Source organism: Xenopus tropicalis, chromosome 5, assembly GCF_000004195.4.
Source record: "Xenopus tropicalis strain Nigerian chromosome 5, UCB_Xtro_10.0, whole genome shotgun sequence".
NCBI classification, from domain to species: domain Eukaryota; kingdom Metazoa; phylum Chordata; class Amphibia; order Anura; family Pipidae; genus Xenopus; species Xenopus tropicalis.
The window spans coordinates 153,546,542-153,618,630 of record NC_030681.2 but is presented as its reverse complement, the minus strand read 5'-3'; the positions used below and the strand labels follow the sequence as shown (position 1 = coordinate 153,618,630).

Sequence of the window (72,089 nt, the reverse complement as noted above, 5' to 3'; positions counted from 1 at the left end):
AGTAGGGCAAGATGGAGACAGTAGGGCAAGATGGAGTCAGTAGGGCAAGATGGAGTCAGTAGGGCAAGATGGAGACAGTAGGGCAAGATGGAGACAGTAGGGCAAGATGGAGTCAGTAGGGCAATATGGAGACAGTAGGGCAAGATGGAGTCAGTAGGGCAAGATATAAACTTCAAGAGAAGATCAAAACAGCAATGTTTGTAGCAGTGTTTCCAACCTATTGTCCTATAGATCTTCTTATTGGACCATGCCAACATGTTCTCGTTATTCTTATGCTTTTTCTGCCTGAGAGTGCAGGGGCCTAAGACAAAAGTTTAGGGAGCCTTGAGCAGAGCCCATTTAATTGTTTTTACTACACAGAGAGGCAAATAGACTTCTCGTAGTGTCGGGTTCAGGCCGAGAAGCCAAGGGTAAGTCACTGTATAGAGATCTACTGTATATACACAGGTATATGGGCCTGTCTGTATCTCTATAGAGGGGAAGGTAATGCCCTTCTTGTTGTATAGGAAATAGTGAAACCTCTTTCCAGCTACAAGGACTAACCCCGCCCCCCTGCTCCTGGCACCGCCCACAGAAATCTTTTCGACTCTCTAATTTCCTAGAATTTATGCACTTAAATAGTATTTGATTCTTGTTGATAGTTTTTGCCGTGTCCCACAGTGCACCCCCATATGGGGCAATTATTCAGTATTTGTACTAATCTAACAGATTCTCCTCCGGGGAAGCCCCGCCCATCTCGTCAACTGGAATCTGTTGATTAATTCTCCAGCCGCTGACAGAAATCGCCTTGAGAGTCTGAGGAAAAACCTTCCATGGCTTTCTGTTTGATTAATAAGGGGGGGGGGAATCTCGCCGGCCAATTAGCCAGTGACGCATTCCTGCTATCCCGGCAATCAGGGCTCTGTGTGCATTAGCCTGTCAGCCATCTTGTCATGTATAGATTATCCCCTCTGCCTCTTACTAAATGAAAATCCATATGTGACAGGGGAACTGTCAACTGCTCCGGAACTTTCCAACCCTAAAGGGACACTGACACTGAGCAGTAATGGGTTAATTAGAACAACCAGTGTTTCCCTATAGCTGGTCCATTGTACAGCATTACATTCATTGGTAGGGAGGAAAGGGGATCTCACCATCAGCATAGGAAGGGGCTCCTTACTGTAAGGGCAGTCAGGTTATGGATTTCCCTACGCAGAGAGGGGGAATGAGTGATACATTGGGGGTGGGGAGGAAAGGGGATCTCACCATCAGCATAGGAAGGGGTTCCTTACTGTAAGGGCAGTCAGGTTATGGGGTTCCCTACCCAGAGAGGGGGAATGAGTGATTCATTGGGGCTGGGGAGGAAAGGAGATCTCACCATCAGCATAGGAAGGGGTTCCTTACTGTAAGGGCAGTCAGGTTATGGGGTTCCCTGAATAGTGGGGGGCTGGGGGTGCCCTCTCTCTGGATGGACATATACAGAGTTCTGAAGGTTGTGAGCTTAGTGTATTTGGGTCGCTTGGCGCCATTTAGTTGCTGGGCCGAATTGAGAGGAAAGTACAAGGGGCTTTGATGAATCCCTCGCTAATGAACGTGATTAGTCGAAGTCGGAACAACTGTTTGATTTCCCTTTGTAGTCGGATCCCTTTGTGTGGGCCCCGGGGGAGGGATCAATAAGCGCCTGGAGGCGCCGCAGCAGCTCTTCCCTTTTGTGAAATTGAAAACCTTTATAACAAAATCTGATGCCGCCGGAATATAAATCAGCAGCTCGTTATCTGGGTCAGGCTGAACGAGCTCATTAATTAAGGCTTCGCTCTGAGTACAAACAACAGGAGAGAATTAGGAGATGGGGAGAAGGCAAAGGGGCCACACCCACCCCATACTGTGCCACGCCCATCCCATACTGTGCCACACCCACCCCATACTGTGCCACGTCCATCCCATACTGTGCCACACCCACCCCATACTGTGCCACGCCCATCCCATACTGTGCCACGTCCATCCCATACTGTGCCACACCCACCCCATACTGTGCCACGCCCATCCCATACTGTGCCACGTCCATCCCATACTGTGCCACACCCACCCCATACTGTGCCACGTCCATCCCATACTGTGCCACGCCCATCCCATACTGTGCCACGTCCATCCCATACTGTGCCACACCCACCCCATACTGTGCCACGTCCATCCCATACTGTGCCACACCCACCCCATACTGTGCCACGCCCATCCCATACTGTGCCACGCTCCTCCAATACTGTGTCATGCCCCTCCCATACCGTGCTACGCCCATCCCATACAGAATACAGGCACCTTTATATTGGGGGCGTCTGGATCAAACCAGCCAATCCCAGCTGGGTAAATGGCAATGAGGACCAATTGCAAATTGTCTCAGAATAGTACTCTCAGGTTGCCACCTCTGGAGGCTTTCTTAGCCAGGCAGGGGGCGGGTAGGAGGTTGGGTTGTGATGCTGCAGGGTGGAGAGAAGGCGGAGCCATGGCATCACGGGGGTGGGGCTATGACACGGCCATCGGCCAGGAGGTTTTGACCCGGGCAACCCTTCTGAAAACTGGGCTCTCCAGGTCAAAACCGAATAGGTGGCAACCCTACCGTTGTATTATTTATCCATATGTTAGGGTTTCCTCATAGCAGGAGCTGCCATACGTGTTACATACATGTATTTATACAGTGTACATAGAGGAACCATCATTCAAATAATTGAAAGAGATTTGCTCAAAGCGAGAATGTTGCAATATTTCAGGGGGCTACTTCCCATGGGTGGGCTGTTGGTGCCCCCTACCGTACCCCCCCTGGCACATCACTGAGCACCAAGTCTCCCCCACAGGCAGCACAGCATACAGCCACCTATAGCGAGCTCTTGCACAGCATTCTGGGAGTGCAAACACTTGCGTTCAGGGACTCGGGTGGCAAAGCATTGTGGGTAGAAAACATGGTGCAGCTGTTTCTTGCACCACTCTTTGGGCCAATGGATTCACCCAGTACTGAAGTAGCTGCAGGGCCCACCGGGGCTTCCCCCAACAGGGGACCCCCCCACCCTGTCCCCCGAGCACACGTACCTTCAGTGTATTGGGGGAGGGAGACAGGCGGATCGTAGAGCACCCTGCGGCCATTGGGTCGGGCCCACTGGGGCCCACTGGGTTTTTTCCCGGCGGCCCAGTCCAACCCTGCATGAAACACGGGTCACAAGAAGCCACGGTGCCCCCCTAGAATAATGGTAGGTGCCCAATGGAGTAATAGCAATATAATAGCAGGAATACGGCCTCTCCTGTGCCCAAGGATACAGTTTGGAAGGGAGGGGGAGGCCCCCCCAAAAGAACCCTCTGCTGTTGGTCCGATATATTCACTGTTAAAGCACAGATACTCTATGCGCACCCCTCCATTCCTGACCCCCCCACTGTCTCTATCATAATTAGCCTAATTAATAGCACAGGGTTTCAGGCTGACTCAAATAGGACATAAGTTTATATAGCAAAGTCCTGTTCAGCTCCGTAGAATACAATGGGTTTTACACGGGAAGATGAACAGGGGTCCACATACATGTTCAGGGCTATAGAATGGAAACCTCCCATATAAACTGGGGGGGCATGATGGGTATTTGGGCTACTGGCAATATATATGGAGGGAGAAAATTCCCCCCCCGCAGAGAATGATAAGATTGATAAGCAGGAGATTTGCCTGTAACTATTCTAATCCTCAGTCACCAATGAAATGACTAGAAGAGACTGCTGTCCCTATATATTTATTATTCCTTAATTAGCAGACTCTTCTATTAATTACACAGAACATACAGAGACATAAGGATAAGATTAGAGAGAATGGGCCGGGGCCCCCCCCGCAGGAACGGGAATGGCAGGAACACTCGCCGGGTAACGACTGAAATCAGATAATTGGTGTTTGTATTGGAAACATTCTGTGCTGCATATCAATCAGTCCTGCCCTGCTTTATGGCTGAGATTCTAGCTATCTGTATAACAGAGCATTCTGTCACAGTGGCACAGATCCTATCTGATCCCCCCCCCATTGTAAGCAGCAGTCCTGCCCTGCTTTATGGCTGAGATTCTAGCTATCTGTATAACAGAGCATTCTGTCACAGTGGCACAGATCCTATCTGATCCCCCCATTGTAAGCAGCAGTCCTGCCCTGCTTTATGGCTGAGATTCTAGCTATCTGTATAACAGAGCATTCTGTCACAGTGGCACAGATCCTATCTGATCCCCCCATTGTAAGCAGCAGTCCTGCCCTGCTTTATGGCTGAGATTCTAGCTATCTGTATAACAGAGCATTCTGTCACAGTGGCACAGATCCTATCTGATCCCCCCCATTGTAAGCAGCAGTCCTGCCCTGCTTTATGGCTGAGATTCTAGCTATCTGTATAACAGAGCATTCTGTCACAGTGGCACAGATCCTATCTGATCCCCCCATTGTAAGCAGCAGTCCTGCCCTGCTTTATGGCTGAGATTCTAGCTATCTGTATAACAGAGCATTCTGTCACAGTGGCACAGATCCTATCTGATCCCCCCCCTTTGTAAGCAGCAGTCCTGCCCTGCTTTATGGCTGAGATTCTAGCTATCTGTATAACAGAGCATTCTGTCACAGTGGCACAGATCCTATCTGATCCCCCCATTGTAAGCAGCAGTCCTGCCCTGCTTTATGGCTGAGATTCTAGCTATCTGTATAACAGAGCATTCTGTCACAGTGGCACAGATCCTATCTGATCCCCCCATTGTAAGCAGCAGTCCTGCCCTGCTTTATGGCTGAGATTCTAGCTATCTGTATAACAGAGCATTCTGTCACAGTGGCACAGATCCTATCTGATCCCCCCATTGTAAGCAGCAGTCCTGCCCTGCTTTATGGCTGAGATTCTAGCTATCTGTATAACAGAGCATTCTGTCACAGTGGCACAGATCCTATCTGATCCCCCCATTGTAAGCAGCAGTCCTGCCCTGCTTTATGGCTGAGATTCTAGCTATCTGTATAACAGAGTATTCTGTCACAGTGTCACAGATCCTATCTGATCCCCCCATTGTAAGCAGCAGTCCTGCCCTGCTTTATGGCTGAGATTCTAGCTATCTGTATAACAGAGCATTCTGTCACAGTGGCACAGATCCTGCTATAAAAAGAGCAAGAATCACAGTCTATCAATCTTCAGTCCATTAATAAATGTAATTATTCCAGTCATTTTGACCTGGGTGGGGGTAATTGTGCACCACATGCCTACGATTATTTTTAGTTTTTCTGTGCAGGAGAAAGGATTTGGTGATTGAGATTATTAAACACAATATAAAGATGGATAACAAGCTGTTGGTGCCAGACTCGGGGAGAATAAATCTCTGCACATTTGAGTCTTTGTGTCTCTGGGTAACAGGATTGTGTCTCATCTCCGTTCAACACCCGCAGAGATAAATGGAGCTAAATGGTAATGCTCGGCCCATCTGTCTCTTCCCCACGCGTTCCACTCGATTTATGGCCACACAAAGTCTATATTTTAGGCAATAAACAGAACATATTGATTTAAACTGGTGTGAGGGGAGGGCGCGTGGTTTATGGGAAGCTGATTTATGTTTATGAAGTGTCAGTAAGTGTTTGGCCCAATACTGAGCTGAAACAAGGGATGCAAAACGCGCCCTGTATCACGTTGAACCCAAATTGCCCTCTTACTGCAGAACTGATTTAGCTGGGAGAATATCCGGGAGGATATCACTCCAACTTGCAGCGCAGCAGTAAAGTGTGCCTGAGTCTGGGCTTTCAGAAGGAACCAGCGCTACACATTAGAACTGCTTTCAGCTAACCTATTGTTTCTCCTACTCCCATGTAACTGGAGGAGTCCCAAGCTGGACTTGGATTTCTTACTATTGAGTGCTATTCTGATACCTACTGGGAGCTGCTATCTTGCTCCCTTCCCATTATTCTGCTGATCGGCTGCTGGGGGTGAGGGGGGGGGGATATCACTCCAACTTGCAGCGCAGCAGTAAAGTGTGCCTGAGTCTGAGCTTTCAGCCAGCGCTACACATTAGAACTGCTTTCAGCTAACCTATTGTTTCTCCTACTCCCATGTAACTGGAGGAGTCCCAAGCCGGACTTGGAGTTCTTACTATTGAGTGCTATTCTGATACCTACTGGGAGCTGCTATCTTGCTCCCTTCCCATTGTTCTGCTGATCGGCTGCTGGGGGTGAGGGGGGGGGTATCACTCCAACTTGCAGCGCAGCAGTAAAGTGTGCCTGAGTCTGAGCTTTCAGCCAGCGCTACACATTAGAACTGCTTTCAGCTAACCTATTGTTTCTCCTACTCCCATGTAACTGGAGGAGTCCCAAGCCGGACTTGGATTTCTTACTATTGAGTGCTATTCTGATACCTACTGGGAGCTGCTATCTTGCTCCCTTCCCATTGTTCTGCTGATCGGCTGCTGGGGGTGAGGGGGGGGGTATCACTCCAACTTGCAGCGCAGCAGTAAAGTGTGCCTGAGTCTGAGCTTTCAGCCAGCGCTACACATTAGAACTGCTTTCAGCTAACCTATTGTTTCTCCTACTCCCATGTAACTGGAGGAGTCCCAAGCCGGACTTGGATTTCTTACTATTGAGTGCTATTCTGATACCTACTGGGAGCTGCTATCTTGCTCCCTTCCCATTGTTCTGCTGATCGGCTGCTGGGGGTGAGGGGGGGGGGATATCACTCCAACTTGCAGCGCAGCAGTAAAGTGTGCCTGAGTCTGAGCTTTCAGCCAGCGCTACACATTAGAACTGCTTTCAGCTAACCTATTGTTTCTCCTACTCCCATGTAACTGGAGGAGTCCCAAGCCGGACTTGGATTTCTTACTATTGAGTGCTATTCTGATACCTACTGGGAGCTGCTATCTTGCTCCCTTCCCATTGTTCTGCTGATCGGCTGCTGGGGGTGAGGGGGGGGGTATCACTCCAACTTGCAGCGCAGCAGTAAAGTGTGACAGAAGTTTATCAGAGCACAGGTCACTGGGAAATAAAGAATATTGCTGGCCCCATGGGAAATTTCTAAATTAAATATAAAAAAAATCTGTTAGTGTTTTTGAAAAATGGATTTCAATGCAATATTTGTAATAACATATCCCGATTATACAGTATATATATATATTTATCATTTTGGGTCTCTGCGTATTCTGATGTTGTGGAATCAGCTGTTTATTATAATCAATAATAATTGGATAAATATATGAAGATTTCAGAATTTCAGAAAGAGAAACCTTTGTAGGGAAATTGTACCCATAGAAATGACATCTCCCAGCTTTATCATCAGTAACATTGTGCCTGCAGCCTCGTATCCTTACTGGGTCATTAATTCTACTGTCCTGATATACTAAAAATGAAGGGTATTAACCCATATTTGTTAGGTATAGGGAAGAATGAGCAGGTCGTGATTTAAATGGGCACCGCCACCAATTACTATAATTATGATGGTCCGGTCTACGAGGAGAAGCTCCTAGAAGAAGCCCAAAAAGTAGTTTATATACAATTTACAGAAAGTGTTCTCCATGCTACAACATGTAGTGATGATGGAAGGACCTTGGACACCATGACCTATGTAAAATCATTTGACCTGTGTGGCTCTGCATAGTTATATGGTCATGGAGTTCCTCAGTGACCTCTGATCTATTATATAAAGAATCATTTGTCCTTCTGTCACTATGGATTTAGCAATATGGATTCTGCAACACTTTACTGATTGGCAGAGAAATGTTTTAGGCACTGCACTGATAGAAAGAATGGAATCCTCTATGGAAGGGTGAGATGTTCTGAGTGGGGGAGCTGACAAGATAGAGGCCATGTGGTGGGGTGAGCAGGAGAAGGAGAGATTACTTCCTGGGAATGGGACAAGGAGAAATAAGAAAGGGCAGATCAATCAGTAGGGAGAAGAAGGGGATAAGAGTGTGAGGCTGAATATACCGGGGGGGGGACACAAGGAGAAGAGCAGATGAACCTACAGAAAGTGGAACAGGAGAAGTAAAGGAATAAAAAATCCATGGGGAGAGAAACAGGAGTAAAAGCAGAGAACTGATTGATAAATAAGAAGAAGAACACTAGGAAATGGAGAGCAGAATATTTCCATGGGGGAGAAGAACAGGAGAACAAGTCAACAGGCAGAGGAGCAGGAGTGTGAGGAATAGGTTTCTGTGAGGAAAATGTGAGTCTTTAAGGCAGGGGCTGTTAAAGTACGGAACAGGGTGTCAAGGGTGAAGATCCAGGGACAGGTAGGAGTGCAGGGTGGAGAGGATGCAGACTGGAGACAATCTGGAGGATGGAATGGTTGAAGACTAGGGCAAGACCGAGCGGGCAATTACTATGAGCAGGCAACGACTAGGACCAGGACAGGAGCAGGCAATGACTAGGACCAGGACAGGAGCAGGCAACGACTAGGACCAGGACAGGAGCAGGCAATGACTAGGACCAGGACAGGAGCAGGCAATGACTAGGACCAGGACAGGAGCAGGCAATGACTAGGACCAGGACAGGAGCAGGCAATGACTAGGACCAGGACAGGAGCAGGCAATGACTAGGACCAGGACAGGAGCAGGCAATGACTAGGACCAGGACAGGAGCAGGCAATGACTAGGACCAGGACAGGAGCAGGCAATGACTAGGACCAGGACAGGAGCAGGCAATGACTAGGACCAGGACAGGAGCCAGAACAGGAGCAGGCAGGACCAAGAGCAGAACAGGAGCAGGCAGGACCAAGAGCAGAACAGGAGCAGGCAGGACCAAGAGCAGAACAGGAGCAGGCAGGACCAAGAGCAGAACAGGAGCAGGCAGGACCAAGAGCAGAACAGGGGTAATGCAAGGACAGAACAAGAGCAGGAATCAGGAACAGGAGCCAGAACAGGGAGCAGGAGCTAGGGGCAAGCCACAGGGCTCAAGGAAAGGCCAATGCTCAGGCACAGAATGTGAGAAGGTCTGTGCTTATATAGGGCAGAGTCAGCCCTGATTGGCTGAACCCACCTAACCAATGAGGCTGCTGGGGTGCTGTAACAAAGCCGAGTATACAGGGGCACATGGGAATAAATGAGCTCTTACCAGCTGCTCTCATGGCTCAATGGTTAGAGAGATCAGCCAGCAATCAGGAGGTCCTGGGATCAAACCCCAGCATAGTCTTACTAGGATAGGGCAAAATGAGGTGAGGAACAGAAGAAGTAGCAGCTATAAAGGGGAAAAGAGGGGTAGAATATATCCATGGGAGGAAGGACAGGAGAACTGGGAGAGGAAAGATGGTTTTATATGTAGAGGAGCAGCAATAGAGAAGAAATAAAATAAGACTGGTGGCAAAGGATGGCACAGTAGGTGGTTAAAAGAGAAAAAGTAGAAATCTGTGTCTGTTGTGCCGTCCCCTAAAAGGGTCAGGAGTCATATAGCAAATTAGGAAAAAGGAAGATTAAATACATCCCATAGTAACATCTGCCTGTACAGATAAGAAACTTTGACTCTCCAGATCTCCCAGCATTTCTATGGCAATTCAGTTGATTTGTGGACATTAGTGCCTGCAGCTCTTTGGCTATTCCTGGGTTTCTAGTATTATTATAGTAGTGTGAGTACACTCTGTAGTAGTAACAATGTAGTAATTCTACACAATGTCTTCCATTACCGTAATGGGACAGTGAAGGTTAAAATGCAAGGAGTGCATCTCATTCTTCTATAACATGGACAGTCTAGCCAGTTCTGCCATGGGGTCCCCTGTGCCTCGCCCTAAATTTCATTATGTAAACACCGCGTTTCTCAACAGAACATGGTGCTGCTTGTTTCGAACTGCTGTGTTCACCACCGCCTTTGTCTCGCCAGCAGGATGGGGATTGGCCAGGTCTGTGCCCAATGCACTGGAGTGTAAATGTCCCTCTCCGGGCAGCAGTAACTACTCAGGTTCTCCATAGAACAATATTGGTGGGGGGCAAAAGTGACTTAGTATTAAGAATAGCAATAGTTTCTTCCAGTTCAGCGCATCCATTCTCAGAATGAGCCTGGCAGTTATGCATTCTGCCGCTTCCATATGGCTCATTGCTTCCTAACAAGCTCCTTAGGATCCGTCTCCCTAGAACTGGGTATTGATTGTTCCATGGAATCAGGCCAGAGGTAACCTTTCCCCCTGGTTTAGCACATAAATGTCCCTTATTTTCTCTTTTAATTATGTGTAACTGTTTCTAATGGTGTGATTGGCGCCTCATTGGTGGCTTCAACAATACCCCGACCTGTAGAGCTGACCCTCAACATGACGCGGCTCATAATTTCCTCATCAATGAACCTCATTATCGAACAACTAATTAACTGCGTTTAGTAGACAATGGAAACCCTGGAAGTGTGTGCGTGTTGCCTTCATCTATGGACCCTGATGTTGAAAACAGAGCAGGATTCCTATACAAATACAAACGTAAGAAGGTGTTTAATTAGAAATAATTCAACATTTCATGGTTTATTGAGACTCACCTACTTTTGCTGGTTTTCCATGCAGAATAAAACTCTGCCCTACATTAGCCAGTTATAGGAACAGAAAGTAGATTAATTACAGCCCTGAGGGGCATCAATATATAGCATATATATATTTTGTATGTATTTGTTTCTAACAAAAGGCATAGTCAGCAAGGTTGGGTCTATAGATTTATAAGTGCCTGATGCCCCCTGTGGCTACAAAACCATTATAGTGAATCAGAGTCCTGGTTCCCACTTTCCCTCCCAACACCCCCAATGTACCGGGAATCTTTATAATGGAAAATTACCCTTCTCTGGTTCTCCTCACTCCTTCATCTACAACTCACCAATGATCTACTCTACTCTAATGGAGCTGTGCAAGGACAATGCTTGGCTAATGTTATCTGCTGGCCATCAGCTCAAGATCTACTCTGTGGGTATGTTACGAGTGGAAGAATGGGAAGGTGAGTCCTTCAGGCAGGGGCTGTTACAGGATGGAGTGGGCGTAGACCAGGCAGGACCAGACAGGACAGGACGTAGGGGGCATAGACCAGACAGGACAGGGAATAGACCAGAAGGGACCAGATAGGACAGGATGGAGCAGACATAGACCAGACAGGACAGAACGGAGCGGGCGCAGACCAGGCAGGACCACACAGGACAGGACGGAGCGGGCATAGACCAGGCGGGACCACACAGGACAGGATGTAGGGGGCATAGACCAGATAGGACAGGACGGAGCAGACGTAGACTAGACAGGACAGAACGTAGCGGGCGCAGACCAGGCAGGACCAGACAGGACAGGATGGAGCAGGCGTAGACCAGACGGAACCAGACAGGATAGGACGGAGCAGGCGTAGACCAGGCAGGACCACACAGGACAGGACAGAGCGGGCGTAGACCACACAGGACAGGATGGAGCGGGCGTAGACCAGACAGGACAGGACGGAGCGGGCGTAGCCCACACAGGACAGGACGGAGCGGGCGTAGACCAGACAGGACAGAGCGGGTGTAGACCAGACAGGACGGAGCGGGCATAGACCACACAGGACAGGACGGAGCGGGCGTAGACCCCACAGGACAGGACGGAGCGGGCGTAGACCCCACAGGACAGGATGGAGCCGGCGTAGACCACACAGGACAGGACGGAGCCGGCGTAGACCACACAGGACAGGACGGAGCGGGCGTAGACCAGACAGGACGGAGCGGGCATAGACCACACAGGACAGGACGGAGCGGGCATAGACCACACAGGACAGGACGGAGCGGGCGTAGACCACACAGGACAGGACGGAGCGGGCGTAGACCAGGCAGGACGGAGCGGGCGTAGACCAGACAGGACAGGACGGAGCGGGCGTAGACCACACAGGACAGGACGGAGTGGGCGTAGACCAGACAGGACGGAGTGGGTGTAGACCAGACAGGACGGAGTGGGTGTAGACCAGACAGGACGGAGCGGGCGTAGACCAGACAGGACGGAGCGGGCGTAGACCACACAGGACAGGACGGAGCGGGCGTAGACCACACAGGACAGGACGGAGCGGGCGTAGACCAGACAGGACGGAGTGGGTGTAGACCAGACAGGACGGAGTGGGTGTAGACCAGACAGGACGGAGTGGGTGTAGACCAGACAGGACAGGACGGAGCGGGCGTAGACCAGACAGGACGGAGTGGGTGTAGACCACACAGGACAGGACGGAGCGGGCGTAGACCACACAGGACAGGACGGAGCGGGCGTAGACCAGACAGGACGGAGTGGGTGTAGACCAGACAGGACGGAGCGGGCGTAGACCAGACAGGACGGAGCGGGCGTAGACCAGACAGGACGGAGCGGGCGTAGACCAGACAGGACGGAGCGGGCGTAGACCAGACGGGACCAGACAGGACAAGACTAAGCAGACGTAGACCAGACAGGACAAGCAAGGAATAAAGGCAGGAGCAAGGGAGCAAGATAAGGAGCCAGAACAGGGAACACAAACTAGGGACACGCCACAGTGCTTAATGTTAACTAATGTTCAGGCAACGAGTGTGAGGGCTGGGCTTATATAGGGCAGAGTCAGCCCTGATTGGCTGACCCCACCTAACCAATAAAGCTGCAACAACCAGGAGGTCCTGGGATCAAACCCCAGCAGATCCTTACAGGGTATAGTTGGGTATTGTGATGCCCAGTCAGGCACCCAGGGAACCAAGGCCTCACTAATCACTGCAAGAAGGGAGTGAGACCATTGTACACTACTTTGTTACAGAATATACAGGTTCAAATCCCTGGAAAAATCGCTCTCCGACTTTCTCTCTGAAGCAGAAGGAATAGGAGTGTAGAGAAAATATAGATATATAAGTTATAGAAGCTGCAGGCAGGAAGCAGTTATATATACATATATATAAGCAAAAGGTTATTACTTCTCTCATGTGGTCTAATGTGAAGGATAGCATGGTCCCCCACAAGGAAAAATGGGTCAGTCCAAACTGTATTAAAAGATATGAGCTTGTATTTTATAAAATCCCCCGGCAAGTGAATCGGATCCTTGAGGAAGAGGCAGTGGAGGCCGAGGGTAGTGACATTGTTATTAATGGCTGCTGCAAGGAACGTGGGGATAGAATTAGTAACTGGGGCTGCGAGGAAGTGGGACTTGTCTCAGTGGGTGCTAATAGCACTATAAATAGGGCAGCCAATAGGAATAGGAGCAAGGAGGGAGGGCAATAGGTCTCCCAGAGTAGTGATAGAATGGGAATATGAGCCCCGGGGAGGGGCAAATCATTGCACAGGGTGGCGACACAATTACAAACGGTCTCAGGGGGGCGTTACAGAATCAGTACGAGAAGCTATGAGGGGGGATAAATGGTGTCTGGGGGTCTCAGTGATCAGCTGCTGGGTTATACCAATGATTATGGCACCCATGATTGTCTGGTACGGCACTTGGGGAGGTTGTCGATGAGGTCAGTTATAAAATTAGATATAGCTGTGAGGGAGTAAAAATGTTATTGACGAACCACAAGGAAGCTGCTGCAAGCCAGTTGATGGAGTTAGAAAATGGCAGCCACAAGGAAGTGCAATGATTTTCAGATGGCAGTTGCAGACATGGGAACCATGAGGAAGTGCAATGATTTTCAGATGGCAGTTGCAGACATGGGAACCATGAGGAAGTGCAATGACTTTCAGACGGCAGTTGCAGACATGGGAACCATGAGGAAGTGCAATGACTTTCAGACGGCAGTTGCAGATATGGGAACCATGAGGAAGCGCAATGACTTTCAGACGGCAGTTGCAGATATAGGAACTGTGAGGAAGTGCAATGACTTTCAGACGGCAGTTGCAGACATGGGAACCATGAGGAAGTGCAATGATTTTCAGATGGCAGTTGCAGACATGGGAACCATGAGGAAGTGCAATGACTTTCAGACGGCAGTTGCAGACATGGGAACCATGAGGAAGTGCAATGACTTTCAGACGGCAGTTGCAGATATGGGAACCATGAGGAAGCGCAATGACTTTCAGACGGCAGTTGCAGATATAGGAACTGTGAGGAAGTGCAATGACTTTCAGATGGCAGTTGCAGATATAGGAACCACGAGGAAGTGCAATGACTTTCAGATGGCAGTTGCAGATATGGGAACCACGAGGAAGTGCAATGACTTTCAGATGGCAGTTGCAGATATGGGAACCACGAGGAAGTGCAATGACTTCCAGATGGCAGTTGCAGATATGGGAACCATGAGGAAGTGCAATGACTTTCAGATGGCAGTTGCAGACATGGGAACCATGAGGAAGTGCAATGATTTTCAGATGGCAGTTGCAGACATGGGAACCATGAGGAAGTGCAATGACTTTCAGACGGCAGTTGCAGACATGGGAACCATGAGGAAGTGCAATGACTTTCAGACGGCAGTTGCAGACATGGGAACCATGAGGAAGTGCAATGACTTTCAGACGGCAGTTGCAGATATGGGAACCATGAGGAAGTGCAATGACTTTCAGACGGCAGTTGCAGATATGGGAACCATGAGGAAGCGCAATGACTTTCAGACGGCAGTTGCAGATATAGGAACTGTGAGGAAGTGCAATGACTTTCAGATGGCAGTTGCAGATATAGGAACCACAAGGAAGTGCAATGATTTTCAGATGGCAGTTGCAGACATGGGAACCATGAGGAAGTGCAATGATTTTCAGATGGCAGTTGCAGACATGGGAACCATGAGGAAGTGCAATGACTTTCAGACGGCAGTTGCAGACATGGGAACCATGAGGAAGTGCAATGACTTTCAGACGGCAGTTGCAGATATGGGAACCATGAGGAAGCGCAATGACTTTCAGACGGCAGTTGCAGATATAGGAACTGTGAGGAAGTGCAATGACTTTCAGACGGCAGTTGCAGACATGGGAACCATGAGGAAGTGCAATGATTTTCAGATGGCAGTTGCAGACATGGGAACCATGAGGAAGTGCAATGACTTTCAGACGGCAGTTGCAGACATGGGAACCATGAGGAAGTGCAATGACTTTCAGACGGCAGTTGCAGATATGGGAACCATGAGGAAGCGCAATGACTTTCAGACGGCAGTTGCAGATATAGGAACTGTGAGGAAGTGCAATGACTTTCAGATGGCAGTTGCAGATATAGGAACCACGAGGAAGTGCAATGACTTTCAGATGGCAGTTGCAGATATGGGAACCACGAGGAAGTGCAATGACTTTCAGATGGCAGTTGCAGATATGGGAACCACGAGGAAGTGCAATGACTTCCAGATGGCAGTTGCAGATATGGGAACCATGAGGAAGTGCAATGACTTTCAGATGGCAGTTGCAGATATATGAACCATGAGGAAGTGCAATGACTTTCACATGGCAGTTGCAGATATAGGAACCATGAGGATGTGCAATGACATTCAGATGGCAGTTGCAGACATGGGAACCATGAGGAAGTACAATGACTTTCAGACGGCAGTTGCAGATATAGGAACCGTGAGGAGATGCAATGACTTTCAGATGGCAGTTGCAGACATGGGAACCATGAGGAAGTGCAATGACTTTCAGACGGCAGTTGCAGATATAGGAACCATGAGGAAGTGCAATGACTTTCAGATGCCAGTTGCAGATATGGGAACCATGAGGAAGTGCAATGACTTTCAGACGGCAGTTGCAGATATAGGAACCATGAGGAAGTGCAATGACTTTCAGATGGCAGTTGCAGATATAGGAACCATGAGGAAGTGCAATGACTTTCAGATGGCAGTTGCAGATATGGGAACCATGAGGATGTGCAATTGAGATAGAAATGGGAGCTAAGTGGGAGTGACAGAATTATAAGTAGGACCAGTGACCTATTCCAAATGGCGACCCAGTCACCCAGTAGACTTTATTTCCTTAATGGTTTTTATTGGAGGTTAGAGAGCATAAATCACTTATGGACATAAGGCTGTGATATCAGCAGGTACAATTTCATGGTAAGACACAACTGCGAAGAACACAGACCTGTAGAACATAGAACAAACCCAGAACTTCTGCTGGAGTCAGATGGGAAAGGGAGGAGGGGTGGGTTAAAGACAAACGGAGGAACCCTCTCACAGTTTGGATGTTACGGACAAGTTATGAACCTCCGCCAGCCATTCGATAAGGATCCCATTGACGGCCGCTGGCCTGTAAATAAGGGGAGAACGTAAGTAAATGGCTATTAGAGGTAATGACGTTAAACAGGTAGGGGGCATTAACAGTAGGACCATCTCTAGCCCCCCCTTCCGTTCATATGTAAGGTCCAGTCAGGGCAGTTTGCAGGTACAAGTGGACCCAGGGCAAAGCTCTTATTAAAAAGAGGTGTCTGCCATTTCTAGGGGTGCTTTAGCCAGAGGTTACAGCAGATGAATGGGCCGATGGTGGCCCCCACGAGGCTGCGCTACGACTGAAGCTTGACTTAGCCAACATGGCTGATATGTATTGTGCTGGGGCAACTGATGGAGAATCTCAATGCATATCTCTATAAGTGTTTATTTCAATATATACAGGGGCTAAACACGGCATGTACCCTGTGCACCAATGCAGCTGGGAGTGGGGGCTACACAGACATAATAGAAACATTTTACAACCTGAGCCCCCAGTTTTCAGTGATACAAAGTAGCCGGCCCTGTTTTATTCTGTGGGTGCCTTTCAACTGCCCTCCCTAAAACTGCAGGCCAATGTCTGGGCAAGCCCCCCTTACCTGGCACATAATAAATATAGTATAGCGATGGCCTAAACTACAAACAGCCACTGCCAACTACCGCCCTAAATGGCCTTCAAACTGAGCCACCAATCCACGGCTCTGGGCTTGCCAATGGCGGTCACAACCTCTATATTGGGGGTTCAAAGTCATTCTAGATATATATTGTTATTTAGCATCCGCCTACTTGCACCCCCTTAGGACTCATTTGGGGAAATGTTTCAAAGGAGCAACATTTGCTACTGATCCAGTCACCTATAGCAACCAATCAGCAGGAAGCATGTACTGGTCACCTCTTAAAAACTATATTTTTATTGGTTGCTATGGACAGCTGCAACTTTTTATTACCTATGGATATTTCCGTTGTATTACTAGCTTTAAAAAATATGTTCTTCAAAATTGATGCAATATTCAGTGTACAGTCTCATCTGTGAGCTAAAACTATCAGTATAATATCTGTCCTGCTTCTCACACAGCTTCAGTAACACACTGCAACTGTCACCCAATACAGTCAGTAACGCACTGCAACTGTCACCCAATACAGTCAGTAACGCACTGCAACTGTCACCCAATGCAGTCCATAACACACTGCAGCTGTCACCCAATGCAGTCAGTAACACACTGCAGCTGTCACCCAATGCAGTCAGTACCACACTGCAGCTGTCACCCAATGCAATCAGTACCACACTGCAACTGTCACCCAATGCAGTCAGTACCACACTGCAACTGTCACCCAATGCAGTCAGTACCACACTGCAACTGTCACCCAATGCAGTCAGTAACGCACTGCAACTGTCACCCAATGCAGTCAGTAACGCACTGCAACTGTCACCCAATACAGTCAGTAACGCACTGCAACTGTCACCCAATGCAGTCCGTAACACACTGCAACTGTCACCCAATACAGTCAGTAACGCACTGCAACTGTCACCCAATACAATCAGTAACTCACTGCAACTGTCACCCAATACAGTCAGTAACGCACTGCAACTGTCACCCAATGCAGTCCGTAACGCACTGCAGCTGTCACCCAATGCAGTCAGTAACACACTGCAGCTGTCACCCAATGCAGTCAGTACCACACTGCAGCTGTCACCCAATGCAATCAGTACCACACTGCATCTGTCACCCAATGCAGTCAGTACCACACTGCAACTGTCACCCAATGCAGTCAGTACCACACTGCAACTGTCACCCAATGCAGTCAGTAACGCACTGCAACTGTCACCCAATGCAGTCAGTAACGCACTGCAACTGTCACCCAATGCAGTCAGTAACGCACTGCAACTGTCACCCAATGCAGTCAGTAACACACTGCAGCTGTCACCCAATGCAGTCAGTACCACACTGCAGCTGTCACCCAATGCAGTCAGTACCACACTGCAACTGTCACCCAATGCAGTCAGTACCACACTGCAACTGTCACCCAATGCAGTCAGTAACGCACTGCAACTGTCACCCAATGCAGTCAGTAATGCACTGCAACTGTCACCCAATGCAGTCAGTACCGCACTGCAACTGTCACCCAATGCAGTCAGTACCACACTGAAACTGTCACCCAATACAGTCAGTAACACACTGCAACTGTCACCCAATACAGTCAGTAATGCACTGCAACTGTCACCCAATACAGTCAGTAACACACTGCAACTGTCACCCAATACAGTCAGTAACACACTGGAACTGCCATGCAACTTGCTCACCTCAGTCTGTATTTCTCACTCACATTAGAATGTTGCAGTAGTTCTATTCTTTATATCGTCAGTATTACTGCACATTTCCAAAAACTCCCACTAATACATTCTATTCTGCTCATTATGTTGTTGATTTGTTGTTTTATTTCCCAAAGTAATGAGCACTTTCTCTTTGGCTCACATATAAAATAATGGTTCAGTTGTTTTATGTTTAGATTCTGGCTGCTGCCTTGTTAGAAGCAATTATATTGCCAGCGTAAACACAATGAGTATTTTACTGAAATTAACAAAACAAAACAAAATATATATATATACAAGTATGGGATGTGTTATCCAGAAACCCGTTATCCAGAAAGCTCCAGATTATGCGAAGGCTCCATTTAAATCAAATAATTCAGATTTTTAAAATTGATCCCTTTTTCTCTGTAATAATAAAACAGTACCTGTACTTGATCCCAACTAAGATATAATTACCCCTTATTGGGGGCAGAACAGCCCTATTGGGTTTATTTAATGGTTAAATGATTCCCTTTTCTCTGTAATAATAAAACAGTACCTGTACTTGATCCCAACTAAGATATAATTACCCCTTATTGGGGGCAGAACAGCCCTATTGGGTTTATTTCATGGTTAAATGATTCCCTTTTCTCTGTAATAATAAAACAGTACCTGTACTTGATCCCAACTAAGATATAATTACCCCTTATTGGGGCAGAACAGCCCTATTGGGTTTATTTCATGGTTCAATGATTCCCTTTTCTCTGTAATAATAAAACAGTACCTGTACTTGATCCCAACTAAGATATAATTACCCCTTATTGGGGCAGAACAGCCCTATTGGGTTTATTTCATGGTTAAATGATTCCCTTTTCTCTGTAATAATAAAACAGTACCTCAGCAGCAGCTATCTGGTTGCTATGTTCTAAATTACCCTAGTAAGCAGAGACTGGTATATGAATAGGGAAGGGGCTGAATAGAAAGATAAGTAATAAAAAGTAACAATAACAATAAAACTGGAGCCTCACAGAGCAATAGGATTTTGGCTGCCGGGGTCAGTGACCCCCATTTGAAAGGTGGGAAGAATCGGAAGTAGAAGGCAAATGATGCAAAAACTATACTAAATATAAAATGAAGACAAATTGAAAAGTTGCTAAGAATAGGCCTTTCTATAACATACTATAAGTTAACTTTACAGTAACCCCTTTAATGCTGGCGCTGTGCCCCCTAGCCTTACACAATACTTTGCTGTACATCTGTGCCTATCAGTAGACATTCTCCCTGGATAAAAAACTCTAAAGGTACTTCAAAGCCAAAATAGCTGTTTTTGTTACAGGGGAAGGAGCAGGCTTACACTGACAGGCACTGAGGGGTGTAACTCAGAGCTACGGATGTGCCTAATGAAATGGAATCATCTGCATCTGAGCAGAGTTCAGCAATGGTGCCCACGGCCGACGTCGGAGGAATAATGAAAGTTATTATCGGGCCCCCAGACTTGTCAGGCTGCCGACTCCTTTCTGCTGCGGGAAGGTAAGACAGAAAGCCGCCGACAGGTAGGTTGGCGCAGGCATTATTATAACGGTGTGACAGCGGGTAGTGCAGATGGATTATGGGATATTACATATTTCATTTCTTTTATTGGATTTGATAACCTGATTCTCTCCCACAGACTGAAAATATTTCTACAAGAAGAAGAGTAATTAGAGAGTGCTGCCGCCTACAGCGCAGGATCCTCACCTACATAATGAGCCCCCCCCCCCTTACCCATTCACATACAGTTTATCCCTCAGAACTCTCTCCATGCTCCTGTCACTGGGTTCCATTCCTGTCGCTTTACAGATATTCAGAGAGCTGTACCTGAGTCTGACACATTGGGGCACATTGATCAAAATGTCAGATTAGAGTTCAGGTATCTCTATATCTGTAAAGCGACAGTGACAGGAGCAATAACAATTTTGAGATCATTTTGTATTTTTTCCAACTTAAAGAACATTTCGGAATGTAAGCGAAAATTTCGTTAAAATTCCAGTTTTTCGTGGCTTTCGTTAAAATTTCCACAGAAAAAAACGTAAAGAATACGAACATTTCGGAACTGGCTTTGGTTACACTTTCCTCAGGACTATCTTTTCGCCAGGTTTGATCCGGCGAGTGCCTATGGGAGGCATCAAAGCCAGAAAGGTTTTCGTGACATAATTTTCAGCACAAAAATAGACTTTCGGAACGCAATTGCGATATTTTTGTACGAACGATAAAAGCATTTTCGAGACATTTTAGAACTTCAGAAATTATCGTGGTTACTCCAAATTAATACCATATCTAACTTATAGACATTTCGGAATGTATGGCAAAGGCTTAACAAAATTCCACCAGTTTTCGTTAAATTTCCCCCCAAAAATGTACTTTGCGCAAAGAATACGGACATTTCGGAATTGGCTTTGGTTACACTTTCCTCTGGACTATCTTTTTTTGCCAGGTTTGATCTGTCAAGTGCCATTGAGTCCTATTGGAGGCATCAAAGCCAGAAAGGTGTTCGTGATATAATGAACTTTTCAGCACAAAAGTATTGAGACTTTCGGAACGCAATTGCGATATTTTCGTATGAACGATAAAAGCATTTGCGAGACATTTTCGAACTTCATAAATGATCGTGGTTACTCCGAATTTATACCATATCTAACTTATAGACATTTCGGAATGTATGGCAAAGGCTCGACATAATTCCACGAGTTTTCGTTAAATTTCCACAAAAAAAACGTACTTTGCACAAAGAATACGGACAGTTCAGAATTGGCTTTGGTTACACTTTCCTCGGGACTTTCTTTTCGGCAGATTTGATCTGTCAAGTGCCATTGAGTCCTATGGGAGGCATCAATGCCAGAAAGGTGTTCGTGATATAATGAACTTTTCAGCACAAAAATATTGAGACTTTCGGAACGCAATTGCGATATTTTCGTATGAACGATAAAAGCATTTGCGAGACATTTTCGAGACATTTTCGAACTTCAGAAATGATCGTGGTTACTCCGAATTTATACCCTATCTAACTTATAGAACATTTCTGAATGTATGGGAAAATTTCTTGAAAATTCCATGATTTTTTCGGGTTTTCATTAAATTTCCATGGAAAAAAACGTACTTTGTGCAAATAATACGACCATTTCGGAATTGGCTTTGGTTACACTTTCCTCGGGACTATCTTTTCACCAGGTTTGATCTGTCAAGTGCCATTGAGTCCTAGGGAAGACTTCCAAAGCCAGAAAGCTTTTCATGGCATAACAAACTTTTCAGCACGAAAATATCGTGCCTTTCGGAACGCAATTGCAATAAAAGCATTTTCGAGACATTTTAGAACTTCAGAAATGATCGAGGTTACTCCGAATTTATACCATAATGTGTTTTAAACACAGAAAAGAACGGATTTTAGTTAATGTGCCCCATAATTTCACCTTCTGCTGCTTTTCTAACTCACAGGGGAGGGCAGGGCCCATACACAATGCGTCTCTGCAGTAGAAGTAATCGGGGAGCGTGCCCCCAAGCTACCCCCCCCGCAGACTGACAGAAATGAGCCTTTCCAGCTTGGCAGATAGACATTCCAGCCATAATATATATCAATAAGAACATGAAGTGTATAAGAAATTGCTGAGGTGCAAATAAATCACAGTATTGCCTCTGAGCTTGGGAAACTACAGGCCAGTAGGGTAATAAATAATAATGGCACCCCCTAGCTATGCTGCCTTGCAACATTCCATTTCATTACAGAAATTCTGCATCTGGTAATTCAGTTCCATTATGTTAAAATATTCTTCAGCCATACGGTGCATATACACTATGAGCTAGCTGGGGAAAATTTACTGCCAATACCCAGTATGAGAAACCAGTTTCCTGTATATATCAGACTGGGGGTACAGGGGCATAATATCACCTTTCCATCTGCGTCCAGTGGCTGCATTCTTCTATATGTCCTCGGCTCAAATTAGGAATCTGGTTCAAAAGAAAAAAAAAAACAAAAACATGAGCCGCACCTTTAAAATATTTATTAAACGGGAAGCGAATAGAAAATGAATTTATTCCCTAACGAGAACCGGTCAATTGTAAATCATACACAGTGTATAATGAATGGCTGGCAATCAGGCTTCGGCTGGATGTGATTTATTAGTCTGTAAATTAAAGGGGATGTAAACCTTAAAGCAGAAATTGTGCCTAATGAAAACACTGTCATTCCAAGCAACTTCCCAATATCCGTTTGTTAAAAATGTCATTGCTTTTATAGTTGTAAATGTAATTGTACTGAAAGCAGGGTTTGTTTATCCCTTTCTGTTCTCCGGTTCTGACTCTAGAACCCATGGAGAACAAGTCTGTCTGCCAATAGGGGATACAAATACGTTTGAAAATAACCACTAAAAATACTGTATCAATATATACTGGAAAGTTGCTTAGAATGATATTTTATTTGATAAGGCAAAATCAGATTTAGGTTTTCTGGTTCAGGTTTCTGGTTTGGTTTCTTCTATATGTATATATAAAATATAATATAAATATGCTAACATGAAATTGCGCCAATGATCAGGTATTGAGGATATTCGGTTGCTTATTGTGCCCTATTACGGATCTAGCTGACGGCCCACAACACATTGAAGGGGTTGTTCACCTTTGAGTTAACGTTTACTATGATGTAATGGGTGCTATTCTGAGACAATTTGCAATTGGTCTTCATTTTTTATTAATTGTAGTCTTTTTAGTTATTTCATTTTCAGTTCAGGAGCTCTCCAGTTAGAATCTAAGATCCATGATCTTTATACGTTTAACTTGTTTTATGAAAAAGATGTCATTTAAGGTATTGCACTTAGCAGCACAATGAAGTCCAACTAAACTAAAGGCCCCCATACACGGGCCGATTGTAGCTGCTGATATCGGTCCCTTGGATTGATTCGGCAGCTTATCTGCCCATGTAGGGGCAGAAACGAGGGGCCTGGCCGACCGATATCTGGCCTAAAATTGGGCAGATATCGATCGGCCAGGACCGCATAGGCTTGTTGATGCGGTCCCAGAACCGACTGCCCCATTGCCGCCAATATAATGCGATCGTTTGGCCCCAGAGCCAAACGATCCAATTATTTTTTTTTAACTACACGCTCCCCGATATCACCCACCCGTAGGTGGGGATATCGGGTGCAGATCTGCTCGCTTGGCGATCTCGCCAAATGAGTGGATCTCAGCGTGTATGGGGACCTTTAATGAGGGGAACTTTCTCTGAATAAATGTGATTTAAGATCAAATTGGACAGATTTTGGAAGAGAATTGCAGAGACGGAGTGCAGGTCTTAGCTAACTCTTTCAGGTCCAGTCTCTCCTCCTTTAGAGAGATGTCTGATCCTGATACCCTGGTTACTGAGTACAACCACATACTTTCCTGCACCACTGACTCATTTGCCCCCTCCCTCAGTCTCTTTAGAACTAAACTCACAGATTCCCTATTGGGGCCCTCGCTCAGCCCCTGATCTGGGAACTGGCACTTATATTACTGTGTCACCCACTGTCACCTACTGCACTTAATATTTGTGTCTGAATGTTACATTCCCATTTAGATGGCAATTTATTGTCACTCCGTTCAATCATAAGCCCTAATAGTTCTTCAACATAAGTTCCCACTTACCAGATTTTCCATACCCTTGGTCATTATTGGAAGTAAAACAAAATCCTTTCCAGCCGTTACCATCAAAGCCGGAACCAGAATCTAAAAAAAAAAAGGAGAATGAGATTGTGATGCAAGTGCTGCTTATTTGAGAGGCACGTGGGGTTTAGTAGCGAAAAAATTATGGAGTACCAACCAATCAGCAGTTAGCGCAGGTAGAACAGTAGATGCAAACATCTGATTGGTTGTTACAGGCTTAAGGTACATGTTAAGATTCGCTCGCTTGCCAAGGTCGCCAATCGAGCAGATCTTCTCCCGATATCCCCACCTACGGGTGGGCAATATTGGGAAAATGTAGGTTAATTTGATCGTTTGGCCCTGGCGGCAATGGCACAGTCGGTTAGGGGACCACATCAACGAGCCGATGCAGTCCCCGATTCGACTAAATCTTTTAACCTGCCCAATCGATATCTGGCCAATTTCAGGCCAGATATTGGTCAGGCAGGCCCCTCGTTCCTGCCTCTACACAGGCCGATAAGCTGGCGAATCAGTCCAAGGGACCCATATCAGCAGCTATAATCGGCCCGAGTATGGCCACCTTTAGTGTGGTTAAATGAATGATTGCAGGCACTAATGCAGGTTCCTACTGTTTAACCGTTTATATGATTTGTTTACATGAAAGCACAGGCAGCACAGAAGTTTTGTTCTAATGGTTCTACCTTCCAGCCATGGGCAGAGATGTTCCACTCTGAGTTCCTCTGCATATTCCGGTACCAGTTTAATGGGCCCCTGTAAGATCAGCAGATAATCCAATGTCAAAAGGGAGGTCCCAGGGGCAGAGGGAGTAATTGAACCCCCAATAACATCCTACAGTGGCCCAGATGGGACAAACCATAAATAACACCCCAACATACAAACAGAGACGGGCAAGAGGGAACCTGGTGGTATCGGTGTAGCCAATTGGGAGAGGGAGTTCTTATAATTAGGCTCTTATATTTGCTGCTCGTTAGCCCTGTGATACAGGCACATTATCCTTTATATCAGCTGTAGGTTTATACGGGGGGTCCAGCTCAACCCCATTAACACAGTTATGGTGGGTACAAAGTGCTGATCCCAGGGTAACACGTTATTCTGGGGGCAATACAACCGATCCATTTTAGGGTTTAATTTTCCTTTCAGGACTGAAACATAAAACGTATCCAGTAATTGCCAAGTGCGAGTCTGGGCTGCTATTCCCCCGTGAATCTATCAATAAAGATGTCAAATGAAGCAGATATTTCTGTAATGCAGAAAACAAAATGGAATATGTAATTGGATGGAAATGATGCAAATGTCGTTTCCAGGCCAGTGCGAGTTCTTGGCAACGGGGGGAAATGACAGCTTGTCGGTCGGTTGGATACAGAGGAGCAATGTCTGAGCCGCCTCTGTACTGGCCCATTCCCCCGCTATAGGCACATTCATGGGCACAGACATGGGCAGATCTCTATATTTATTAAAGCAAATTGACATTTCAGTTTAACACATAGAGAGATTCTACTTAAAGTAATAAGTGCCAGTGCCCTGTAAACTGAGTTATACAGTACAATGAGTTTAAAGTAACTTCAAGGAGAGAATGTTATGGTTAGCAATTTGGTAGCCATTTCTATATAATATATATACAGTATATGGCAATATATGGCAGTGTATGTATATGGGAGTATATGCCAGTGTATGTATATGGGAGTATATGCCAGTGTATATATATGGGAGTATATGCCAGTATATGGGAGTATATGCCAGTGTATGTATATGGCAGTATATGCCAGTGTATGTATATGGGAATACATGCCAGTGTATGTATATGGGAATACATGCCAGTGTATGTATATGCCAGTATATGGGAGTATATGCCAGTGAATATATATGGCAGTATATGCCAGTGTATGTATATGGGAATACATGCCAGTGTATGTATATGGGAATACATGCCAGTGTATGTATATGGGAGTATATGCCAGTGTATGTATATGGGAGTATATGCCAGTGTATGTATATGGGAGTATATGCCAGTGTATGTATATGGGAGTATATGCCAGTGTATGTATATGGGAGTATATGCCAGTGTATGTATATGGGAGTATATGCCAGTGTATGTATATGGGAGTATATGCCAGTGTATGTATATGGGAGTATATGCCAGTATATGGGAGTATATGCCAGTGTATGTATATGGGAGTATATGCCAGTGTATGCATATGGGAGTATATGCCAGTGTATGCATATGGGAGTATATGCCAGTGTATGCATATGGGAGTATATGCCAGTGTATGCATATGGGAGTATATGCCAGTGTATGCATATGGGAGTATATGCCAGTGTATGTATATGGGAGTATATGCCAGTGTATGTATATGGGAGTATATGCCAGTGTATGTATATGGGAGTATATGCCAGTGTATGCATATGGGAGTATATGCCAGTGTATGTATATGGGAGTATATGCCAGTGTATGTATATGGGAGTATATGCCAGTGTATGTATATGGGAGTATATGCCAGTGTATGTATATGGGAGTATATGCCAGTGTATGTATATGGGAGTATATGCCAGTGTATGTATATGGGAGTATATGCCAGTGTATGTATATGGGAGTATATGGCAGTGTATGTATATGGGAGTATATGCCAGTGTATGGGAGTATATGCTAGTGTATGTATATGGGAGTATTTGCCAGTGAATGTATATGGGAGTATATGGCAGTGTATATATATGGGAGTATATGGCAGTGTATGTATATGGGAGTATATGCCAATGTATGTATATGGGAGTATATGGCAGTGTATGTATATGGGAGTATATGCCAGTGTATGTATATGGGAGTATATGCCAGTGAATGTATATGGGAGTATATGGCAGTGTATGTATATGGGAGTATATGCCAGTATATGTATATGGGAGTATATGCCAGTATATGTATATGGGAGTATATGCCAATGTATGTATATGGGAGTATATGGCAGTATATGTATATGGGAGTATATGCTAGTGTATGTATATGGGAGTATATGGCAGTGTATGTATATGGGAGTATATGCCAGTATATGTATATGGGAGTATATGCCAGTATATGTATATGGGAGTATATGCCAGTGTATGTATATGGGAGTATATGCCAGTGTATGTATATGGGAGTATATGCCAATGTATGTATATGGGAGTATAAGGCAGTGTATGTATATGGGAGTAGATGCCAGTGTATGTATATGGGAGTATATGCCAGTATATGTATATGGGAGTATATGCCAGTGTATGTATATGGGAGTATATGCCAGTGTATGTATATGGGAGTATATGCCAGTGTATGTATATGGGAGTATATGCCAGTGTATGTATATGGGAGTATATGCCAGTGTATGTATATAGGAGTATATGCCAGTGTATGCATATGGGAGTATATGCCAGTGTATGCATATGGGAGTATATGCCAGTGTATGCATATGGGAGTATATGCCAGTGTATGCATATGGGAGTATATGCCAGTGTATGTATATGGGAGTATATGCCAGTGTATGTATATGGGAGTATATGCCAGTGTATGTATATGGGAGTATATGCCAGTGTATGTATATGGGAGTATATGCCAGTGTATGTATATGGGAGTATATGCCAGTGTATGTATATGGGAGTATATGCCAGTGTATGTATATGGGAGTATATGGCAGTGTATGTATATGGGAGTATATGCCAGTGTATGGGAGTATATGCTAGTGTATGTATATGGGAGTATTTGCCAGTGAATGTATATGGGAGTATATGGCAGTGTATATATATGGGAGTATATGGCAGTGTATGTATATGGGAGTATATGCCAATGTATGTATATGGGAGTATATGGCAGTGTATGTATATGGGAGTATATGCCAATGTATGTATATGGGAGTATATGGCAGTGTATGTATATGGGAGTATATGCCAGTGTATGTATATGGGAGTATATGCCAGTGAATGTATATGGGAGTATATGGCAGTGTATGTATATGGGAGTATATGCCAGTATATGTATATGGGAGTATATGCCAGTATATGTATATGGGAGTATATGCCAATGTATGTATATGGGAGTATATGGCAGTATATGTATATGGGAGTATATGCCAGTGTATGTATATGGGAGTATATGCCAGTGTATGTATATGGGAGTATATGCCAATGTATGTATATGGGAGTATAAGGCAGTGTATGTATATGGGAGTATATGCCAGTGTATGGGAGTATATGCTAGTGTATGTATATGGGAGTATTTGCCAGTGAATGTATATGGGAGTATATGGCAGTGTATATATATGGGAGTATATGGCAGTGTATGTATATGGGAGTATATGCCAATGTATGTATATGGGAGTATATGGCAGTGTATGTATATGGGAGTATATGCCAGTGTATGTATATGGGAGTATATGCCAGTGAATGTATATGGGAGTATATGGCAGTGTATGTATATGGGAGTATATGCCAGTATATGTATATGGGAGTATATGCCAGTATATGTATATGGGAGTATATGCCAATGTATGTATATGGGAGTATATGGCAGTATATGTATATGGGAGTATATGCTAGTGTATGTATATGGGAGTATATGGCAGTGTATGTATATGGGAGTATATGCCAGTATATGTATATGGGAGTATATGCCAGTATATGTATATGGGAGTATATGCCAGTGTATGTATATGGGAGTATATGCCAGTGTATGTATATGGGAGTATATGCCAATGTATGTATATGGGAGTATAAGGCAGTGTATGTATATGGGAGTAGATGCCAGTGTATGTATATGGGAGTATATGCCAGTATATGTATATGGGAGTATATGCCAGTGTATGTATATGGGAGTATATGCCAGTGTATGTATATGGGAGTATATGCCAGTGTATGTATATGGGAGTATATGCCAGTGTATGTATATGGGAGTATATGCCAGTGTATGTATATAGGAGTATATGCCAGTGTATGCATATGGGAGTATATGCCAGTGTATGCATATGGGAGTATATGCCAGTGTATGCATATGGGAGTATATGCCAGTGTATGCATATGGGAGTATATGCCAGTGTATGTATATGGGAGTATATGCCAGTGTATGTATATGGGAGTATATGCCAGTGTATGTATATGGGAGTATATGCCAGTGTATGTATATGGGAGTATATGCCAGTGTATGTATATGGGAGTATATGCCAGTGTATGTATATGGGAGTATATGGCAGTGTATGTATATGGGAGTATATGCCAGTGTATGGGAGTATATGCTAGTGTATGTATATGGGAGTATTTGCCAGTGAATGTATATGGGAGTATATGGCAGTGTATATATATGGGAGTATATGGCAGTGTATGTATATGGGAGTATATGCCAATGTATGTATATGGGAGTATATGGCAGTGTATGTATATGGGAGTATATGCCAATGTATGTATATGGGAGTATATGGCAGTGTATGTATATGGGAGTATATGCCAGTGTATGTATATGGGAGTATATGCCAGTGAATGTATATGGGAGTATATGGCAGTGTATGTATATGGGAGTATATGCCAGTATATGTATATGGGAGTATATGCCAGTATATGTATATGGGAGTATATGCCAATGTATGTATATGGGAGTATATGGCAGTATATGTATATGGGAGTATATGCCAGTGTATGTATATGGGAGTATATGCCAGTGTATGTATATGGGAGTATATGCCAATGTATGTATATGGGAGTATAAGGCAGTGTATGTATATGGGAGTATATGCCAGTGTATGTATATGGGAGTATATGCCAGTATATGTATATGGGAGTATATGCCAGTGAATGTATATGGGAGTATATGGCAGTGTATGTATATGGGAGTATATGCCAGTATATGTATATGGGAGTATATGCCAGTATATGTATATGGGAGTATATGCCAGTGTATGTATATGGGAGTATATGCCAGTGTATGTATATGGGAGTATATGCCAATGTATGTATATGGGAGTATAAGGCAGTGTATGTATATGGGAGTATATGGCAGTGTATGTATATGGGAGTATATGCCAATGTATGTATATGGGAGTATATGCTAGTGTATGTATATGGGAGTATATGCCAGTATATGTATATGGGAGTATATGCCAGTATATGTATATGGGAGTATATGCCAATGTATGTATATGGGAGTATATGGCAGTATATGTATATGGGAGTATATGCTAGTGTATGTATATGGGAGTATATGCCAGTGAATGTATATGGGAGTATATGGCAGTGTATGTATATGGGAGTATATGCCAGTATATGTATATGGGAGTATATGCCAGTATATGTATATGGGAGTATATGCCAGTGTATGTATATGGGAGTATATGCCAGTGTATGTATATGGGAGTATATGCCAATGTATGTATATGGGAGTATAAGGCAGTGTATGTATATGGGAGTATATGGCAGTGTATGTATATGGGAGTATATGCCAATGTATGTATATGGGAGTATATGCTAGTGTATGTATATGGGAGTATATGCCAGTATATGTATATGGGAGTATATGCCAGTGAATGTATATGGGAGTATATGCCAGTGTATGTATATGGGAGTATATGCCAGTGTATGTATATGGGAGTATATGGCAGTGTATGTATATGGGAGTATATGCCAGTATATGTATATGGGAGTATATGCCAGTATATGTATATGGGAGTATATGCCAGTGTATGTATATGGGAGTATATGCCAGTGTATGTATATGGGAGTATATGCCAATGTATGTATATGGGAGTATAAGGCAGTGTATGTATATGGGAGTATATGGCAGTGTATGTATATGGGAGTATATGCCAGTGTATGTATATGGGAGTATATGCCAGTGTATGTATATGGGAGTATATGCCAGTGTATGTATATGGGAGTATATGCCAGTGTATGTATATGGCAGTTTAAATATATGGCTATTATTATTATTATCACGTGTTTATAAAGCATCAGCATATTACACAGCCCTGTATAACTATTGGGTTTATACACTGAACATGCAGAATTATATATAAACCAATAACTTATACAAGAGATGAAGAGGGCCCTGCCCAAAAGAGCTTCAAATCTAAAAGGGCAAATGGTATGAGCAGGACTGGGATATAAAATAGGCCCTGGCATGTCAAGTACATGTAACCCCTTCTTGGCTGTAACCAAGCCAACAGCACGGCTAGTGTAGGTTTAGAGCATGGGGCAGCATGGGGCACTTAGCCTTCGCTAAGGGGAAGTGACCAAACGGAGCTACGGTGTAGTGCAACTACAACCCACTGTGTGTGCAGTGCAGAGTAACAAATGGGCGACAGAAGGTTCTTGCAGTTGAACAATAGTAGCGCTATATAAATAAAATATATACAATGTGAGTGTGTGAGGGGGAAGCTGAGGAGCAGGGCAGTAGAGGAAGATAACAAGCGGGTTGGTTGGTATGTGGCAGTTACGGCAGTATATGTATATGGCAGTATATGACAGTTATGGCAGTATGTGTATATGACAGTTACGCCAGTATATGGCACAGAGGCCAGGGTGCAATTATCATGCAGTACAATGTACCTGAATCCCGACTTCTTAAACTGTGCCACGTAGTACTGCAAATCGGCTTCATTAATGATGCTACTCAATGGCGGGTCTTCATCTGTGCCGACTAATATTCCACCTGCAAAGAAGATGATCGATGTGGCTTACAGCTAATTAATACCAACACGTTCCATACAGAACTGGGCATATACTTTCCCCATAAGGCAATCCTGTACCCACACCAGATAGCACACACATGAAGGAAATGTAAGAGTGCCCAGATACACCCATATTGTATCACTTGCTAGGAGTGCTGTGTCCACACTGGCGCAATAATAATGGGTTCTGTGTGTGCCAGTTTGTACCCATTGCAAAAAGTGCCTTTTATGCCGTATGTATAATTGGTTACAATAGTAAAAGAGCCCTGGCGTGCCATGAAGGGGGTACCTGCGGCAGCTGTGGGGTGATGTCCTGGGGCATGACCCCAAGGGGCAATATTTAGACCAGAACCACTTACAGACCTTTTGTAGATTTGGTTATAGCACCCTAGGTGTGTGGGTAGGGCCTCAGCCAAGTGGTAATTACAAGGTGCCTTAAGGTGAAATTGGCCAGATATCAACCGGGCAGGTTATAAAATTTAGTCGGAACGGGGACTGCATCGGCTTGTTGATGCGGTCCGCGAACTGACTGCTCCCATTACCGTCATTATAGACTAAATTCGCCCCATATCACCAAACCGTAGGTGGGGATACCGGGAGAAGATCCCTTGGCAAGCGAGCGGATCTTAACGTGTATGGCCACCTTTATACTAAGAGGGACAGAGCACATTTGAACTTCTGCCTTATAAATATTAAAGTGCCAGGCAGAGCCCTAGACATGCCCCCGGCTGCCTAGCAGAATATAGGGCAGTGCATAGACTGGCATGTTCTATACTGATGTCCCATATGTAAGTTTTAGGCTTGAATCAGAACACTTCCTTGCATATCTGAGTAATACTACCATTATTATCCACGTAAGGAACAGCATTAAAATACATACAATAAGGGCTGCACCCCCAAACAGACACTTACCTCGTTCTCGCACGTTCATCGTTGTTAGGGAGGTAGCGAGTCGATCCTGAAATAAGAAGAGACTTTAAGAACCAAAAAAGCAACATAATAGGTGTCTCTTTTCAAACAGATAACCTGTAAATGCTGTCCTCTGATTGGTTGCTATGGGTTACTAGACCAATAGCTACTCGTTTAGCTAGATTGTGTAATCATTGTATCCCTCAAGATGTAAGATTTTTAAACAAGTAGCGCTCTTTTAGCTTGTTGTAATCACGGCAGGTCTTGTATAGTGAATGAAGTGGCCTTGGGTTATTTTTGGTTGATTTTGGTATATTTACTATATGGAAAGGATAAAGATGGATGGACAAGTTGCACAATAATGCACAATGCACTTTAGAGTATAAATTATAGTTCTAGTATAACTTAAAAATGTAAAAGCAACAATTTATTTTTATTAGGCACTGGCAATTGAAAATGCTATATATTGATAGCAGCAATTGGAAAAAGCTTTTGCACATTAAAGGGGTTTAACTTTTGGTATGTTGCAGAATGGCCACTAAGCAACTTTGCAATTGGTCTTCATTATTTATTTATTTTTTTTGTCTACTTTTAACTCTTTCCAGCTTTCAAATGAGGGTCACTGACCCCGGCAGCCAAAAAAAACAATTGCTCTGTGAGGCACCAGTTTTATTGTTATTGTTACTTTTTATTACTTATCTTTGTATTCAGGCCCCTCCCCATTTCATATACCAACCTCTCATCCAAGGTAATTTAGACCCTAGCAACCTGATAGCTGCTAAAACTCCAAACTGGAGAGCTGCTGAACAGAAAATGAAATCATTAAAAAATAAAAACAAATAAAAAATGAAGACCTGTTGCAAATTATCTCAGAATATCACTCTCATACTAACACTCAAAGGTAAACAACCACTTTAATTACTGTATCCCTTCCTCTGTATATATACTGTATGTTTTTGTACTTGTATGTAGTATGTATGTTTATGGAATATGTTTTTATGTTTATGTCTTTTTTTGTGGGCCAATAACAATCAGTAATTTCTTCCCATGTGTATATTTATTTATGCAGACAAATAAAGCTTGACTTGATTAAGGGGCTTTATCACATATAGGGGGCTATGCCGGCTGGGTATTATGTTATACCATGTGACATATACAGGTAAGTGGGTGTCGCTATGTAGAGATAGGCAGGTTGAGCAATGACAAGAGGTGTCACAATATGGATAAAATGTAGGTGTCCCTTGATGTACTGACACTTACAGACAAGTTCACTTTCCCTTTTCATTCTGCTTGAAACCTCTCCTGAAACTGTAGATCTACTAAATCTTTCATCCGGGCAAAAGAATCAATGTACTTTTGATTGCTCCTACCCAAATATCTAATTCCTCTAATTACTTTCTGGCACGTCAGTGTTACCAACACCTTGAATTTCAGAACCTAGCGCCATTTTGCTGAGCGGGACGAGGTGAGCGGGAGGTGAGGTGTAAGGGTAGCACCCAGCTCATCTGCTCTTCTACTCGAGTCCATTACACTCCCCGTCCATCAGCGCAAAACTCCCCTCTGCAGTCAGACACTGAGGGCTTGGGATCATCTTTAAAACAGAAAACTGAATGGGATAGCGAAAGGCCAATGCTTGGGACAGGACGAGTCTAATTTCAGGAGGATATAGATGTAAACAATTTATGAGCGTGGCCTATTGGGTTTCGGCTATAGTCCACCGTGCAAAGGGTCACACACTGGTGAAAAATTTAATTTAAGATCTTTAAGGCTTTAGGGTATATCTCTTTCATGTATACTTTTAATGCCATTAGGTTTAGCGTCGGCCATCTTGGGAGCTGCAGGCAAAGGAACGGAACTGGAACATAGAATATTTTTTCCAGAAACTGTTATTTGTTTTGTAATTATCTTTTTTTTTTTAATTCTGCTAAATTAAATAAATGAAAAGAGATAGAAAAGAAGGAGTAGAGGGGGTAGAGGTAGAACAGGATGGGTTGGGTTAGGCGGAGGGAGGTAGTGTAGCCAATACACATAACGATAAACATAAAACATAAACTATAAACCCATCCCCTTGGAATGGGTTTGAAAATACAGGCAAGAATACAAGTTTTATTGAACCAATGAATGGGCAGCTTCCCAGGTACAATGGAGACAGATTGAGATATGGTTACCCTACCCACCCACAGTAGGTCACCAAGGTCAAGTATTCTGTTCCTATGGTGCTTTCTAACATTGGCCCCTGTCTGCGGTTTCTTGCTGCTTGACGTTCCATTGAGATTCTCCATATCTGGCCATCTTACATCGGCTTTCCACCGGTCAGCTTCCTAATGTCCAACAAATGTTTAACCTTGGAAAGACAGCCCTTACCTTTATGGGGCAGTGGGGGAGGTACGGGGCATTTTGTCTTCCCCTATAACACTGATTCTCTCATTCCTTTTCGCCAGCCCCTCTCTTTGTTCTATTCTTTTCCCAACTGTAGCTATCCCTCCTGGATTTCACTATAACCCTACTGATGTACAGATGCTGTCTCTTCTCTCACCCTTTTTCCTTTCCCCATATCTTACCTTTTTGCCAGCCTACATATAGTATGTTATTATGGGTACCCCTGCAATCTCCCCCCAGTTCCCTTTTGTTCTATTCTCCAGCTTTCTATTCAGGTCCTTAGATTATAAAGATCTTCTGCTATAGGAAAAATACCAGGAACACTTTCCCCAAAATCAGATAACCCAAAGTAGGTCCCCAAATCCCTAACTCCATATGACCCTTAAGTTTCAGTAATATTAATCTAAACCTAAAAGATGAATTGATGTAAACTGTACATTTATTTTCTATTTTTAGCGGTTCCTGAGATATCTGCACATTGTTTTTGCTCAAATAAGTCAACAACCTCTTAGTTAACCAAATCCAGGAAGTGCATAGACAGTAATGGTTGCCGGCCTCTTAGGATTGCTGTTGAGCTGAAAGCCTGGTATTAGATATCTACAACTTCCTACCTCAGAAACTACAACAAATGTAAAATTAATATAAATTGTAAAAGTTCTCAGACAACCACTTATTGAGTAATGGCGGCTATATAATGGCAGATTTAAGCTGCTAAGTCCTTTAGACCGATCTGGCAACTTATCTGCCCATGTATAGGGACCCCTGACAGGCCTCCCTGATCGATATATTAGAGCAAAAATTTGCCAGGTGTCAATCAAGAAGGTCTGATCTTCCCATCGGATTGGCTCATTCATCCGGTCCTTAGTCCGATGGCTCCTATTTCCGTCTTTGTAATTCGATCGCTTGGGCCTAGGGCCAACAGTTTGTGATCCATTATTTAAACCAATGGGTGCCATAGAGGATCTTAGAGAAGCTAACCTACAACAAATGCACAGTTTAGACAACACAGTTCAGACAATGGCCTGGAAATCTCATTTACCTTTTCGCTTGAGCCTCGGAAAAACACTTTGAATGTCCTTTCCAAATCTTTCTCCAGTTCTGCTTCAGCCACACCCTGGGGAGGAATGAAGCCACATTTGAAACCCTAATCCATTGGTTGACCTTATTCAGTGTTTGTAAAAAGTGAATAACAGCAAAGCCGGCTGAAATATATGAGTTGGACCCAGAGCATGCCATTATTATACTGCCCATTGCTGCTACAGTATAGGGGTGAAACGTGCCTGTTGCCTGCATTATGTAAAACATTATTTCACTAAAAACACTTTAGATAATAGTATATCATAGGCTTAAGGATCTTAGTGAGTGATATTCCACGCAGTGACCGATTTATTCCAGGGATACAATGATAAAGTACAATCTGGTTTAACTTGTAGCTTTAGAATCTTCATTATAAGATTCTTTCTCTAATCTAATGTTCCATAGTGGGGCTCCTGTAAATAATTCTCCATATAAAATCCGGCCTTATGGTATGTTACCTTGTAGTTAGTAAATGGGCCCCAGTACCTTCTTGTCATACTTACCGGCTCCTGGAAGTACAGCTGATAGTCAAAGATCGGGTTGGCCTTTATTCTTTCCAAAGCATTTACCCCTGGGTCAGATGTGAAGAAAGGTGTATTTAGAGATGCCACTGCCCTGTATAAGTAAAACACAGGCCACTTTGTATGTGCTGCTCACTAAGAAAACATGAAATTTGATATTATGGTGTCTATATATCTGTCTGTCTATCTATCTAGATCGGAGATCCCTTTTTTTCGTATCTGTAGTTGGACAGGATTTTTACTTGTAACCCGCTGGACACAAATACTCTCTTTAAGGCTTTGTGGAAGAGACACTCTTTGCCTGTGGATTCTGCATTGGTAATCTTGCCATACAGTACACTATTTTATATATATTTTATAATATATATAGACAACAACAAGAGATCCTCTGCACTCACCCTTTTTTTATAATATATATACAATATAATGTCTCATTGTGGAGGCCATACTAGCATTACTGCTGGTCCACTCTACTGAAATTGTGATGGAACCCTTGACCCCTAAGCTTCCAACAACCGACCGTTCAAGTTGCAGTTATTGAGCGATGCAACGGGCGCTAACATGGCCTCTGCCCAGTGACGGACTGGGGTGCCAAGGGCCCACCAGAAAAGCTTAGACCTTAGGCCCACTCTCCAGACAACCTTTCCTCCCCTATTCACTCATTTTCTTTAATTTCTTCTTTTTACTATTATCTATCCCTTTCTTCTATTTGTTCTGTTTCTTCTCACATAGAATTGGTAATAGCCATGGTGAAGGCATACAAGGCAAATGGTTGGGTGAGCAAAAGGGCCCACTGACACCTGGGCCCACTGGGAGTTTTCCTGCTATCCTGGTGGGCCAGTCCGACACTGCCCCTGCCTATGTAAACATATAGATTTATATGGGAATGCTTATATTGCTCATAAAGTACTGTGAAATTAATTCCATTCTACACAACCCAAACTGATTTATTATCAATATAAATCAGATACACTGAGCCTTTTTTATCCAGGAGAGAGGACAATGCTCATCGGCAATCTGGGGGAAGGATCACAGCCCAACATTGGCTGCCCGGTATATTAGATTATCTCATTTATTTCCTACTTGTGCCGATCATGTGGCTTATACTAGTTGGGCAAAACCACTACTTCATCCCAGGGGGGAACTCTGTAGCCCTAGATAGTATTTTAGTGAGTTAAATATATATATATATACGGCTTATGTTGTTACTTTCTTCCTTGTGCCCTGACACAGAGATAGACCAGAGCTATGTTATCAACCCATACTCTTTATTTACCCCCTTTTTATATAGAGGGAACTTTGATAGACTGATTTAGACTGATTTGAGCCCATAGGGATGAAGGGCGGGTTTGTTTAAATACAGCATTGCATTTGGTTGATAAAAATGGTGGTGAATTATTTGCTATGGAGTGAATTATTTGCTATTTAAACAGTGTAAACCTTTATTTCACTGTACTAAAATAACTAATAAATTCAATATACAAAGATTATAAATGCTCAAGGTTCTTCCGTCGGTGTATAGGGGAAGAGAGAAATACAGAACATGACCCAAATAGCTTCCACTTATCATTCCCTATAGCCCAGTCCCTGCCCATCTGAACCTTCAGCGCTGAATGGATTGCAGTACTTATAATACTATGTGGATATTTACAAGCCTACATTAAGGCCTATTAAGTTTCAGCCCAATGGGATGCGCAATGGTCACATTATCCATGTAGAATATATTAATAGAGACAAGGCTGCACAGAAATCTGTTAAGGGAAACTATACCCCAGAATAATGCAGCTCTCTATGAGAAAATATTGTGTTAAATACCCATATATAAAACCTTGCTTTATTAAAATAAATATCAGTTAGTAGTACTGTATGTGCTATTGGATAATCCTAGATAGGAAACTGCCATTTTAAGTACTAAGGGCCGCCCCCTGGGATCATAGGAGTCACAGTGCACACAAACAAGGCAAGGCACACATACATGCTAGGCCCCATCAGCCAATGAATGGACAGAGTTCTGCCTTTTGCTCCCACACTACTTCCTGTCAGCTGATCTCTGAGGGAGCACACAGCCCATCACTAAATGGCGGCTCAAGGGAAAGAATGTAAAAGGGCAATATTTACTGATATATATATTCCAGTTTGGGGAGATTATTTGGTCACTTAAAGGGGTGATGCACGTTTCATGTAACTTTTAGTATGTTATAGAACAGTGCTGTCCAACTGGCGGCCCGCGGGCCGCATGCAGCCCTCGACCCCCCTCTGTGTGGCCCCCCCACCTGTCTGGCTGCTTTGATGGCTTAACTTTGTGTAAGCTTTAAATGGTATCAGTACTGAGATTAACTGGTCCCCTGCATGGTTATCACCTCAGATTCAGGCTGTAATCAGCTGTATTGTTTAAATATGTAATCCCCTGTGTTGTTCACACCTTTTAATCTCTGCATTGTTTACCCCTGCAATGTTCCCATCTCAGGCTCAGGCTGTAATCACCCACATTGTTCACCTCTTCACACCTCAGACATTGTATGTACTGCTTGGCCTATGCTGCCTGTGTATAGGCAGCATAGGGTAGGCAGAGTATGGCACATAGGCAGCATAGGGCAGGGAGGGTATGGCACACACAGGCAGCATAGGACAGGCAGAGTACTACCTGTGTGTGCCATACTCTGCCTCCCCTATGCTGCCTGTGGGAGGTGAACCTGGCAGGGGTTTGTTCTGGGAGTTTGTTAGCATTTAGCCATTAAATGGTCCCTAAGGTGTGTAATTATATGCTGGGGGTTGCTGTGCACAGGGGAGGAGGAGGAGGCATATGGATTTAAGGGTGTGTCTTAACATAACATATGAATGATGGTTGATATCCCTGCAGAGACCATTGTGATAAAATAGGTGTGGTTTGAAGTGGGTGTGGTTTAAAATGGGGGAGTGGCCAAACTAGCTTCCATTAGCGGCCCTCCACCATGTATGTGAGAGAAATTCCGGCCCTCGGCACCGCAGAAGTTGGACAGCACTGTTATAGAATAACAACTCCTAATTTTCAATTGGTCTTCATTAATTATTTCTTATAGTTTTTGAATTATTTGCCTTCTTCTTCAAACTATTTAAAACTTTCAAACAGGGGTCACTGACCCCGGCAGCCAGAAACTATTGCTCTGTGAGGCTCCAGTTTTATTGTTATTGTTACTTTTTATAACTTATTTTTCTATTCAGCCCCCTCTCCTATTCATATATTAGTCTCTCACTCAAACCACTCCCTGGTTGCTAAGGTAATTTGGACCCTAGCAACCAGATGTAATGTTTTACAAGAGCATCTATATCTTACCTCACTCTCTCTGGGTAGAAAAGAGCCATGTTCCACACAACAGCACCGCCCCAGTCATGGCCAATAAATGAGGCCTGGGATATGCCCTGTAGTGATAGAAACCATAAGCAATTAGCACCCACATTCCAACATATAAAATGGGTTTCTACAATGAACATACAGAATTACATACAGGTTTCTAACATCACCAGTGACCATTAATGAGTCTGACAGGGCAGCAATGATATTATACATTCTTCATTAACTAAGTACTTCACTAATATTCACTAATACTAACATTCAGTGCTAATAATATAAAAATGAAATTAACAACCTGGTTATGGATTCATTGGCCATAATTCTATGAATAATAAATGAAGTGAATGAATCAATACAATTTATTAATAATTCATTTTAGGGGTCATTTACTAACGCATTTGCAGCGTGCAATGTGCAATTTTGGCCACATTTGTTATTCATAATGCAACATTTTCCTGCAAATCCAGAGTAATCGCTGCAGGCACTACAGGTTGTATTCGCCGCAATTACATTGCGCAAATTGTGTCTTAAGGCGGCCATACACAGGCTGATTTCATATTGGTCCTTTAGATCGATTCAGCAGCTTATCTGCCCGTGTATGGGCACCACCAATGGGCCTCCCCGATCGACATCTGGCTTAAAATTGGGCATATTTCGATTGGGCAGGTTTGATTTTTCCATCAGATTGATGCAGTCCCAGATCCAACGGAGCCTATGTCTGCCGTTTTAATTTGATTATTTGGCCCTAGGGCCAGAGGTTTGAATTAGGCCAGTAGGTGGGCATATTGGGAGAAGATCCGCTGGCTTGGAGACCTTGCCAAACGAGCAGATCTCACTGTGTATGGGCACCTTTACGCTGATAGAGTAGGACTTTGGTCACTGAAGGAACATCCAATTCAATGGGTGCAAAGCTAGTCTGACAGATCTAGGGTGCTGGCAGCTGCAGGGTTTCCCAGCATCCACAGGCTCAGTTGTGGATAATGACATCAGCTAATTGCTAAGTTAATGATTGATCAAGAGCTAATGAACCTGCCTGTATATGTTTGGGGTGTGGGAGGAACCCGGAGCACCCAGAGGGAGTCACGCAGACATGGGTGAGGACATACACATGTTTTGCATAGGGTGCCCTGGCTGGAATCCAACCTATGACTCTAGGGTTCCAAGGCAGCCATGTTACCCACTGTGCCAGAATGCAGCCCCTAAATATAAAAATTAATATGCCAGCTCCTTCTCTTCAGCACAGATTAAAATAAGCAAAAACAATTAATTGCATTGTCTCTGCTTAGCAGAAAATTAAGACAATGTCTAACTACATTTTAATGGGTTGTTCAGCTTCAAATTAATGTTTATGATGTAGCGAGTGCTATTCTGAGACAATTTGCAATTGGTCTTTATTTTATATTATTTATCGTGCTTAGCTTTTTTTTCTGCAGCTCTCCTGTTTGGAATTTTAGCAGCTATCTGGTTGGTAGGGTCCCATTTAACCTAGCAACCAGAGAGTGGTTTGAAAGAGAGACAGGAATATGAATAACGAAGGGCCTAAATAGAAAGATAAGTAATAAAGAGTAACAAAAACAATAAAACTGGAGACTCAAAGAGCAATAAGTTTTTGGCTGCTGGGGTCAGTGACCCCCATTTGAAACCTAGAAAGAGTCAGAAGGAAAAGGCAAATAATTCAAAAACTATACAAAATAAAAAAGACCAATTGAAAAGTTGCTAAGAATCGGCCATTTTATAACATATTAAAGGTTAACCTAATGGGGAACCACCCCCTTGATTCAGGATACAAACCCCCGATGCTGCGGTTACACTGCCAATTAGGCAAATGCTGGGCTTGTTCCTAAATGGGAGCGATAAGCAGCATGGCAGCAGGGGAATTCGCCATCCGGTCGGTACATTTGCAGCAAGCGCAGAACCTTGTGGGGAGATGATTAAATATGAATTGGAGAAAGCATGGGCTGCCCTGAAGCCTGGAGCAGAAATACATAATTTATACAGAATTTCACACGGTTACAGATTCGCTGCAGTGAATGAAATACTTACAAATGTTGGTGATTTTTATTTTACAGCTACTTATCTTTAGTTGTGCCCTCTGCCCCCTGTGTGCAGCTCAATGTGTGTGTAAGCGCCATGGAATAATCAGAGAGTATCCGTATTACACAAACTGCCTGAGCAGCCCCCAAATCCACTATTAACTGGCAAGTCCAACATAGAATTGGGAAGAAGGGACTGCACTACTGAAACTCTCTGCTAAATTCAGCCCTGATATTTGTGTTCTCTATTTCTATATTTATTGGGGGCAGAACAGCCCTATTGGGTTTATTTAAGTTAAATGATTCCCTTTTCTCTGTAATAATAAAACAGTACCTGTACTTGATCCCAACTAAGATATAATTACCCCTTATTGGGGGCAGAACAGCCCTATTGGGTTTATTTAATGGTTAAATGATTCCCTTTTCTCTGTAATAATAAAACAGTACCTGTACTTGATCCCAACTAAGATATAATTACCCCTTATTGGGGGCAGAGCAGCCCTATTGGGTTTATTTAATGGTTAAATGATTCCTTTTTCTCTGTAATAATAAAACAGTACCTGTACTTGATCCCAACAAAGATATAATTACCCCTTATTGGGGGCAGAACAGCACTATTGGGTTTATTTAATGGTTAAATGATTCCCTTTTCTCTGTAATAATAAAACAGTACCTGTACTTGATCCCAACTAAGATATAATTACCCCTTATTGGGGGCAGAACAGCCCTATTGGGTTTATTTAATGGTTAAATGATTCCCTTTTCTCTGTAATAATAAAACAGTACCTGTACTTGATCCCAACTAAGATATAATTACCCCTTATTGGGGGCAGAACAGCCCTATTGGGTTTATTTCATGGTTAAATGATTCCCTTTTCTCTGTAATAATAAAACAGTACCTGTACTTGATCCCAACTAAGATATAATTACCCCTTATTGGGGCAGAACAGCCCTATTGGGTTTATTTAATGGTTAAATGATTCCCTTTTCTCTGTAATAATAAAACAATACCTGTACTTGATCCCAACTAAGATATAATTACCCCTTATTGGGGCAGAACAGCCCTATTGGGTTTATTTAATAGTTAAATGATTCCCTTTTCTCTGTAATAATAAAACAGTACCTGTACTTGATCCCAACTAAGATATAATTACCCCTTATTGGGGCAGAACAGCCCTATTGGGTTTATTTCATGGTTAAATGATTCCCTTTTCTCTGTAATAATAAAACAGTACCTGTACTTGATCCCAACAAAGATATAATTACCCCTTATTGGGGGCAGAACAGCACTATTGGGTTTATTTAATGGTTAAATGATTCCCTTTTCTCTGTAATAATAAAACAGTACCTGTACTTGATCCCAACAAAGATATAATTACCCCTTATTGGGGGCAGAACAGCCCTATTGGGTTTATTTAATGGTTAAATGATTCCCTTTTCTCTGTAATAATAAAACAGTACCTGTACTTGATCCCAACTAAGATATGATTTATCCTTACTGAAGGCAAAACAACTCTATTGGGTTTATTTAATGTTTAAATGATTATTTACTAGCCTTAAGGTCTGGAGATCATAATTACAGAAAGACCCCTTATCTGGAATACCCCATGTCCCAAGCATTCTGGATAACTGCTCCCATACCTGTATATACTTCTCAGTGCAACCAGAATAAAGTGACTATAACTGTAACAAAAAGCAATAAATCCTTATCCCTTTCCCACTGCTGTATGTGCGTCTCACACTGCTTTTAAACAAACAATACATCTATCGTATGTTGCTGCCGACGTGCCATTATAACCCCAAATTGCTTCTGGTGTCCAATGTCTCCGTAGATGAATAAAATAAATATATCTTTGAGTGAGTCAGAAGAAGCCCCATAGGGTGGGGAATCGTTAATATTTCATCCTCGGATGCCTTTAAACAGCAAAAGCCTTCAAAGCGGCCATGCTGTAGGGCACAACTGCGCCCAATATGCCTTCCCCCCTGCACAAACCAACAGCCCTTTATTCTACAGAACTTTTTATCAAGAATACAGAATATACAGGGGTATTGGGGGCCTCAGCTGTGAGACTGGGAAGGAAGTAAACCAGACTTGAGCAGAATATTTTTGTCTTGCAAAACTACACTTCTATACAGAAATAAAACATGACATTCAGTACAAGTACAGATCTTACCATCACATCAAGGAATGACACCAAGTCCTATTAAAAAAAGGGGGGAAATTAATATACACTAGTAGTTCCCATAAATAGTCAGTCTATAAGGTCCTGCTGTTGTAGCTACAACTCCCAGTATCCCCAGATGTAAATAATGAATAAGACATTTATACCTTGCAGATTTGCTCTTGGGAATATTCCTCAATTTCTACAAACAGAAGAGAGATGTGTTAATTTACTGCTTTAATTATCCAGCGACTGGGATCAGCTTCCTGTCAGTGCAAGGGAAGCAACACGGAACATTCTTTTTACTTCTAGATATTTTCCAGATTCATGAATGGGCTTTTGCCAGTACTCGATTTTTTCAGAAATTTTCCCAGAAAAATTTGAGTTTTTCGAAAATAATGTTTAAATTTTAGTTAACTTTTGTCTGTCAAAATAACATTCAGTAGGGTTGATCTGTTGAGTACTATTGAGTCCTATGGAGGCTTTGAATAGCAGAGGAATAGAATAGTCAGTGGCAGCGTGGCCTTGACACATTTTCAAGGAGAAGTTAATCCCCTCTTTGTTTTCTGTTTCACCCAGTTTCAGGGGGAAGTTAATCCCCTCATTGTTTTCTGTTTCACCCAGCTTCAAGGGGAAGTTAATCCCCTCATTGTTTTCTGTTTCACCCAGCTTCAAGGGGAAGTTAATCCCCTCATTGTTTTCTGTTTCACCCAGTTTCAAGAAGAAGTTAATCCCCTCATTGTTTTCTGTTTCACCCAGCTTCAAGGGGAAGTTAATCCCCTCATTGTTTTCTGTTTCACCCAGCTTCAAGGGGAAGTTAATCCCCTCATTGTTTTCTATTTCACCCAGCTTCAAGGGGAAGTTAATCCCCTCATTGTTTTCTATTTCACCCAGTTTCAAGAAGAAGTTAATCCCCTCATTGTTTTCTGTTTCACCCAGTTTCAAGAAGAAGTTAACCCCCTCATTGTTTTCTATTTCACCCAGTTTCAAGGGGAAGTTAATCCCCTCATTGTTTTCTGTTTCACCCAGTTTCAAGAAGAAGTTAATCCCCTCATTGTTTTCTATTTCCCCCAGTTTCAAGTGAAACTTAAACACATTATTGTTTCCCAAGAATGAGCGTCAATGCTCCTAAAATGGCTGCTGGAGCACTTCCTGTTTGGGAAAATTTATACCATGTTGAGTTTATATGACTTTCAAGGCCAGAAAAAACAAGTTTTAGTTTATTTTTATTAGAGGTGCTAAATAAGCAGCACGTTGGGCACACACAGACACCTTTTTTCCTTGAAATTAATGGTGTGAGTTGTGCGCACTGTGCACCCCAGATGTATCCCTAATGCTGTGACTGAGGAGCTAGGTACAAAAGTCTGCCCCACTTTAGGGACACAGAGGGGGTTATTTATTAATCCATCATAAATGATAAATTGAGAACAGAGAGTTTAGTGCGAGTAACTATACAGACCCGCTAACCTCACCTTGTGGCGCAGAGGAATCGCCATATCCTTTCATATCGAAGGCAATCACTCGGAACCCTGCATCAGCCAGGGCCGGGATCTACAAAGGAAAGGGTAAGAAAACGCATTATTCATTGTACCTTGGGCCCCGTCGTTCCACAATGGCAGTTAGAGTCAATACTGTAGTAGCGCCTAATGGGGCAGTCTTAAGGTGGCCATACTCTGTATGATCCGATCGCTTGGAGAGGCCGCCAAGTGAGTGGATCTTCTCCCGACATCCTCACCTACGGGTGGGCAATATTGGGCTTATTTGAATCAAATTAAAATGGCGGGTATAGCTACCATTGGTTCGGGAACCACATCAACGAGCCAATGTGGTCCCCGATCCTACGATTTCAGGCCAGATGTTGGTCGGTGGTGCCCATACACGGGCCAACAAGCTGCCGAATTGGTCTAAAGGACCGATATCAGCAGCTGAAATTGGCCCGTGTATGGGGACCTTTAGCACCAACAGATGTGAACCATGGTAAGCACTGTGCGACTTTACAGCCATATGACTTTAATTCTCTTTCAATAGCCACTAATGCCCAACGTCATGCCCAAACTGAAACAGATCCATTTTGTACTGTACGGAAACACTGCATTGTGGGTAAATAAACACACTGAATATTTAGACTTGGGCCTGTGTTAATAAATGAGTCCAACTGTAAATAATCTTATTCTCAACTGGAAAGAAACATGGCGCTGCACACAATTCTAGACCTGTTTGCAAGGGCAAATCAGGAATAGGGTTGGTAGGTAGGGGGCAGTGTTCCTTACCTGGAATCTCCAGGAATACCAGCTCTCTGGGAAGCCATGGCACAGGCAGATAACAGGCCCATTGCCCATCTCTACATAATGGAGCTGCACCCCAGGCTGAAAGGAAAGAGAAGCATGACTTGGTACAGTGATTGGCTGGGGCATTCTCAGGGGCGTCAGATGGTACTGAAACATTGCATATAACATTTATATATGAACATGGACTGAATTATTTATATTTGTAAGGGCAAGTTGCCCTTTTCATCAAAAACACTGTTACTAATTTACAGAGAGACACAAAGATCAGTGGTTAAAAACCTAAAAACATTTAATGGCAGCTACACAAAATAATAAAGATCATTATATACCCCCCTTTGCAAATGATAAGGATATTAGAAGTCACTGAGGGTTCTGTGCCCATATAAAGGCACAAGGCTGCAGGCTGAGTTATACAGGGAACTCTGAGTATCACTCATGTATTATAAGGGATAATGTACCCCCTACTGTAAATGATAAGGATATTAGAAGTCACTGAGGGGTTCTGTGCCCATATAAAGGCACAAGGCTGCAGGTTGAGTTATACAGGGAACTCTGAGTATCACTCATGTATTATAAGGGATAATGTACCCCCTACTGTAAATGATAAGGATATTAGCAGTCACTGAGGGGTTCTGTGCCCATATAAAGGCACAAGGCTGCAGGCTGAGTTATACAGGGAACTTTGAGTATCACCCGTGTATTATAAGGGATACTGTACCCCCTACTGTAAATGATAAGGATATTAGCAGTCACTGAGGGGTTCTGTGCCCATATAAAGGCACAAGGCTGCAGGCTGAGTTATACAGGGAACTCTGAGTATCACTCATGTATTATAAGGGATAATGTACCCCCTACTGTAAATGATAAGGATATTAGCAGTCACTGAGGGGTTCTGTGCCCATATAAAGGCACAAGGCTGCAGGCTGAGTTATACAGGGAACTCTGAGTATCACTCATGTATTATAAGGGATAATGTACCCCCTACTGTAAATGATAAGGATATTAGAAGTCCCCGTGTAGCTCTGTAACTATATAAAGGCACAAGCAGCACTTGGAACGTAAAGGCATTTTCTAACAGCCACATATTTTAATGTAGGGAGTAAGTAGTATAATACAGAAATGTCAATGATTCACGGGACCCAAGTGCCATAATTAGGAACAGCTTATACGGATATATTTTATTTTCTGCTCATGTGACTCACCTAAGGCTAAACACCAATCACCTTATTCTCCTCATTTACAATGTGGCTATGCAGTTTACAAGCATGTTTGTGCATAATTGGCCGGTCTTTGCTACGGACAAAAATTCTCAGTGAACTCCGGCCCTGTGCTTATCGAGCTGTAACTTTGCAGCAGTAGCCACAATCACTATTCTCTGTGAGTTTCTTTTTTCTGTGAGCTGATGACCCTCAGGCAGCAGAAGGTTAAGGGAATCCATATTGAGCTGCGCGTCACATGTAATACACAGCAGCCTTCCGTTGGCCTCTGGAAAGTAAGATGAATGGGAGCTCTAGGGCATGAGGCGATTTTATTACCCTATTCTTGTACCATTCATCAGTTTTTATTATACCTTTGACCTCACACTAAAATATGACCCAGAGCTCTGAAAGTATTGAAATGTCTGATGAATTTGTGATCAATGCTCTGGCCGCTCAGTGGAACTAACGATCCCTGGGCTTCTTTTTCCTTTTCCTTCTTTTTAAATAAGCTGCTAAGCAGAGACTGTTAGAAAATGGCAGTTCTGTGGGGGTATAAAGGAAACAGCGAGAGGGCATTCTAATGAGTATAAGCCTGGTCCTTATTAGAAGGGTGGGGTTCAAATCCTGGCTATATATCTGTATGGGGGCCACACATCAAGCCTTATTTATAAAGCATTAAAAAAGGGGGAAAAGGGAATGTTGCTGTTTATTACTACCTTGAGTAAGAGGTATGTAGAAGGCTTCAGCCCTTGCCTGCTGGGTAATTGGCAAACAAGGAAGACGAGTGCTAGGGGTCAACCCTATCCTGCCCTTTTTATGGAGGGTCAATGGGAGTTCCTGCATGGCATTCACAGCCAGGCCCAAATAGGTGCAAAGAATTGTCCCTGACAGTTGCGGAACACTGGAAAGGCCCTATCTACTTTGCTCCCTAATTTTATGAGCGTTGTTGAGAAACATGAAACATTTTGGTATATTGGATCAATTCAAACGATAAATATCAATCAAAATCAATATTTATAGCTGGCTGATCCGTCAGGATTGCTATCTCGGCCCAAGAAACAACTGCTCTGAGGTGTGAAATCTCCTAGAAAACTATGGCCATTGAACAAATAACATTTGGATCATATCGACTTGATCACAGCATTAATAATTTTCATTTATAATTACGGATCAAACAGAATCGATAGTACCAATCAGCTATATATCTGCCCCTATATAGAAATGCGAAGGCGGTTTTATTTCTGCTACTGAGTTTGTTTTTGTATGTTTATTTTTATTTCAAGAACATGATACTGCCTTTTTGTTTGTTTTTAGGCATTTTCGACGGATCTCAAGCCTTTGTCTTGATTATTATGGTGGATGCTTTGTTTTGGGTTTGGGGGTCTTCTTTTTCTTTTGGGTGGGGGAAGAGGTTAGGGTGGGTGTGGGCTTTGGACATTTTGGTTTGGTGGTGGGAATGGAAGCCAAACTGGACAGAGACAAGACTTTGAAACTGGCTATCCATTGGGTGTTGTGGGATTGGTGAGGGTGTGGGGTGGGGAGGCGGTCAATATGGACAAAGGGGTGGACTTTGAGAGTTGGCCGCCCTCATGTGGGTGGAATGGGGAGGGAGTAACAAGTAAACTGTTCATGGTTAATTCAATAAAACCATTAGTTTTGTTTTGTTAGTATAAGAATTGTATTATGTTTTGTTTCTTTATTGTAAGCATTTTTATTTCTAATAAAAATCCCTACATAGAAATGCGGCTATTCCCACAGGCTTCTTTGTTAATCCGTTCTCGGCTGCTTAGAGACTAACACATTCACTTATTAAAAATAGGCAAATAGAGATGTTATCAGTCATTTAATCCTACCTTAACTGTTACAGATCCATGAGTAACGTTGTCAGGATTGGCAGGGACGGGTGTAACTTCTTCATTTTCAAATAACTAAAACAAGAGATATAAAACAGTAACGAGCAGTGTATAATTACTGACTGGAGAGAACGGTGAGCTTGCCATGCTAGCCAGTGAATTGGCCCCTAGTGATACTGTATGTAAGGAATGGTATCAGACCTATAACAGAATCAGTGCCTGCGAAATTGTGGCTAATACCTATTACTGTACATAGCATAGTAATATGTACATTAATCTTTGCTTGAATTTGTTTTCCCAAATTAAATTGATGCAATCTCTTGGCTCCCTATTGGGAATTGTTGGGGGACAACCACATCCACAGGTCAATGCAACTATTGTCTGATGGACTTTTACAACTTTGGCAAGCAACATCTCTTGAGCCTTAGCCCGACAGCCCACAAAGCAGGTGTCTATTGTTAATGTTCCTTAGTAGGAGTAGTGGGGGGGGGGGGGGGGTAGATGGCAAGTTCTATTGCTGCTTTTCTGCAACATAAGCCCCTTGCTTAGCAACCTCTTACAGAGGATATTATAGACTGAGAGAAAGGGAGGCAACTTGTTAGATAGAATTTATAACACTGATATAGTCACGGCCGCCATCATGGGGGGCACAGAGTCATCCCAGTTCCCTTGGGTATGGGTCTTAAGGGGGACACTGCTGTGCAGCACTTAGTTGGGCCCCCCCTGCTGTCAGTGAGCTGGAGACTTAATTGGTGAGACAGTCCAAATTAAAATGAAATCTTTATTATGGCCATGAAACTAAGAAAGCTGTATCCCTTGTTAGAATCACAATTAGCCAGGGGTACCAATATGCAGCAACTACAGGCTAGGTGCACAAAAAGGCATGGAGTGTATGGACTTGCCAGTACAGGATCAAGATTCTAAATACCTTTTTGTGATTTTGTTGTTTTTATTTTGTAAACAGAGGATTTTAAACCAGTAAGTGGCTGGAAAGTTGTATGAATTAGGAGCACTGTAAAAGCGGAGGAAGGTATGGCTTTCCATGGACCTAAATTTACTTTTACACGTTCCTTGTCCTTTAACATATTAAACAGAAAATAACAAGCATTTATTAAGATTAATAAGCAAGACAATGTAAAACAAAGGTAGGCAAGTCAGAGATGGAGAAGAACTAGGGAATAAAATAGACATAAAGCACTCAGTGCCAGGCAGCTGCTGCAAAGGCTACCAGTTGTTTCTTCTATTGAAGAGGATGCCTTCATGGGATTTGTTTAGCAAACAGATACAATATATTCAGTATATAGATTTGCCTACTTCTTGGGGGCAGTAAAGGTGACAAAAGAACATTCACTGAGACCAAAGGAAAAAAAGAAAGTCACATTATGGATTTTCCAGTCTATAGAAATGATGATGAAAGATGGTCAGTGTGTCAGTGTGTCAGTTGAACCTTACTCAACATTTTAGTGCCGCAGATCCCATTGATGTTTTTGAGCTGCAACTCCAGACCACTCCCTATTTTGGAAATAGGAAATTCTTCCCACCAAAGATGCAGGGTATTAAAAAGCCGTTTACCAAACAAACTGATTCATATAAAGAAGTTTTCCCACAACTTGTTGCTCTTCGTTGGCAGTGGGCTTACAAGAGACCTTCCCAGGGCCTCCAGTTAGACAGCCCTGACCTACACATCAGGTTGCAATATGTATTGTACAGTTCTCCAAACCAATTAAATAAGGGGTGGAAGAAAAATAGTTTTATAGTGTTAAGGTGCCCATACACCTTCAGATCCGGGTGGGCGATATCGGGAGAATCCAGGCCCCAGGGCCAAACGATCGAATTATAACAACGGGTATAGTAAAAGTCGGTCCGGGGACTGCATCAACGAGCCGATTCGGTCCCCGATCCGACTAGATTTTCTAACCTGCCCGATTGAGATCTGCCCGATTTCAGGCCAGATATGGGTCGGGCAGGCCCGTCGGTAGTGCCCATACACGGGGCGATTAGCTGCCGAATCTGTCTAAGGGACCCATATCGGCAGCTAGAATCGGCTCGTGTATGGGGACCTTTAGTTTCAATAGTGTCTCTCCCCATTTTAACTTCTAAAACAGGGCAGAACCCCTTAATTGTAAGAGCTCTAATTAGCTCTTGACTGTGGTCTTAGGCTTTCCTATATGGGAATGTGTCTTTATCCCCTTAAAATTATCCATCTTTTATGACACAATGCAGCAGTGCCACTGCCGTCACAATAGAGCGTTTAAAACAATGAGCGCATATAAAGCAGCCTGATTACCGGGACTCCAGAGAGTGCTTGGAGCTCTTTCAGTGCCGTTTCTGTGTCCTTGACAAGTACCGTGGCGATTCCCATCTCGCGGGCAGGCTTCAGATTAGCGCCAATGTCATCAAGGAAAATTGTCTGTAATTTACAATGTTACCATATGTCAAGAAACATTATAGGGTACATCATTAGACCGTCGGGTTATTAATAAAATGTAAGCACAATACAAAAGCAAAATGGTAATTAATCATCCGGTAATGCCCTACTTTCCGCCTATAAATAGCATGAGATGAGGCTGGTATGCAGATTGCCATTTGCAGCTGAGGTCAGGTCTCTGGGAAATCAGAAAAAGCAGGTTTGGAGTCCGAATGAATAGGGAATGAGAAACAATAGGGACATCGGTCACTACAGGACTGGCAGGGATATGACAAACGGGTAGGAGAAATAACGATTCCTTTTGTAATGTTCTGATAAGCTACTGGCTGCTCCAAACTGGTAATGTACTCAAGCTTTGACTAGCTTCAAGTTGGACTATCCATGTAGGCATGCTATCATTAGCTATAGGATTGTATATTATGTCTAATGATTCCATCGGCCAGCATATTGGTCTAACTCAGGGGTCCCCAAACTTTTATACCCGTGACTCACATTCAAATAGGAAAAGTGTTGAGGAGCAACACAAGCATGAAAAAAGTTCCTGGATGGTCATTTGGTAGGCTCTATGTGGTTGGCAGACTACACGAGGCTCTGTTTGACATTACCCTGGATATTTATGCAACCAAAATATGCCTCCAAGCCAGGAATTCAAGGGGTTGGTGAGCAACATGTTGCTTAAAAGCCACTGGTTGGGGGTCTAAGTGGTTTAACTCTATGGATTCAATTGGCTATAGGTCGCTGTATCACTGGGGGTATACTAAGGCACTGATTAGCCATAGGTTGGTCTAGTTGTTGTGAATTTATGGATGCACTGACGGGCAACAGGTAAAGGTCCCCATACTCGTGAAGATTCGCTCGATTGGCACCCTACGGGTGGGGGATATCTGGGAACGTGTAAGGGGCCAAACGATCGGATTAAAATGACAGGTATAGGCAAAGTCGGTTTAGGGACCGCATCAATGAGCCGATGCGGTCCCCAATCCAACTAGATTTTTTAACCTGCCCGATCAATATCTGGCCGATTTCAGCCAAGCGAGCGGATCTTCTCCCGATATCCCCACCTATGGGTGGGCGATATCGGGGAACGTGTAGGCTAATTCGAACATTTGGCCCCAGGGCCGACGCGGTCCCCGATCCGACTAGATTTTATAACCTGCCCGATTGATATCTGCCCGATTTCAGGCCAGATATCAGTCGGACAGGCCTGTTGGTAGTGCCCATACATGGGGCGATAAGCTGCCGAAACGGTCTAAGAGACTGATATCGGCAGCTAGAATCGGCCAGTGTATTGGCACAAAAACATATTATAGACTTTAAGACTACAATGAAATGCACCCCAAATGATTTTTATCAAACGAGAGCTAGGTGCCTATTTTTGTTTAGGGTATAATTTGCCAGCTATAAATGAAACCAAGGCTTACTGGAAGAACAAAAGTATTTGTGAATGATGGAGGGGAACATTGATAACATCACTGGCTTCACAGTGATTTCAATGCTAAGGCCAATTTCTTGATGATTTAGTACAAATTTCAGTCGAGGAGCCCATGTACATGGAAACACAGGTACCCATATACAAGTGTATGTCGGACTAACATGTTGTATAGTGAGTTTCATCATTTGTGGATTAATGGGTGCCCACTGGGTGGCAAATGCTTGAGTGTTGTCCCATTCTGAATGGATAAGGTAAAAGCACACATAGGCTTAATTTTGCAAGGCTAACATCTTTATCTCAATGCCCTGGGCAGGCAAACAATGAAGTAATGGGATGTAATACAACAGGTGGTTGGTGCAATTTTCTTTCCTATAAAACAAAGAGACAAATGAATAATAAAACCCACCTCTTTGGGGTTTGCTTTCAGCATTTTCAGAGCATAATCATATATTTGGGTTTCTGGTTTTCTCATTCCAGTACGACACGACTCTACGACCAGGTCGAAATGGCGATTTAGTGAAGAGAAAAGTTCAGCTGAATGACTTCTTTGAGGGCTATCATCTATCCAGTTGTTTGTCAGGACACATGTCTTAAACCCTAGAGACATTTACCAAGACGAAAACATATCACAAAATATTATTGCAGGGATCCATTTCCCACTGATCTGTATGAATATTAGTTTATGTCTGGGGTCATTTTGGGAGATCACTCGCTGGTAAAATCAAGAATCCCCATCAGAATTTGCTCCCCCTCCCAACTGTGTAATCTGAGCTACCACCAGCCAGAGCTGCAGCAGGAAGCTACCGAGACCAAGCTAAAATGGCAGCTGCTATCTTAAACAAACAGAGGGAGCTTCTAGGGCTGTTTACTCAGGTATGGTAAAGCTTTCTGCAGAATAAATATAGTGTTCTAGGTGGCACTGTTATGGCTAATCCATTGGCAGTAAAATGCCAAAATGCCTTTTCTTCAAGGATCAATTATGAGTTTGGCCAAACAGTATCTGATTGATTGACATGCAGACACATTGGCCCACCAAGATAACCTTCTGCTTCAATTGCCCCTCTAGTCTTCCCAACCAGTTGGCCTTAATTCCCTGCCAGCAACACAGCTCTCTTGCCTTATCCCAACTACTCACAGAATGTTTTCTCCTGACCAACATATCTAGTATAAAAAAATCTAAAGCAACTGGACTTGCTAAGTAATCATTGAAGACGTTTCACTACTCATCCGAGCAGCTTCTTCAGTTCAACTGACTGGTATAGGAAGTCCTCAGCATATGAACTCTTCCACTAATCCAATCACAATGGCACTATGTAACTCTTCAGAGAGGGGACACCTGAAACTCACAGAGGTGTGAATGCTGTGGAGTTTCTTTGAAATGATTACTTAAGTATCATGCAACTCATCAAAACAGGTGTTACTTGTTAGAGTTGCATGAATGGATGTGTGAAGAATTCTGAAACTGCCGGGGTACAGATGTTAGAACAGCATTGTATGTAGCAGAAGATGGTGTGGAAGAGTACATATGCTGAGGACTTCCCATACCAGTCAGTTGAACTGAAGAAGCTGCTCGGATGAGTAGTGAAACATCTTCAATGATTACTTAACAAGTCCAGTTGCTTTAGATATATTCATACTAGATATACCATGACCTGGATAAAAAGAAAATCTTCATAGTCATACTCCTGACCAACGTAACCATAAGCAATCTCGTTAGCACTCCATAGGTCTTTACAAACACCACATAAGGGGTCACCTCATCAATCAATGTAGGTGGGTGGGGGGGAAATGAATGGGAAGAAAGACAGAGAAAGAAGGAAAACTTGGTTTAAGAGGCAAGAGACACATATAAATAGTAGATCAGACATAAGGAAGGGAAGAGGGATGAGAGAGAGTAAGAACAAACAACTCAGGGAGAAATGGACTGAAATGAAAAAGGATAAAGGGGTTGAGAAAGACAGAACAGAAGGAGAAGGATTAAGACAAAAGAGTATAAAGTCAGAAACAGAGATGGGGAATATAGACAAGACAGTTGTTAGTAGGGTCTCTGTGTAGGGTTTCATGGTGGGACCCCCATCCTTTGACAGTGGCAAACACTGGCTTCTGGGTGACTATGGATAATTACAGTCATACCTTAGACTTTTTAGAATAATAATGCATTCTATTTTTTTTAATTTTCTGAAAGAGTAATAAGCACTAAGCAGAAGGCAGTAATGTATTTAGGAGCAGCGAGACATGAGTCAGACTGTCAGAAATGGGTCTCTGGATCCAGAATGAACCTGGCATTCTGCTTCTTGTAATGTGCCTTGTGGCCAAACACTTACTTTATCCAGAGATAAGGAGGCCGGCATCAGCTCCAGTCTTTAGCTTTATGGCTAGACTTCCCCGGCTGCTTGCAGGTATATATTAGTTTATTTATATAGTGCCAGAGGGAAAGGAGCAATTTGCAGCGCTTACGAGAACACTGAGTAATGCCAAGACATGAAGAATAAATTCAGGAAAACCATTTAGAAAGCATGGGAAATCTCTGGCACTATTATTATTATTAATGCTGCTTGAGTAATAAAGACACAGGGGTGGGGGACACAGCTGTGTATTTGCCACAAGCTTAAAGGGACACTGCCATGATATTAATGGGGCACTTTTTATTACTAAATGACACTGTTACACAGCAAATAATTCCCTCTGCCATTTAACTTTTTATTCTTGAACCAACAAATGTATTTGTAGCTGTAATATTGGTGTGTAGGCGCCATCTCAGTGCATTGTGCCTGAGTCTGAGCTTTCAGCCAGCGCTACACATTAGAACTGCTTTCAGCTAACCTATTGTTTCTCCTACTCCCATGTAACTGGAGGAGTCCCAAGCCGGACTTGGATTTCTTACTATTGAGTGCTATTCTGATACCTACTGGGAGCTGCTATCTTGCTCCCTTCCCATTGTTCTGCTGATCGGCTGCTGGGGGTGGGGGGGATATCACTCCAACTTGCAGCGCAACAGTAAAGTGTGCCTGAGTCTGAGCTTTCAGCCAGCGCTACACATTAGAACTGCTTTCAGCTAACCTATTGTTTCTCCTACTCCCATGTAACTGGAGGAGTCCCAAGCCGGACTTGGATTTCTTACTATTGAGTGCTATTCTGATACCTACTGGGAGCTGCTATCTTGCTCCCTTCCCATTGTTCTGCTGATTGGCTGCTGGGGGTGAGGGGGGGGATATCACTCCAACTTGCAGCGCAGCAGTAAAGTGTGGGTGAAGTTTATCAGAGCACAGGTCACATGGCTGTGGCACCCTGGGAAATGAAGAATATGGCTAGCCCCATGGGAAAAACAGATTACAATGAAGGATTCTGCTGGAGAAGCTCTATTTACCGATGAGTTAAGGACTTCTGTGCTGGGGTTTACAGGGTACAGAATATATTTCCAGTTATATATTATACTGTATATAATGCGCAATGCTCCTATTTGTTCATTTGTGCCAGATGCAGTCCCGTGTTTCTTACCATGATGTCTAAGAGTGACGGCGGCTTTTAGCATCGGCTTATTGATCCCTCCGGACTCAAACATGCCATGAAAGGTTTGCTCCAGGGAGAAGGAATCGGGGAGAGAAACGCCGGATTCTTCAGCAAAGGCCTTGCATTCCTTATCCATTTCTGCAATAAACTGAACATTTCCACAGGAAAATACATGAATAACAAACTGCACAGGGGGGAGGTTTAATTTAGAAGTCGTTACACTGACACTTTCTATATTCACTTTGCCCGCAGAGAGGAAATTATTGCTCAGAAAGTTAAATAAAAATAACTGCACTCGCGGGAATGGGAAATCCAGGAATAAAGTTATATCTGGGGATATTACATTTTATAGCCAACCAGCTGCGGCTGCTGGGAGTTGCACAGGGGTGTGGTGGGTCTGGCTATAACTGACTATTCCCCAGTGTAGTTGCCCAAGGCTGGCTAAATGGCTGGTAACCACTTAATAAGACCACAGCCCCGCTCCTCCCATACTCCCCATTACCCCCATAGCCCCTACGGCCATTTTGCCCTGCGCTTTCCTGCGCTAAAACACACCTGTATTCTACTGCAGGGAAGCGCAGGATGAATCCAGTCATTTAAATGTGCCCGCCTTCACACAGGTGCATATAAGCGCCAAACGCAAGTGGAAAGCAGCAAGTAAATAACCGTTAAAGGAGAAGGTTACAATCATTGGGGTGCCAAACTATTAAGTACCCTCCCAGTGATTGTAATCGCTTACCTGAAACTCCTGGCCGGTGCTCCTGTTAGGAAAAAACTGCCCCAGCCAGGGTGTATGCCATCAGGGTCGGACTAGGGGGTGCAGGGACCACCGGGGCTACTGCCTCAGGGTCCCCTGAACCCCCCAATGGACCCCAGCCATGGCCTTCACACTCCCTGCAGAGGCCCCCACCACCAGGGTCGGACTGGGCCGCCGGGACACCAGGAAAATACCCGGTGGGCCCCAGTGACCAAGACTTGACCCTATTGCCGCTTCCTCTGGTCTCCGATGTACTCCCCTGACGCGTTTCACATATGCATATTCAGGGGAGGACATCGGACAGGGGCCCCTGGGGAGGTATCCCCAGTGGGCCCTGCACCCCCAGTCTGACCCTGCCCACCACCCGTCCGACCCGCTCCCCTTAGCACACATAAATGAAACTTCGGGGGAGTGCCCACCGGGGCTTTTTTCCTGTGCCCCAGCAGCCCAGTCCATCCCTGTATGTGAGAAAGCAATTCTCTTTCTTTATCGGTCTTCACACGGAGGCAGTGTTAAGTGAAAAAAAGAATTTTAACAAAAAAAACTGCACAAGCGTGGGCCCCGGGATCTCATCAAAAGGAAGGAAGAGGATCGCTCGCCTGCATTAACCCCTGGCCGGTGCAGTTTTCTCCTAATAGAAGCACCACCCGGGGGTTTCAGGTGAGCAATTACAATCACTGGGGGCCAAATGTTAGATTTAGCCTTTCCTTCTCCTTTAAATGGGATAATTTAATGGTGATTTACATTTAAAAGCACCATCCTATCTGGAAGAAGATATTTTCTGCATTCTAATAATCTGTATTAGCGTTATGGGTTTTGGGGAAGCAATACAGTCAGTGGCTGTTATTTCTACTTTTTGGCCCACAATACTTCCCCTTACAGATCATCCTGTGACTGCCAAACCCATATTAATTCCATGGGAACATGGGTCTCTCTTCTTTCACTTCATCAAACTGCTGGACTTTAGTTGAAGAACATGTGATACAACAAATATTAATGAGAAAGATTCATGTGATTTCACATTCATTTCCATGTTAAAATGTTTTATATAAAATATGCAAGCAATGTTCTTTGAAAGTAATATTTTCTCTATTGCTATAAGCACTGTTGATATCCTAAGATATAATTAGCCCTTATTGGGAGTCAGAATGAGGTCCCTGCCCTTTACAACTTACAATACTACTAATAAGGGAGAATATCACTTTAAATTCACAACTACTTTTGGAACCTTTCAAATCTCAAATCTGAATGAACCAGAATTCTTCAAACCATGTGATAGTGACAACTGAAGGCAGGGTTGGACTGGGGGTGCAAGGTCCACCGGGGCCCCTGCACCCCCCAATGGCCTCAGCTGCCTTCACACCCCCCCCTGCAGGGGCCCCCAACCCCCTCCCCCGAGGGCACCTAAATGAAACTTACCTGTGGCGCGTTGGGGGGAGGGAAACCCTGGGGGGTTCGGGTTGGCCCATTCTGACACTGACTGAAGGTGTCATTTCATGATTCCCAAAACTATGGATTTAGTGCATCCCTACGTTTAACCACTTATCTCATAGTCGGCAAAGCTGGATCTCAGGATTTGGTTCGGTATTCGGGAAAGATTCACCTTTTTCGGCAGGATTTGGATTCAGTTCGGGCAGGACCGTGGATTGGGCCGAATCCAAATCACGTGACTTTTTGTCACGTAAACACAGAAACTGAAGCTGACATTTAACCCTTCATAACCTAATTAGCATATACTAATTAGGATTCAGTTCAGTATTCAGACGAATCCTTTATGAAGGATTTGGGGATTCGGTGCATCCCTAATAAAAATGCAGTTATAGTACATTCAAATACAATCACAAGCTAATAAATAAAGGATAAACAGCTGTCCAAGGTAAAGTAAGTCTGGAGCTGCGATAACAATGCAATCCTTGGTTCGGTGGTGGCTACAATCTGTGTAAATGGATAGGGTCGAACTGGGCCGCCGGGGCACCGGGAAAAAACTCGGTGGGCACGGGTGGCCCAGACCGATCCCTATTTGCGCACTCCTGGCCGACAGTGCTCCTACCCTGAGGACATCGAGCGGGTAGCAGGGGCCCCTGCAGGGGGTTAGGGGTGCACGTCTGGGGCCCCTATGGGTGGTACGGGGGACGTGGCCAGCAGTGAGCCGTGCACCCCCCAGTCCGACCCTGTAGATGGAGCTACAAACCCTGCCTGTGCACAATTCAGACTGCTCAAGATGAAGGGCAATAGAAAATAAAAAACAAATCAAAATGACACTGTTTTTACCTTGGAGAATGGTATTTGTCCCCTCTCAGCCCTAGCAAATGGGCCCTCGGAGCCGCTCCTAACGAACACATTCTGCAGAAATCCACTGTAAAAGAACAAAGGGAGATTGCTGGCATGAAGCTTTAGTATAATCCATACTGGGCACAGGTTTGGGTACAAAGAGGGCACATAAAACAAACTGCATCTATTGTCCCGCACACAAAACATTCTTTTATATGTTGGAAAATATTCTCCCATTCATACACCCTGTGTACAAAGATTCATATTACAGAAACTGTTTGGCCTACAATGGGGTTATGTGGTATCAAGTGAATTATTTTTATTAGCATTGTAACCCTTAACAACCACTCCAATTTATGCATTTACAGAGAATAGGCTTATTTTATTTAGGTAAAATCAAAAGAATACAATAAGAACATTTTCATATTAAACATTTAACTAAATGGCTTAAACAATACTTTTTAATAAGGGAAAAAGATTTTTTTTTTGTAATGATTATTTCACAAAGGAAATTCTGTTGGCTGAAGCTTAGCACATATGTTAAGATCTGCTTGTTTGGCAAAGTCATCAAAATAGTGGATCTTAATTTTATTTAACCACCAACACGCTAGGCCTAATCAAGACAATCTTGTTGGCTGGCCCCTGGGCACATAATGAGATCATAACGGGGATCTACAGAAACCATTAGGGCCCCTGTCTGATGATATTTTCAACCATGCCCTATCAATATCTGGTCAATTTCTGGCTAAATGTAATTGGCCAGGACAGCCCGAGGGCAGCTTTTTAGAGATTGTTGATCACTCTGGCCCAACAGAGCTTACAATCCAAGTACAGGTATGGGATCCCTTATCCAGAAACCCGTTATCCAGAAAGTTTCTGGATTTACGGAAAGGCCCTCTCCCATAGACTCCATTATAAGCAAATAATTCTAATTTTTAATAATAAAACAGTACCTGTACTTGATCCCAACTAAGATATAATTACCCCTTATTGGGGCAGAACAGCCCTATTGGGTTTATTTCATGGTTAAATGATTCCCTTTTCTCTGTAATAATAAAACAGTACCTGTACTTGATCCCAACTAAGATATAATTACCCCTTATTGGGGCAGAACAGCCCTATTGGGTTTATTTAATGGTTAAATGATTCCCTTTTCTCTGTAATAATAAAACAGTACCTGTACTTGATCCCAACTAAGATATAATTACCCCTTATTGGGGGCAGAACAGCCCAATTGGGTTTATTTCATGGTTAAATGATTCCCTTTTCTCTGTAATAATAAAACAGTACCTGTACTTGATCCCAACTAAGATATAATTACCCCTTATTGGGGGCAGAACAGCCCTATTGGGTTTATTTCATGGTTAAATTATTCCCTTTTCTCTGTAATAATAAAACAGTACCTGTACTTGATCCCAACTAAGATATAATTACCCCTTATTGGGGGCAGAACAGCCCTATTGGGTTTATTTCATGGTTAAATGATTCCCTTTTCTCTGTAATAATAAAACAGTACCTGTACTTGATCCCAACTAAGATATAATTACCCCTTATTGGGGCAGAACAGCCTTATTGGGTTTATTTAATGGTTAAATGATTCCCTTTTCTCTGTAATAATAAAACAGTACCTGTACTTGATCCCAACTAAGATATAATTACCCCTTATTGGGGCAGAACAGCCCTATTGGGTTTATTTAATGGTTAAATGATTCCCTTTTCTCTTTAATAATAAAACAGTACCTGTACTTGATCCCAACTAAGATATAATTACCCCTTATTGGGGCAGAACAGCCCTATTGGGTTTATTTAATGGTTAAATGATTCCCTTTTCTCTGTAATAATAAAACAGTACCTGTACTTGATCCCAACTAAGATATTATTACCCCTTATTGGGGCAGAACAGCCCTATTGGGTTTATTTAATGGTTAAATGATTCCCTTTTCTCTGTAATAATAAAACAGTACCTGTACTTGATCCCAACTAAGATATAATTACCCCTTATTAGAGGCTGAACAATCCTATTGGGTTTATTCAATATTTAAATGATGTTTAGCAGCCTTAAGTTATGGCGATCCAAATTACGGAAAGATCCCTTATCTGGAAAACCCCAGGTCACGAACATTCTGGATAACAGGTCCCATACCTGTACCCTATAATTCATATGAGTGAAACCAAATAGACATAGTTTAAGCTAAAGGGAGCATTGATAGAAGTAGACTATTACTATAGACCAACATATGGCAAGTATACTGGCAGGGATAATAATAACCCCCATCCCATTGATGCTGGATTTTTTTAAATTCCAAATTTCAAAGTGCAAAGTAATTTATCCAATGGTATACTGATGACAAAAAGGATAATCATGATTTGGGTGAGCTTAGGAAAAAAATGAAAGTTCTTAAAGAATAAAGAATATGGAAAACATGCCCAGCTTATTATAAGTAAAATGAGTTGCAGAGGGGGCAATGGAAAAAGCAAACCATGGCAACATATTCAGCTTTTTTATGAGCAAAAAGGGACCACGGGTTGCACTATAACATCACAAGGGAGAATCTAAATGGAACCCACATGTATAAAACCCATATGCAGAGGGTGGGAAAGGAAGTATCATTAACATTAAGTGCAGATTTTCCCCCAGTAAAGATGCCATTTTTCCATCTCCCCCCTTTTCTCTTGAGGGTGTCTGAGTTATTTAGTCTACTGCCCACGTTGCATGATCTTCCCTGGAATTAGATCCACATGGACCTGAAGCTATATCTGCGCACCGATGTTTCTGACAAATATTTAAACAAATCCCCTCTCCCTGCTGTATGTGGTTATTGCTGGGACTTGTTGAGTGGTAGAACTGGATCTGCCAGACTGAAACGATGGCATTTCCCGGGGCAGCCTACCAAATAGTGAGCCGAAGATGTGACTGATTCAAGATGGGCCCCTTTATATGGAACAGATAACAAATACTGAGACGTCTGTTACACTAAACAATCCAAGGACCCTATTCATCAATGTGGAACACAAAAATTTTTTCCTGTCATTGAATTTTAATATCTACCAGGCAATTCATTAGTACGGGCTTTTGGGGGTATTTTCAGAGAATTATATAGAGAATATGCCCTAATATGAAACAGTTGAAAATATGTCGGCACTCACAGATATTAAGGTCCAGGCAGTAGAACAATAAAACCATCCTGATGTGCAATCAAGTTCCAGGCTATATCCATTAGCAGGTCAGTCCCCCCATTCCACCCGCAACCTTTTAACCTTTCTTTTGATTATTTTTGATTTTTTTTTTGCCCTTTTTCACCTTTTCTAGATCTGAAAAAGCTATTTCTCTCACTGCTCCTGACATGCACATCTGATATTTCCTACTAAGTAGTGGGGTCTGCCTGGGTGCCCCCGAGGATCTCTTAATTTAAATCTCAGTACAATAATCACTTATATGTGTAATTATATGCACTTCTTTTATATGTACTTATTACTACTGAGATTTTCTCCTACAATATCAAACTGTGAAAAAAATATTAATACAGGTATCGGACCCCAACTAAGATATAATTACCCCTTATTGGGGGCAGAACAGCCCTATTGGGTTTATTTAATGGTTAAATGATTCCCTTTTCTCTGTAATAATAAAACAGTACCTGTACTTGATCCCAACTAAGATATAATTACCCCTTATTGGGGCAGAACAGCCCTATTGGGTTTATTTAATGGTTAAATGATTCCCTTTTCTCTGTAATAATAAAACAGTACCTGTACTTGATCCCAACTAAGATATAATTACCCCTTATTGGGGGCAGAACAGCCCTATTGGATTTATTTCATGGTTAAATGATTCCCTTTTCTCTGTAATAATAAAACAGTACCTGTACTTGATCCCAACTAAGATATAATTACCCCTTATTGGGGGCAGAACAGCCCTATTGGGTTTATTTCATGGTTAAATGATTCCCTTTTCTCTGTAATAATAAAACAGTACCTGTACTTGATCCCAACTAAGATATAATTACCCCTTATTGGGGGCAGAACAGCCCTATTGGGTTTATTTAATGGTTAAATGATTCCCTTTTCTCTGTAATAATAAAACAGTACCTGTACTTGATCCCAACTAAGATATAATTACCCCTTATTGGGGGCAGAACAGCCCTATTGGGTTTATTTCATGGTTAAATGATTCCCTTTTCTCTGTAATAATAAAACAGTACCTGTACTTGATCCCAACTAAGATATAACTAATCCTTATTGGAGGCAAAACAATCCTATTGGGTTTAATTACTGTTTAAATCATGTTTTTAGCAGACTTTAAGTAGGAATTATGGAAAGACCCCAGGTCCCGAGCATTCTGGATAATGGGTCCCATAAATGTACAGGCTACTTAGCTATATCAGTTGTATGTTGTATACAAGAGGATTTGTGTGCCAAATGGAACCTGTCAACGTAAAGTTTGACATAAATAATTGGGAGCTACAAAGGATAATGTAAGTAAAGTTGTAGCTTTGGTAAATAATAATAATAATACAAAAGTTAAAAAATATTTTTTTCTGAATGACTTACTTTTCTTTCACTGTGGAACAATATATTCCACTGAATGTATTATTTCAGCCCTAGATAATCTGCTTATCCAAAACAGAAATATAGAAAGTAAAATGTATATTGTGTGTAGGTTCAACATGTCTTATGGGCTGAACCCTAAAGGCTTTCACTCTCTCAAAGATTCTGCTTGTTAAGCATCACTGATAGAGACACAAATTGTAAAAAAGCACAATAGGCTCATTCTCTACACATTTCAAACTAATTTAAGAGACAACTGATATTAAATCCACATCTGTATTTATAGCGATTCCATAATTCCTCCAATAAGCAACTTGCTAGCAAAGTATATAAACAGGTAATGGGGCCAAAAATGCAATGAAATTTCATGTATGTCTATTTGACTGGCCGTGCCTATTTGGCTATAACATTCCAGGATGGTGATGGGAATGATAGAGACAAGACAGTCGGAATCGGTGGCAGTGTATGCAACACATCAGAGGGGCTACGGTACAGAATAAATGGAAACTTCCCATTCAACTCTTGTTTCCATCAGATAAAGACAAAAGAAAAAGTAAGGTATAAAAAAGAATAAATGAAAAGAGAATTTTATTTTGCCAAGAACATTGTGTAATCATCTGAATAACCTTTTAGCTTCCTTTATAACTCTTTATCTTGTTATTAAACTTGATTCTATTGGAAATAATGACTTACAGGTTAGCAGCGTGTACAAGTTTATCACTGTCTTGCTTCAGTTCAATGGCATTTAATTACAATACAAATTGTTCTCTATCCTTGAGAAATGTCACTTTCTGCACTCTCGTTAGTCCTTCAACGAGCACATTGGACAATGCCCCCTTGTTTTTATAACACTTAACGCTGTGCAAAGCCGCTCTGAGTTGATAAAAGGCAGGAATAAAGACAATAGCCTGAATCTAACCAACTGACATAATGGGGATTCAATATTATCTGAGAAACTATACAGCACTTAGTGCAAATATATCACAAAAACCCCTTAAAGTGACACTGAAACACTAAATTACAAAATCTGAATGTACATTAAAAGTTCCCTTTGGGTCATGTTGATCTTTTTCACTGACAGGGCTGCTTGTGTACATAATTGTTACTTAAACTTCCAAAACCTGACTGTTTGGCCAACCTGACTGTCCCTTCTAAAGCTGTTATAGCTTCTAATGCTAACAGATTCCTGCGGCACAAATATGGCCGCCCCCTTGTAGAGCAACAAGGGGGATCAGATAGGGAATGGCAAATACATTTACAGCATAATTGTACTACCTAGTAAATTCTTTTGCCAATGGGGAATTGAATGATAATGCTTCAGTGATATTCTGCCCTTTTCCCAGTACTCCCTATTTATAATGGAAGCTTTGGGAAGAACCAGAGCAACAAAGGGAGCACGGAAAAAACATGGGTGACCTGGTTACAATCCCACCCAATTGCCACCTACTGCACCCCCATGACTTTAGCCTTTTCCATTTGAGGTCTAAACTTGCTTTTTAGTCCATATTCAGTGGGTTTGAGTTGAACCTGTGGTAGAAAAAAAGAAACCATCTTGTTTCTTTACTCCATCTTGTTCATATAATTTAATATCAGAGGGGATGTGAAATACATTGTATAAGAATGTTTCTTCTTGCTGTTGAAAAACTTTTTGATGAGTCCACAAACTTGTGACAAAGGGCCTCTCTCGTTGTTTACTATGTGACAATGACAATAAAGATATATATATATATATATATATATATATATATATATTCTATATTCTATTCTCATGGCTTTGTTGGGCGTGTTGGTCAACTGGGCCTCTTTGTCTGTTCTGTTCTTAGAGATAATAGAGCTACTGATAAGAGTGCCTCACAGTTAAATACGACATGTTTTGTTACAATAGATGTAGTATCATCTTGACAGACATTTTTGTTAAGAATGTCTAGATACTGCCTTCATTCGAATAAAATGTAGCTACAATCAAACTGGCCTATCCAACCGTTTTTCCTTGACAAACCCTAACAAAGATCATTCTGGCAATTGTCCTGCTTACACGGTATGTTTGAGGTAGAAGGGGCTGAGAATAAACGTGACACAGACAAGTGAAGAGACGGCGAATGCCTCATTTATATTAATTAGAAAACTTTCCTGGTAATTCCAAGGTATCTCATCTTCCATAGAGTGTTTAGCAGCATGATGATTCCCTCTACCCCCCTGTGTTTCAACAAAACCATGCTTTAAGATAACAATTAAAAAAGTTTAATAAGTGTAAGGGTTAATCTCTTTAACTCCGTCTGTGCTTCTCTGCACTATATCTAAGCAGTCAGAAAGAGAAACGGGACACTGACAATGCCTATTGGTAACAGCCCAATGTCCCATTCCAAAATAGAGGAAAGGGGGAATAGAGATTGAGGTTATTATGTTAATAAGCCACAAAACTGCATTCAATATTTTTGTTCCCAAAACCAATACTATCTTCCCTTTAATAGGAAACGTAACTAGTTGACTGTACACCATACAAAGCTTCTATACACCCGCATTCACAGCCTGTTATCTCAAACAGTATCCTATCAAATAAGAGTTTTCTTTCCAATAATAAATGCTCTTTAACTGTCTTAGGGGTCTGGAAAAGGCAGTAAACTACTTAACAGGCAGCCATATTGCAGAGCTGTAAACATGGACCACAGCAAATTGCTCTGAAAAATGTGCACTGGTATGTTTATTCCCAAAGTTTCAGAGCAAAGTGTGGGTGCTTTGAATGGCTGGTTACTGTCCTGCTATATAAGCAACAGGGCACAGACAATGACCTATAGCCCCCTGTGCAGTGAAGGGCTTTGGAAAATGTCAGAATCAACTGTCAAAAATAAATCTTGATTAGGTCACTTTGAAGAGAACTGAAGAAAAAGAAATTCCCTGGGACTCGTCATAGGATTGTCCTGACACTACTAATTAATCCCAGACTGGTGGCAATGTAAGAATATCTTGCTGTTATTTATGGGTAAATGAACCGAAAAGAGTAAGTTCAAGAGAAATATTAATGACAAAAAGTGTTGAGGAAAAGTCTGCGGCAGTAATGAGAGAGCAAAGCGCTGGCCTGTGTTTTGTCTGATGCTCTAGTGTGGAGCGGCGAGTCAGTCTTTAAAGGAGAACTAAAGCCAAACTAAAGAAGTAGGATATAAATGTTGTACATTATATTCTATGCTTCTGTACCAGCCCAAGGCAACCACAGCCCTTTAGCAGGGAAGATCTGTGCCTCTAAAGATCCCTGAGTAAACCCCATGCTCTGGGCTACTGTCCCTTATCTGATCTTGGGGACCCCATAACAATATGCTGTATATATAGAATATAAATGTCACAATATAAGGCTAATTATCAGGTGGAGGAACAGAGGGTCAGAAGAGGAAAATGGGGTGGGTGAAATGGAGGATCATAAGGAGAACAGGGAGCAGGAATGGGGAATCTTCCCCATAGTGAACCTATGGGGTGGGTGGTAAAATGAACATGGGGTAATGAATTTGGTGGTCACCAAATAGAAAAAGGGATGGGAAAATAGGAGATCTACGGGATATATAGGGTCGAGAAACATGGGGTGGGTAATTGGGTGATCACAAAAAAATGGAGTGGGGAACAGAGGATCAATAAATAATGGAATGAAAAATGAAGGAGTAAAAAATAAAGTGGAAGAATAGACAACTAAGAGCAAGATAGGGGGTAAGGAGAGAATAATATGGTGGGGTAATGGAAGAGCCTAAGAGAATTATGGGGCGGTGGACGGAAGATTGTAAGCTGTACGTCAGGGTGGGTGGGATGAAAGATCATGATGAGAGAAGAACAAGAGTAGGGTGGCTTGGGTGACGGCTCGAGGCAGAGCACAAAAGGAGGATCAGAAGAAAGAGAGAGCATTGTAGAAAGGAGAGGTGATTTGCGCAATCTTAAGGGAAAAAAAATATACATATATGAGCTGTTGAATATTGCTCTTACTACACCTGATTGGTGATTATTAGCTTGCTCACCTTAAATAAACATGTATTGTAATTACTGACAGTTATGCCACATACGAGCTGCAGCTGGAGACTTCCAAGTACTAAGCTCTGTATTTCTCAGACTCATTGTGCAAACAATCCTTGTCTAAAATAAACTAGAGATGCACAGAGTCCAACAGTTCAGGGTTTGCCCGAGGTTTGGCCTTTTTCAGCAGGATTCGGCCCAATCCCCGTGTCTGGCCGAACCGAATCCTTTAAATCATGTGACTTTTCATTACATAAACTTGAAAGTGGAAAACTATTAATACTTCCGTGTCCTTATTTGCTAAATAGAATTCGGTTTAGTATTTGGCCGAATCTTTCACATAGGATTTAGAGTTTGGACGAATCCCAAAATAGTGGGTTTGGTGCATCCCTAGAATAAACAAGAGAATGCATTACTAGCCTCTGCACAATCATTCTCTGTAACATTAACCCCAGGAACCGAGCCAGAACCCCACATAACACCACTGATTTACTGAATCTAGAAATGCACCACCCTCTTTCCACAAAATGGTTGCACCCTAGGTAAGGCCCTCACTGGCAGGACCACTGGAACTGTAATTTGGAGGGGGGGTTTATGAATCAGAGACATGCAATTTTCACCAACAGGTGTCACACAGAATATGTTGTTTATTTTTATACTGGGGGGCTTATTGGAAAAGCTAATTATTTCATTGCAATAGGAATGTGTATAATGCTATTTAACCCCTTAAGTGCCACAAACATAGAATCTACAGTCGGCAGAACTTCCATGTTTGGGAGCGGAGGAACGGCTTTTAAAGCCTTTTGTTATTTTGGTGCTTTTATCTGTCTGTAAAACTAATTTGCCCAAGCCAAAGTACTCAAACTGTGATTCTGACAGCAGATTTCACTAGGTGAAAAAAAAACATTGATTTTAGTGATTTTTGGGGATTTTAGTGATTTTATTGCATTTCGCATTGTTCTGTTACTTGTCTTTGCCCATGGACATTTTGTCTGCTCTATATCGATTTGGGTGCCCCTGTACCCCACATAGTTTGGTAAATCTGTGCATATTGGGCATCAAACTGTTCAGTAGACCCCTAAATGTTTTATGTTGATACGTTACAAAATGTGGGGTACATAATGGGGCAAAATGCAAGCTTTGTGACGATTTTCAGAAGTTTCATAAAAAACGTTGTTTAGCATAGCTTTGTAGTTTGGTAGTTTGCAGTTGAAAGATGTATTTACCCATTTTTGTTTTGTCAGAATGTGTACTTTCGGAAAATGTGTGGTTTTATAGGGTCTCCTGGTGTTAGGGGGTCTTATGGCACATAATACACATACCAGGAGCTTACATTGCAGTGTATACACTTTATATGCACAAACTTCCCTTTGGGGTCTCTAAATGCCAGATACATCAGTGATCCTATGCACAATAGGCATCAAACTGTTCAGTGGACCCTTGGCTTTCATATTTAGGGTGTGTTTTCTTGGTAAAATAATGTTATGTGGGAGATAAGGTGCTTGAAAGTGAAAGGTTTGGTGCAATTTTCAGGTATTTCATCAAAACCCCCATTTTTGGGAAAGCATTGCGACTCTGTAGTTTGTAGTAGAAAGACATGGATACCCATTTTGAATTTGCCCGAATGTGCACTTTCCAAAAATATATGGTTTTGGGGGGTCAGTGTATGTTTTCGTGTTTTTACCCCACAGAAAATGCAGTAAATGTGTTTGATTTGTCAGTAGCTAAAGAGATCTCCGGGGCAATGTGTATGCACAAACTTCCTTTGGGGTCTCTAAATGCCAGATACATCAGTGATCCTATGCACAATGGGCATCAAACTGTTCAGCGGACCCTTGGCTTTCATATTTAGGGTGTGTTTTCTTGGTACCTAATGTTATGTGGGAGATATGGTGCTTTTAAATGGAAACTTGAAGGCAATTTTTTAGAATTTTCATAATTTTTTATAGAAACTGCTAAATTCAGGAAAGCATTGCCGTTTGGTACTTAGGGGTTGGAAGACATAGTTACCCATTTTTTTGGATTCGGCAGAATGTGTAGTTTTCAAAAATATATGGTTTCCTGGGGTAAACCTAATGTTCCAGGATTTGTGCCTTTGGAAGCTTTGAAAATGTGGTAATTTACTGCTGGGAGTTTTTGATCTATTGAAGTCAGAAATCTCAATACATATATATATGTATAACTATACATATAAGGTATTGGCACGTTTGGGAGACATGAGGTTTTATGAATCATTTGCACTTTTGTCCATAAAATAAAATATGAATGTGGTATAAATCCCTATATCATGAAAAAAAATACATTTTTTCTTTTTTGTTTTGTATTTCGAGCTCTAAATCTTGTTCCAGAAGTGGAAATACACAAAAACTCAGGCCTATTCAGAAAGCTCAGGTTCTCCTGAAAAAAACAGTATATAGTTTTCCTACCTAAAATAACCCTGCCCCCAGTAAATGCCCCTAATATGAGAGAGAGCACTGAATGCTCTGGCACTGAGGGGAACTGAACTGTGGAACCCTGCAGGCACCTAAAGGGTTACAGGCAGAGCTCCCTCCCTCACACACAGTACAAACACTCCATAACTCCCTACAATTCACCTCAGGAACACATGCCAATAGGGGGGCCGCACAAGTAGTGACGCCATGAAGCTTGCGGCGCATCCCTAGTGACGTCACGGGCAGGCGGGTATATTAGCGGCGCTCAGTGCGGGGAAGGGGCAGTTGCTAGGAGACTCACCTGGGGAGGGAGAGGGATTTTTCCAGGCGCTGAAAAGCCACTTGCGGCCCGGGGGTGAGCAGGACCCCTCCCAGGTCGAACAGCACGAAGCGCCTGGCAGCCATGGCTCCCTGTGTGTGTGGGACAGTACCGCTGCCTCTCACCGCCCCACTCAGCCTTATACACAGCCTTATACACAGCCCAACCTCCCCTTTATCTGCTGGGGGCGGGGGGGGCAGGCACCCAACTGGGTGAGAGGGGACGTGCCGGGACTTGTGCCCTGTGTGGGGGCAAGGGGCAAACTGGCTGGGAATGGGGAGGGGCGGGGGGGGAATTGGCAGTAATGGGGGGACACAATGATAGTATTGGGAGGATAGGGGAGATGTGGGGTGGCTATAAAATGCCCTGGTGTGGGGCAACTATAGGGGAGATGTGGGGTGGCTGTGTAATGCCCTGGTGTGGGGCAACTATAGGGGAGATGTGGGGTGGCTGTGTAATGCCCTGGTGTGGGGCAACTATAGGGGAGATGTGGGGTGGCTGTGTAATGCCCTGGTGTGGGGCAACTATAGGGGAGATGTGGGGTGGCTATAAAATGCCCTGGTGCGGGGCAACTATAGGGAAATAACAAATAGGGGAGATGTGGGGTGGCTGTGTAATGCCCTGGTGTGGGGCAACTATAGGGAAATAGGGGAGACGCGGGGTGGCAGTGTAATGCCCTGGTGTGGGGCAACTATAGGGAAATAACAAATAGGGGAGATGTGGGGTGGCAGTGTAATGCCCTGGTGTGGGGCAACTATAGGGGAGATGTGGGGTGGCAGTGTAATGCCCTGGTATGGGGCAACTATAGGGAAATAGGGGAGATGTGGGGTGGCTATAAAATGCCCTGGTGTGGGGCAACTATAGGGGAGATGTGGGGTGGCAGTGTAATGCCCTGGTATGGGGCAACTATAGGGAAATAGGGGAGATGTGGGGTGGCTATAAAATGCCCTGGTGTGGGGCAACTATAGGGGAGATGTGGGGTGGCTGTGTAATGCCCTG

At 43.0% G+C, this 72,089-nt stretch overlaps 1 protein-coding gene across 2 annotated transcripts; it reads right to left on the bottom strand.

Annotated features, from left to right (window-relative positions):
* Positions 1 to 15,780: 15,780 nt before the first annotated feature.
* Positions 15,781 to 71,242, bottom strand: ephx2 (epoxide hydrolase 2, cytoplasmic). Of its 2 annotated transcripts, NM_001006911.1 has the most exon segments (19): positions 15,781 to 16,058; positions 22,228 to 22,286; positions 23,958 to 24,038; positions 24,656 to 24,725; positions 31,530 to 31,632; positions 32,564 to 32,609; positions 35,979 to 36,053; positions 36,520 to 36,631; positions 39,851 to 39,936; positions 44,076 to 44,102; positions 44,231 to 44,265; positions 45,536 to 45,614; positions 46,334 to 46,429; positions 49,404 to 49,478; positions 51,691 to 51,813; positions 53,670 to 53,860; positions 56,762 to 56,921; positions 59,802 to 59,886; positions 71,073 to 71,203. In NM_001006911.1, coding segments are annotated over 19 exon segments (1,683 nt in total). In that variant the 5' UTR covers positions 71,177 to 71,203; the 3' UTR covers positions 15,781 to 15,982.
* Between the last annotated feature and the right edge of the window lie 847 nt (positions 71,243 to 72,089).

Excerpts from the sequence above, each read along its gene's own strand:
- ephx2 (XM_012964034.3), bottom strand. The coding sequence starts at position 71,176 with ATGGCTGCCAGGCGCTTCGTGCTGTTCGACCTGGGAGGGGTCCTGCTC. Across the intron at positions 59,887-71,072 it reads AAATCCCTCTCCCTCCCCAG|TGGATTTCTGCAGAATGTGT; the intron begins GTGAGTCTCCTA and ends GTTCTTTTACAG. Across the intron at positions 53,861-56,761 it reads CGTCACTCTTAGACATCATG|GGTTTAAGACATGTGTCCTG; the intron begins GTAAGAAACACG and ends AAATGTCTCTAG.